At 46.3% G+C, this 54,517-nt stretch overlaps 1 protein-coding gene across 1 annotated transcript; it reads left to right on the top strand.

The window, feature by feature from the left end:
* Window positions 1-10,782: 10,782 nt before the first annotated feature.
* On the top strand, window positions 10,783-52,230 carry LOC104252629 (alpha-2-macroglobulin). The gene is made up of 36 exons (XM_059816279.1): window positions 10,783-10,886; window positions 16,726-16,909; window positions 17,769-17,925; window positions 18,486-18,538; window positions 19,231-19,251; window positions 22,164-22,332; window positions 24,280-24,364; window positions 25,086-25,209; window positions 25,932-26,046; window positions 26,171-26,280; window positions 27,162-27,323; window positions 27,601-27,828; window positions 29,514-29,577; window positions 30,798-30,940; window positions 31,304-31,453; window positions 31,676-31,846; window positions 32,419-32,518; window positions 34,038-34,164; window positions 34,451-34,679; window positions 35,797-35,923; window positions 36,516-36,637; window positions 39,213-39,264; window positions 39,903-39,986; window positions 40,115-40,291; window positions 41,187-41,271; window positions 41,820-41,976; window positions 42,265-42,339; window positions 44,580-44,745; window positions 45,712-45,935; window positions 46,525-46,743; window positions 47,051-47,178; window positions 47,527-47,617; window positions 48,199-48,273; window positions 48,679-48,781; window positions 49,487-49,528; window positions 51,792-52,230. The coding sequence occupies exons 1-36, from the start codon at window positions 10,798-10,800 to the stop codon at window positions 51,815-51,817; spliced, it is 4,434 nt and encodes a 1,477-aa protein (XP_059672262.1). The 5' UTR covers window positions 10,783-10,797; the 3' UTR covers window positions 51,818-52,230.
* Window positions 52,231-54,517: the final 2,287 nt, after the last annotated feature.

A 54,517-nucleotide genomic window follows, 5' to 3' on the forward strand; every position in this document is an offset into this window, starting at 1 on the left:
AGAGTGGTGAAGCATTGGAAGAGGCTGCCCAGGGAGGTGGTGGAGTCACCATCCCTGGAGGTGTTCAAGGAACGTGTGGACATGGCACTGCGGGACATGGTTTAGTGGGCATGGTGGGGTTGGGTTGGTGGTTGGACCTGATGATCTTACAGGTTCTTTCCAACCTTAGTGATTCTGTGATTCTGTGGCTTCTGCAAACACGAACACTCTTGGGCTGCAGTGTGCTGGAGTCGGTGGCTGGGTGGGAAAAGCGTGATCCAGGCACTACCAGAGCCAGGGCAGAGGGGACAAAGGGACAGGGAGGCACAGCTGGGGACGAGGGAGAGGAGCAGCAGCGGGCGGGCTCGGGGAGGAAGTGTGGCTGCGGGTCCTCTTACCCAGGAACAGCAACAGCCCCGGCAGCCCTCGCCCGCCCCTGCCAGGCTCCCATGGCCGCGGCCGGGCGGGGTGGCGGTGGCGGTGGCGGTGGCGGTGGCAGTGGCGGGGCCGGGGCTGGTTGGCTCCGCCCTCGCCCGCCGGGCGGCGCCCCTGCTCCGCGCGGGGCTCGCCCGGCCTCGGGGCCCGCTGCGGGCCGGGGCCGTCGCAGTTCGCAGCCGGTGGGCTTCAGCCCCATACCGGCTTCTTTCCAGCGTGTCTCGGGGCAGGGGGCGGTGGGCTGTGCCGGGGGCTGACCATCCGCCACGCGGGAGCGGGAAGAGAAGGATGGATCCGTCGCGTAGGGCCAAGGGGAGGGAAAAAAGGACCTGCCGTGCGAGGGTGGGAACGAGAATGTAAGGGAAGATGCGAACCGTTCAAGTGCTGAGGACTCATACGTGCTTTGAAAGGACCCATTTCACCAGGGAATTTGCTAAAGTTGTGTGTGGACTCGCCATTTTTTTTCAGTGAAAGGTAATCACAGAATCACAGAATCACTGAGGTTGGAAAAGACCTGTAAGATCATCAAGTCCAACCACCAACCCAACACCACCATGCCCATTAAACCATGTCCCACAGTGCCATGTCTACACGTTCCTTGAACACCTCCAGTGATGGTGACTCCACCACCTCCCCTGGCGCAACTTGAGGCCGTTTCCTCTTGTCCTGATCATCACGTCAACACAGAACATCCCTCTTCCCAAATAAATTTTTTTTTTTTTTTTTTTGCAAACGGTGCTAAATAATTTGAGTCATTGGGATTTGTGCTTCTGACATACTCAGGGCTGGATCCTCAACAAACCAGATGTCTGGGTCTCCGCAGGCAGCAGGGTACGCAAATACTCACAGGATCCGTCAGCCTTGTGTGAGTTTTAGACTTGCAGAGAGCTGGCCATCCAGGGTATGCATGATATTGATGTTATAAAAAGCCATCTCATTAAGTTTCACAGATGAGGAATTTGTGGGGCATGAAATTGCTTTGGGTAGAGCGCAGATTTCCATGCCAAGTTCCAAAATTAAAATTTCACTGGCAATAGGAGAGAAGCAAGAAAGGCTGTGAATTTTGCTTTCCTGACACACCCCGAACTGTAGCAACTGACTGGATTCACATGAGCATCAGACTGGACTAAAGCAAGAGAAATCAATAGTTACAGCAACAAGGCTGAAAAGGAGAGCAGGCTGAGTGGATGTGGATACAGGATGTGCATCTTTCTGGGGGATTTGAGGCCAATTAAGCCAAGGTTTCAGCATCCCACATGGAACACATAAAAATCCCCCTCAGGTCTGGCCAAATGTTATTCTGTTCAGCCAAACATCATTTTCTGGGAAGAAACAAGGTCCTGTAAAAAACAAACCCCTGCATTTTTATCATTCTTTTGGAGCCTTCTTTTTCTCTTAGGCCAAACCTGAACTATTAAAACATCAAAGGCATATTTCCCACTGCAGACTCTTCCTCTGCATGCTGAAAATGTAATGTTTATTACCTGATTTTATCCTGTGACTCAAAGAGCTAATTGCCGGTTGCAGTCAGATCTAAGAAATATCCCATGCTTATATTCTTCCTCCAGATTTTTACACATAGACCGTGTTCCTCCTGGCTCCCGCTGCCACAGGGGACAGCAATATTCCTTAAAACGCATTCCAACACTTCCCAGATTTCTGGAACCTGAGTGTCTTGTTTCAGCTGTATGTTTCGTGGCACATGCCTGAAACTGAAGCAAGTTTATTAATTGTTGACTAAGCAAGACAGGGACACCCACTAGACTGAATGTCATTTCTTCCTCTGTAATCCAATAATCCTGAGACATCATATCATTCAATCCCAGAGACTCAGGGACTGTTCTAGGTCTCAGAAGGTCAGAACTACCTTAATTTTGGCAAGACGTACAGGCTAAGCAAACTCTGTTTCCCCCAGTGTGAGAAAATCAGGCTCACAGGCCCAAGAGGTGATCTGAGCTACCATACTGCTGCCTCCTTGAAGGCACAGACGCTGGTTTACGGTGCTCGGTATTCCACATCTCAGTTTAAAAAAGCTACCAGAGAACGGAGACATACACAAGTACACACTGAAACTGTTGTGCGGGTCCTTGGGCTGAGTCAGCAACGCTATGAGAAATGGGAAATTCAGAACTTCACTGTGGTGGTCTGCCAGTGCCCTCATGCCTGCTCTGCAGCTTCTGGATCTCCTGTGGTTCTGTGCGTGGCTCTGTTAGAAGTATGTCAAAAGCTATTCTGAAATGCAGGTTCTTATTGAGTAAAAAAGGGATAATAATGAGTATAATCACATCAGAACGTCTTTGACTAAAATTCTCTGCCAAGCTTACTTCTCTTTGTGTTAAAGCCTTCTTTGCAGAGTTTATTTGTGTCATGGGAATTGCTTTGCTGCTCATGTGGAGTTCACACTGAAGGATATGCTAAAGGCTGATGTCATGACCTAGTTAAGAAGAACAGGACTTACAACGACCGCACTTACTCTGGAAACTGAACATAAGCTTTTTTACCGTAGATGATGAGTTTCACCCAACATGTGGGCATCAGGTTGCAAAATCTAGAGAAAAAACAAATGGATCTCCCTGGAAAGATGAGCTCCAGTGTAGCAGCATTCTCCTGTTTAGGCCCCTCAGTTGCTTACCCAGCACTCTCGTTAGACAGAATCCCTCATCCAGGGAATTTGATTGCTCCATCTTTTGGCTCAAATCCTCTGTGATCCCTGCAGTGTCACAGGTAATAGTGCCAAGCTGTTCAACAGTGGCACAGCAAGACCTCAGCTGTATGACTTCTTTTAATTTCCAGATCTTGTTGCCTACTTGTTGATGTTCAGGTCTTCTCCTCACCACCCTCCCTCTGTCAAATACGAAGTGTGAGTGATGACCAACCAATTCACTGGTAAGAGAAGACCAGAAATGTGCTAGAGGAACCTTCAATCAAGAAATAATCATGTGTCAAAATGCTCTGAGGAAACAACTCAGCCTTGCTCTCTGAACATTTCTTTGTTGAGTACATTTGCCACTTACCTGGTGGGCAATTAGGGAGGTAGGGCCATGTCTACAGTCAAATGACCCTCATCACCTGATTCATCAGATAGGTGACATAGAAACATGGTCACATCTCGGGCACCACTGGCTGTGAAATACGTAGTACCATGGAAGGGCTTTCTGAGGAACATCAGTCATTTACATTTTAATTTTTTATTCAGAGTTACAATGAAAAGTTTTCTAAAAATTTTTTCAAATGGAGAAGAAACATTATGCCAGCTGGTCCTGCAGCTCAACAGCAAGAGACAGCTTCTTTCTGCTCGACCTCCTAAAGGGTCACCTTTTGAGGGTCAAGAAAATCCCAAAAGCAAGGCATTACATTGAATACAGGACCTACAAGCCTCCTTCAAGGAAACTTCTCACTCTTCCCCTTTCTGATCCTCTTGCAAGCTCGACACACTGATCTCCAGATGCTTTTTGATCCTGCCCTGGAGTCCTCCGCTCCCCCTTCCTGCCACAGCAGTCTTCCTGCTGGGCAAACCAGGACCTCCCTTAAGAACATGATTTCAGCAGGGCTCCTGGACCCCATGTTGTCACACTGTGTATATAACCTGGCAGCTGGGAGATTCAAAAAATCTTATTTGAAAACGAAGGAAGGGTAAACATGAAGGAGGCAGGCAGAGGTGGAGGGGAAAAAAATCACCATACTGTGTACGGACAGGGCTCCACGTGCCTGCTACAAAAGTGCTAACCTTGCACATTTTTTTTAGCCTCCCACTCTTTGGCTCAGTACCCACGCGGAGGTGAAGGCTGGGTTATTACTGGAGGCAATTGCATAACCATGCCACATGTTTTCTACTTCATTTTACTGGAAGTGACTAGCTCTAGGTCCCACTGGTTTCCCTCGTGTCCCTCCTGTCAAGGCAAGGTGTGTCCACACTCGCTCAATAACCCGTCGTCTGTGCCGTGGTAAAGCTCACCTGGGAAGTCCTGTGCGCTGAGCGTGGGATGCGCAGCTGGCTCTCTCCTCACAGCCCTCGGCTGCTTAGGAGAGGTCTGGTCCTGTTCTTTTCCAACCACTTGTGTCCAGTGCAGGGTATCCCAAAACAGGATGGAAGTGCAGTGGTGCCATGCAGCCAGGGCAGGCTCTGTAGCGGGACACTGTGTTCAAAAGGGTCCTGATAAATGGCGTGTTCTCCAGCTGCGTTACAGCATGACAGCTCATACCGCTTTCCCTGACCTGCAGGGCCAAACGTGACCAGCTCTGCCCTACCTAACAAGGTGCAACAGAACAAAGCAGAGGTGCAGGGGAAAGGGTTAAACATGAGAATATCTGATTTCATTCCCTCGTACTCCATCAGGCCTTCTTGTCTTGCTTTCCTGGAGCATCCTCCACCTCAAAAATCTGGACAAACACTTATCAGCTGAATCCCAGCTCCTCTCTGCACTGGGGAAAGACCTGTGTCTTGAGCACCAAGTGACATCTGGCTTAGCTACAGCACGGAGAGGGGCCTGGACTTGCACGGTTACCCAGCAAGTCAGTGACTCAGCTAAGCATAAAGCCCTTCCCTCCTACTTCAGCTCAGACAGCAGGATCTGGGCCCGAGGCCCCCACGCTGCAAGGCCAGCTGCCCCCCAGCACAGCTGGAGGGGCAATCCCCTTGCACAGCCACCGCGGCAAGCGGGTGTTGCACCGGGCAAGTACAGCATGGTCCATCCGGCAAAGGGCATTGGCACAGCCCTCTGCTGCTTTCTTCTAGCAAAGCCATTCTGAGAAGAGCAGTGATTTGGGGTTTCACTTTTTTGTAGCTAAATGAACATCAAATCTAAATGGGAAAAATCTTCGAAATGCCTGTGCCATTAAGTGCGGTCTTTTTCTCTACTGGCGCTCTTGCTCATGGCCTTGTGCCATGAAGTTTGGATGGTCTCTGGGGTTGGCTATCCCATGGCATCTCCAGGGACCTGTTCTGTTGTTGCATCATCCTCAGGGGAAGCATTTTTTCCTTCCGTCTGCTCAGCATTTCTCTGTACGCAGGTTGGCCCATTGCCTCTGCTCCTGCCACTGTGCACCTCTGAGAAGAGCCTGGCTCCAACTTCATTCCACCTGCCTTGAACATCAACCTTGGGGCCAGCAGAAGGACCTTCATGAGATGCCTGTGCCTCATTTGAGGAGGGAGGGAGCCCAGGCAATAACTTCACAGCTAAAGCTAAAGCTAAACACAAAGTCTATATGGATTTTTTATCTGTCTTTTTATATGGTAAAGTTTTTTCTGAAAAGAGGTGTCATATGACTCAAAAAGAGTATAGTTAATCATCCCAAGTGCTGGTTTCAGGCATATTTGTAAATGCTTTGGCTTTTTCTCTCCCCTTCCTTGGCAATAGTCTGAGTAATACAAGTGTATAAATGAAAAGAGCTTTTCATTCTTTACTACATCAGGGATTATCTTCATTTCTCTGTAATATCCCAAAAAAATCTGTGAACATGCAAACAGCTAGTTTCTTGTTTACATATTTTAAAATTATTAGATACCATGCACTAATTACCTTTAATAGATTAAAGAGTGGGATTTCAACAACTGATCCTACTCTGTGTGTAGGACTACTATACTACTATAAGTATCAGATAGACACACTGCAGATTTCTCATGCCGGAGGGTTAACAACCTTGGCTGCAGCCCTTTTTGCAACACACAGTAGAGGTTTCTTTTAAGGCAGGACAAAGTTTATACATAGAGGTGATGTTTGTTATAATACAGCTGAGAAGGGTGGATAAACCATACTTTGTGTAGGGCTCATCCATGGGCTAGCCTTACATCACACACAAGATAGTCGCAGGACTATTTATAAAACCCAGCTGCCGATTTGGTTTGCAATTTAATCTACAAAGTGCATTAAAATGAAAGTAATTCATCGATTCCTTTGCCATGCCTGAATTTATTCATTTGTTCATACGACAGCATGGAAATATGAGTTATATTTGGCATCCCAGCTGTCCACGCCTGCGAAAGGCAGTTAATCTGCCACCAAGCCCTTCTCCCAGCTTAAGGCATTCAGGAAGCCACTAAAGTGGATAATCTTTATTTGCTCAGGTATTTTCAGTTTAATTTGAAGTTTAGCTGATGAAGCCTTTTATGGTGTTTCATGTCATTGCATATCTTCCTTTATCTGCGTGTTGCAACTTGTCTCATATTGTCTGAGGGTTTCTGATAGAGGACCTTCTCTTCACTATGGCCTGTGAAATATTTTGTCTCCCACGCAATAATAAACCCATTTTTTATGTCTCTGGGTATTGCTGTTACTGCTATTAATTTATACAAGTACTTTTTCTTGTAGTGCTTGTCGTTTGAAATAAATTGCTTTGGGTTTCTTTGCTTTAGATACATAGCCCAGGGAAACTACTATCATGTGGATTTCATGTAAAATAAAAATACTGAATTATTTTTTCGTTTTTTCTCCTTAAGGATTTTTTTTTTTTCAGCCTTTAGCTGAACAGCTGGCACAATTTTGTTAACCGGAGCTGTTAAGTCTCAGGTTTTACCGTGACTGTTTTCTCACCTGTTCCCATGCAAAGCTGATGTAGATCCTGAAGAGAGCCATTCCTTTCCTGGAGCTGCTGGTTTCCACCTGGGGTTCTTATGTGAAAGTGCATGGACCACCTTAGGCACAATACCAGTGTTACCAAGAACTGTTTCCTCAGCTTTTTCTTTTAAAGCATGCCTCTTCTTGAAAGCAAAAGGTTGAAGTTCAGTTTATGGCTTTGGTTTGGCTTTGAGGTCTGCGCATCGTGCTACAGTCCTTCAGGAGGCAGAATAGGAACATAGTAAAGAAGCAGGTGTCTGTCTTGGGATTATTGACCTTTGGTGACAGTGGTGCCAAAATTGCTTAAGACTGCTGGGGCAGACAAGGATTCCTGCACATAATAGTGTTGTGGTAGTACTGAGGGTATTTACACCCACCCACAGACACTTTTTGTCCCCGCAATTGCAGTGACTGGTGAGCCACTCTGTTATTGGGCCATCGGTAGTCATCTACAAAGCTGAACAAGAGAAACTGAAAAGAAGTCAGAGGAAAATATACCAGAATTGGGTTAAGGTGATTAAAATCGCACAGCTCAATGTCTTACTTTATTTTCATGGGGAAATATGTTTTCTGTAGCTGTCATAAACTTGGAGGTGTAGGATGCTTCACATTTTTCTGACATCTTTGCTAGGCAATGCAGTGAACACTGTATGTTGTATAGGAAACTTTGCAGAATAAGGTTTGCTGTACTGGAATTTATCGGTATTTATGATGGCCTTTATTAACTTATTAATTGCATCTTACGTGTCAGTCAGTCCAACTCAAAATAATATATTTTAAAGTGCTGGTAGAAAGGAACCTGCAAAGAAAATATTGTGGAGAATGAAATGCTCCAGAAAATAAAAAAATAGTCATAATGATACATTCAGGCAAAGTAGAAGTGCTCCTGTGGCATCTGTTTCTTACTGACCTGGTGTCTTGCTCCATTTCAATACGATAATACCTGGAAAAGAAATCCAATGCATCAGCACGTGTAACTTACCAGCATATCACTGTAACCTTTCTGAGAATTATCTGGAATTAAACTAATTTTCCCAAGTGTTCTTTGGAACAAAATAAAATTTCAGGATAATGTTATAGTTTTAATTTAGCATTGGAAATAAATAAATTTCAAAAACCTTCTATGGAACAGCCAAAAGATGTGCTACCTTTAAATGGGAGAGTAAGCATATGGAATCATTCATTTTCAAGCAGGATGAACCAAAATTAATTGCTATAATTTAGTACAGAAATCCACTCTGCTTGGAGGATTATAAGAAATTAGATTTAGGCATTTTGGCTATATCAACCATTTACTGTGATGTGGCCTAATTTAAATTCTTCGTGATCAACTGTTAGGTACAACGATTCATTAGGTTTTGTACCAGCTTAATATGGGGACTAGTCACTGAAGATCTTCGATACGTACGGATTGTCTCTTGATCTGCCAGGTGCACAGTGACCTCAGACGCATATGAAGTATTACCATCAGAGGAAACACCTTTCCTGTGGTTAAAATCATGACTGCCAGTTCACTGAAGCCATCACCATGGCTGTGGCAAAGATGTTGCATGCCTTTTTCAGCAGTGATATCTTTTATTAGACCAGTTAGCCTTGTTGGAAGAAGTAGCCAGTCTTACAGACACGCAACCTCTCCTTCGGTCTGAAAAAGCACCCAAAAGCTTTCAAGCTAAGCACAAGCTCAGACCACTTGTTCTGAGCTTTGTGAGAGAGGACCCAGCTGAAGCACCAACTGCCTGAGCTCAAGGGTGGTTAGTGCCCACGGAGCAAAGCAGGCATTAGGGTGTCAGAGAGCTGGTAAGTGGTTCCTGGGGGACCAAGAACCATGTATTTTATACCTTGTTGATGGTACATTGGTTAGTAGAAGGAAGAAGACGATAATGAATAGGATCTGCATTGAATCGCTGGTTCTGATGGCCCTGTAGATCTATGAGTTTTAGTTTTACATGCTCATCCTTAAAGAGTTCTTTGCATGTGTCCGTTCAGACTTCTTTTTGGTTTCAGTTTACAGCAGCCTGAATGACAACAGGCAACTTGGGATAAGTCATGTTTTCCAGCAAATGCCCAGGACACTATTGCTTTGAAAACTGCTATTTTGCACGAGTTATTTACTGGAGAAGTCAAAGATGGGAGGGAGAGGACAGACGACAGGGGCATCTCTGGAGAAAGACCTGTATGGTTTTCATTACTTGGGAGTTACACAACCACTTTTTTATCAGTATTTCCATCTCTAACTGATAATCCGCTAAATCTTTTGGTTTGTGTAAGTATGTGTTCATTCCTTCTCTATATGACATTTATATAACACTTGCCCCCAGCAGACACTGGCTGCCTCCCAACTGTTTTCCTAACTTTTGTCGTTTATAAAAGGTGTTAAATTTTATTCCACAAGAGACTGCGCCTGATTTTTGAACATCATTCTTAAACTCCCTTTCATCCCCAGACATTTCTCCTGGTCCTTTGCACTGCTCTTCCCTGCAGTTTTCTAGCTACTACATCAGAGTCAAGACACACTGTATAGCTAACATTCAGTCTTAACATTCACTCTTTTTCAAAGCTTAATCTTCAGGCAAAGAGCAAATAGGGCTGCCTGTGCTGTTGTGATCTAATAAACTCCCTTGCACAGAGCAGAGAACCTCTGCCATTAATGTGGCTTCACATAAACACATTCAAGGTGGCTTGTGCTGAAGCATTTTCTCTGCTGGGTTATTCATACACAACAGAAATCTTGACAGGGATCACAAATCTCTATAGTGTTACCGAATCCTTTCACTGGGCAGGCACTGGAAGGCATGCTGACAGCCCTATAGCTGCAATTTTGCAGTTTTCCATGGACTGGTGCGAACACCCCACCTAGTCAAGGCTTCTCAGGGAATGTTCATAATTTGGACTGAATATTTCTGTTCAATGACCTGCTGTAATTTAGCAAACTTTTTTTCTTACTAGATTCAACTTCTGGATAAGCTGCTACAACCAGAGGTTTGCAGAAGACCGAGTCAAGTGAGCAGCACTATTTCTGAGTGACTTTTGTTCCAAACGTGACTCACAGCAGCACAGATCTGAATCTGACCAAGGGAAGGAGGAGCCACCTGGAACATCTGGAACATCTGTGCTCCAGGTGACACTGAATGACAGAGGATGATCACCATGCTGGGGAGGAAGGGGATGTCTCCCAATGGCATTGTGTAATATTTGTGCATATTCACAGTGGAAACAGAACTTGTTTCCATATCTAGACCAGTACTCCACCTCATTTTGGGTTATATTCCTGACAGATTAATTGTCTAACCCATAGTAGCTCTGTTAGCAAACTACTGCAGTATTCTGTTAACATGATACGGGCAGTGTTTCTGTCTGTGGGTTTCCTTTTGTTCTTAAAATACCTATAAACATGGCTTTTGGCTTCGGAATATTACAGTACCCCACATCAGAGTGCTGGGATTGGATGCTGCCCACAGGGAATATTACCCTGTGTTGAACACAGTTCGTTTCCCCAACACTGTGGATTTCTGATGGGTTAAAGAAAGCAGGGTATGAATCATTTAGAGATTTCTAATATAAGCACTATCCAATAAATACGCTTCCCGACTTGGAAAGTCTCTGGCCAAATACTGTCCCTCTGTTCCAGCTCCTCCTTACCGCCTCTCCCCGTTTCCGGATGGGTCCTGGCCCCCAGCCCTTATCTCCTCCAGCCCCTGGGCTGTTTACAGAGAGCAGTTATAAAGAGGCTGACCCAGCAGAGAGTGGAGGGGAATTACAAGGTGCAGGAAAACAGCAGCACCGGAGCAGGCTGGGTGTCTGCTTGACTCACCACTACCTGCTCTGCACCATGGGGAAGGACAGGCTGCCCAGCAAACCAAACATCTTCCTCCTTCTCCTCTTCTTCCTTCCTGGAAATACCTCTCCCACCACAGAACCGTAAGCTACACACGTAGAGGGGGGAGGGAGGACTTCGTGCTCCTTTTTTCCTTCAGTTTGCTTCCTTTCTGCCAGTTTCTTCTGCTCCTGCCCTGAGCTTCCAGCACAGCTCTGCAAGTGCTCCCCACTCCCACCCTGCAACCCCCTGGCTGTCCAGCCCTGGGACCCCCCCCAGCTCTGCCAGTGCCCACACTCCTGCCCTGCATCTGCCTGCTAGTCCAGCCCTGGATCCTCACAACATCTTTGCCTAAGTATATTCCTGCCTAGAAGCCTTCAGGTGCCTGGGGTTTTGTGGGCGTGATGCCAGAATCCATGCACTTACCTTTCCTGTAGTATCCTTGTTTCAGTCAGTGTTATTTCTCCCCATTCTCCTGTTGCTTTCAAGCTGATTTGCTCCCCTTTCTCCTGTTTCTTTCAAGCCAGTTTGTTTCCCTTGGCAGCATCAGATGTACTTGTTCCCAAAGAGGATCTGTGACCTAGATTCTCTTCCTCCAGCGTGGAGCCTGGTGCTGGCACCCTCCCCTGGGGCATCCACCCCAGGGCTCTGCAGACCAGCAGCATGGCTGCAGCATCCACTCTGCTGAGGGCCCCGAGGAGAGGGGCAACCCAGGATGGCACGGGCAGACTGGAGGCTGGCATCCCCACCCCAGCCTCGCCTACCGGAGAGGATTGCTCCGGAGCCTCTAGTCCAGACAGGAGCAGCCTCCCTCTTCAGACCCTGGCTGCTGTCACACGCTGTGCCTCTTGCTGTGCCAGCAGACACGCAGTTCTCACCACCGCGGGTCTCGTAATGCTTGCTACAGAGCTTTCGTGCCCGCAAGCACCGCAGTAGTGCTAGCAGCTGTAGCAGAAGGTGCAGTGCTGCTGCCGCCACTTACTGTGCGGTCAGAGGTGAACTGGCGACTGGCTCAGACTGAAGGACCTTTGACTTTACCTGCCAGAGCAACGTGCCACCACAGCCCACATGTGAAGCGAGAGGTTTGATGTCCTAATACTTACGGTGTGCAAACCAACATATTTTCCCCTATATTCATTCTCAGAAATAGACGAGCAATTTTTTTTGCTTGGAAATTTTTCCACAATACTAAATGTGAAGCAGATACCCAGCATGGATGATTTCAACCTCCTGGATAAAACTGGTAAAGTGTAAGTAACTGAAAAATGGTCTGAAAAGGTGCCAAGGATGACTAATTACAGGTATTTTTACGAATCTCAACTAAAATATATAATGTACAAAAAGGTGTTGTGAAATACTATTGTTTTGGAAACCTCCCTAGTTATTCCATATGATATAATGAGACAGATAGATAGGTAGATAGACAGATATCAATATGAACGAGAGGAACGAGAGGAACAAGAGGAAATGGCCTCAAGTTGCGCCAGGGTAGGTTTAGACTGGATATTAGGAAAAATTTCTTGCCTGAGAGAGTGGTGAAGCGTTGGAACAGGCTGCCCAGGGAGGTGGTGGAGTCACCATCCCTGGAGGTGTTCAAGGAACGTGTGGACGTGGCACCGCGAGACATGGTTTAGTGGGCATGGTGTTGGGGTATTGGGGTGATGGTTGGACTTGATGATCTTACAGGTCTTTTCCAACCTTAATGATTCTGTGATTCTGTGTGACTCTGTTACCATCAACCTCCCATTCATCTGGCCTGTTTGGGTGCTTCTGGGGCAGATCAGCCAATCAAGGCTGCTTTGGGGTCAGGCTGAGCTCTCTGGTCTCCCTACGGTAATCTGATGTAATTAAGTACTTAAGGTTAAGTAATCTTAATTCATCCCTGCCCAAGATCAGGGGAAAGGGAATGAGTTTGTACTGCTCAGTCCTCTCCTCCTGTGAGTAACATGCTGCTCTATCCCTGACCTGAGCACCATTTTCGGAGGAGAGAAGGAGGAAGGGCTGAGAGAGGTGACGGGGAGAGGGGTGTACTTGGGATCCACAGAATAAAGATGGGAGCCCAGTAAACAGCTGGCGAACAGGGAGGCAGTGGAGTCTGAGCAGTGAATTGCTAGGTAGGTGTGAGGGTAGTGGTTCTTGTTTTAAGTGCTGCAGGGTAGATCAGATGCTGCGTATAACACAGAAGGGAAGCCGCCCTTGAACTGAAGACAAAATGAAGCTTCCGACCAAGACTTGCTTCCTGTGCCTGGCACAAGTAGGGAGATCACTTCTTTGAGCAGCAGCAGCAGTTGCTGCTATTTCTGTTTCAGTTGTAGCCGGCTGCATGGGAGACACAATTAAGGTTCAGACTATATATTAGAAAAAAGCTCATTCACCGAGTTAGTGCAGCACTGAAACAGGTGACCCAGAGAGATGGTGGCAACTCCATCTGTGGAGTCCTTTGCAACAGTCCTGTTCCAGGAGAGAAGCTGGGCTTGAGACATCCAGAGATCTCTTGCAACCAAAAATTTTATGATTCTGTAAGATACCGACAGCAAGATTTTGGTTTTTCTTCCTCTGGATCTGTTCTGGAATAATTCAATAGGAGGTATCGTTCTCCTATTCTGATATGTGGTTGTGCATGCCAGCTACTTTACAACGCAGTGCACATGCTTGGGAATATACTGCATGTAGTCAGAAATGCAAGGTCGTGATGGCACATGAATTGGCAGGTGTGGATTTGGACCGACGGAGATGATGAAATTCACTGGCTTCCTTGTTTGGGTGGTTGTTCCAGGAAGTAGCTAGGAGTCAATACACAGACGTTAGTCCATCTTTAGCTAGAGTATTACCTTCTATATAGAGACAAACTCATCTTTTTTGCCTCAGCCACTTTCTCTAGGGTCTCCTACCCTTCCTTGTTGCCTGCTTCTGCCGGAGTCACTGCCTCTGTTTTCAGAATAGTTCATTGCATGCTGGGAGGCTGCTGAGGTCTCTTTTGGCAGCCCACTGCTTGTTGTACTGGAATGTCTATACATGGACTTTGTGACCCAAGTTATTTAAAGCCTTCATAGTACTTTAATTCATCTAGCTCTTTTCACCAACACACCCCAAAACAGCTAACGGGAGGTCTATAAACGGTGTAGTTCATATCCTTGTTTCAAAGGCAGGGAAGCCGGCGTAGGGTGAAGTTCTGCGCGTTGGCCAACATTTCAGCAGAACAGTGAACAGGAAGAGGAATGAGGCCAAATTCCCCACGAACTAGGTCACGCTGTCCCTTCGGTAGACTGGACGTTACAGCCAGATTGTCAGTGCCACTGACGGGGGGCAGGGGAAGTGAGATTAGGGGAAGCAGGCACGGGGTGAAGCTGTGGTGAGAAGGCTGTGGAGGAAGGGGAGCGCTGGAGCAAGCAGATAGTCACAAGCTGTAAGTCACTCCCTGGGTGGCTGGAGCTCCCTCCTTTCACTGCTTCTGCAGCAGCACGCACTGCCCAGAGTTGCCAGCTGGCTCCTCGCCACACTTTATCCCATTGCCTGGCGGTGAGGGAAATGGAGGTACTGCCTGGGTCCCGCTGCCTCCACAGTAGCTTTAGGTCTTCACAAAAGCTCAGAGCCCAGGCAATAATATAGCTCTGGACAGGACCAGCTATCTCTCTCTCCAGGGCTGGCACCGTCTGGCAAGGTGCACATGAGCCTTCCCCAGTGGAGAGCCCATGGAAAAGTGGCATGAGCAGTCCTGACCACAGGTTTCCTCCTATGGATACAGTGGTTAATATACCCTGAAGGCTGAATTGCCACCAGGATCTCCTACTGCTGCATCTGGATAGCTTGAATGTGCACAGGGGAAAAGGAATACCAGGTCCATAAAAATGGTCCAGCATCAGACCAAGGGACTACACTAGCTCTGTATTCTGTCTGTGTTGGCGGCCAGTCGTAGGTGCTGAGGGACAGAGTAGAGGAGCAAGGCAAATACTGTGGACATGAGTTTCCCATCTACTATAGCCTTATGGAGCTTCTATCAGAGGTTCAAGGTGTTATTGTGCCAGGGGTTACACCTGTGCTGCTATGTTTTCTAGCCATTTCTGGGCAACTAATCTACCTAGGACATTTTTTATAACCTTCATATCAGGAGTAGCTGATCTTCTTGCCCTTATAAGCCTCATACTAAATTTTATGTAGCTGGTGCCATAGGGCAGATACCGTATGCCCTGGAGAGTTACTGGCAGGTGGGGAGTGACAGCTTCTCTTAAGGGCCTGCACTTGTCTGGACACAGAGGTAAGGCCCTAATTACCCAACTCCGTGGCAGCTGCTGGCTCCTTTTGCTCCTCATCCGGGGAAGGACAGTCAGCTGCTGTCTTATCTGATGCAGCCTGCATGTATGTGCCCTTCTTGGACTGCCTGAGAGCACCAGAAGGCTCAAGAGCCACAGGCTGCCCATACCGGAATTGAACATTCGGACTTTCCAGCATCTGGTAGCATTAAGTTCCTCAGTTTAATTTGGTACATTAGTGACAAAGTTTCTGCTTCCTTCTATTTTTTCTAAGCCAGCTGCTTCATATTTTCACCCGGTGTTGTTTAGTACATGCGTCGTCACAGGTGATGAACAAACTATACTTTATTTCATTCACATCATGACTTTATAGCTTCCTGTCATGCCTTTTTCCAGGCTGAAGACTCCTAATCTATGTAGTGTCTCCTCCTATGGAAATCATTCCAGATTTCAGATCATCTCTGCCATCTCTCACCTAATCTTTTCTGCTAAATCCATTTTTTAAACGGGAGCAAACCAGCACGCCATGTGTGAGACGTGGAAGTACCTTGCAATTATACAATGGCAAAACGATGTGTTCTGATTTGTCCTCTGTTCCTTTCTGAACACTTCCCCATGGTCCATTTGTTACTTATCACTGAATGAGAATTTTCCAAGAGTGATGGACAGCGCTCATGTCTGAGTGGTAATAACCCATTTAGTGATACAGCATATACACGATAGCATGTATACTGTTGGGGTAATTTTTTCTTCCTCTATTATTTTCCCTTTATGAACAGATCATTGGCCATTTTTGCTACACAGTCCCACCACATGACAAAAGTTTTCCACAGCTACGTAGGTCAGCTTTAGGTATTTTCTTACCCTGGACAATTATCAGAAAATTGTACTTCCCAGATCATTTGGAAGTATACTGAACAACAGGGGTCCCAACACAGACTCCGGAGATTTTCACTGGTTCCTACTCTTTGTGTCCTATCTTTTAACCAATTAATCCAGGTCAGAATTAATAATTTTATTTATTAGTAAAAAATTAGTAAAATGATCCCTTTTATTGGATGGCAGCTTAGTTTAAGGGTCTTTTGTGAGGGACCTTTGTCAAAAGCTCTTTGAAGATGCAAGTACACTTGTGTTGCAATAAACCACTACTCTCTGAAATCCTTTGTGTGCTTGTCCTAATAAGGTCCCAAACTGCAAGCACTCACATTTTTGCGCAGCATGAGAAGGATTTGGAAACCTGGATAGGCAAAGACAGGAGCAGCCAGAGAAGTGGGTGGTTTTTTCAACCCTAAAACTGCTGAATTTTCAACCTTTTTTAGCTAATGCCTTTGAGTCTCAATAGGAGATTGTGGGATATACAAAAATCAATTAACAGCCTGGAACCTTTCACACCATCCTTGCTTCCTGCTGTGAAGCTGAACAAAACATCCTTTGTAAAGGACTCTCTATTAGCATAGAAATTGTTCCTTCCACTGCAAGCATTCTCCTGCTTTTAGGCTAATTAGTTAGGCAGTTTAATATGTATAAACCCAAAATAAAATGAACGCTCATGTGTATATGTATATGTGCTGCAATTCACAGGGGCAGTAATGGATTAGGCATGCTGATTTGTTAATTTCCTTTCACTTAATACTGTTTCCTTAAAACTTTCACGTTTCTGATCCTTCTGATTCTCGCTTCCCTCGCTTCCTAGGCAGTATATGGTGCTACTGCCCTTTCTGATACACACTGATTCTCCTGAGAAAGTCTGTGTTCAGCTGACGCACCTGAATGAGTCTGTGACACTGAGTGCCACACTCGAGCATCAAGGGGAAAACAGGAGCTTGATTGATGACGTGGTGTCGGAGAAGGACGTGTTCACCTGCATCCCTTTCTCTGTGAGTATCTCGTCCTTGTGGGATGATCCCATGTATTTATTGATGTGGCGTAGTATATCTAAACAGTCCAGGAATGAGAAATAAGACACATTGCAATCAGAGACTTCTAAGCTAAGCCAAACAAAAAATTAGTTTGACGTGGAAAATTGACTGTGGTAGCCTTATGAGGAATAATTTTCCACCATTATCAAATTCTGTGTCCCACATCATATTTCCATGCATGAAGAGCCTCTAGAACTCTTGTGGGATCCTTCATCCTGGAACTTTGACTGAGAAAACATACCCCAGTTTGTTTGATCTGTGTAAGCCTCAGAGGAAAAATAGCAAAGTGGAGTGAGAACTGTAGAAGCTGGGGAATGGTTACAGACAGTGAGGTCCATGAGGTCATTTGTCTCCTTCTGGAGCTTATTCATGATTGTTTCCTGCAGAAGGCTGGTTGGTGAGTAATGTAAGCAATGTCCCACCCCCTAAATAATGAATCTGGCTTGATTTCCATTTTGATAAATCATAGGATGGAAGAAGATCAGGTTCAATATTTCTCTAAGGAAAATGTATAAATGAAGGAAGGGAAAAGGCTTCCAGTATTGGAAGGAGAGGAAGAAGCAGCATGGAGAAAACTCAAGGAACTGGAGAAGTTCTATCATTGCCACAGTTCCTGAAGGAAAAAGAAGATTTTCTTGAGACAGAGGACACAAGCCCTCCAAGTTCATATCAGAAAACCATGTTTTTCTCTTGCTTCCAGCACTGAGTCTTTGGTGTCCCTTTAGGGGACTTTCGGACCTAGCTAATACTCCGTCCTTCAAAGGCTTAGTGCAATGCAGTGAATCAGTAAAGCACTTATCATCTTCATTTTCCTTAGCTTCCAAAATCCAATAGCACATCAGTGGCATTCCTCACTGTGATGGTGAAGGGGGCAACACTGGAGTTCAGGAGCCGCAAGTCGGTGCTGGTCCAGAATTCTGAGAGCTTGGTCTTCGTCCAGACAGACAAACCCATCTACAAGCCCGGACAGACAGGTATGGGAAATCGGGTTGGTGTTGACTCTGACAGCAGAAAATCTTAATGGGCTTCATTCCCCAGAGGCCCCATACTTTTATTGAAGTTTTCAGACTTCTTCATGGGGGGAGTTAAAGCGCTCAGTAAATCTTATTTCTGTCAGCTGAGATCTAGGGCATGTGGTACCTTCATCATTCCTGTTCTCCATCCTCCAGGTACAACATCTCAGCCAGGTGTAGGCACAGGCTCAGATTCATTCCACTCAACTAGAGGCACGAATCTGGGATGACTTCAAAGCATAGTCTCCCTTGGCCGCACCTGAATCACAAAGCAGGACAGGCACTCCCAAGGGACAATTCAGTTCAGCCAAGGCCTGATCATCCTTCTAAATTTATCTGTCCCTCACCATCTGCAAGAGAAAGAGCCTGAAGTAATTGCTTCCATAACTTACAGATCTCAGTTCAGAGCCTGTTGATCCGTGGAATGAATCTGAGTTATAAATTATTGAAACACTGACATTTCCTGGTAATGGCTACAAATTTAACAGTGGAATTTCCTTCTTTTCCGTTACACCCTTCAGTTCTGTTTCGGATCGTCTCTCTGGACAAAGACTTCTACCCGCTGAATGAGAAGGTAGAGCCATAATTCTTTGTTGTTAACCAGGAGGCTTAATTCCCAATTAACACCATTACTGACATCATCCAGAACCACTGAAGGCGGCCTTTAAAGCATATGATCCTTTCTTACTCACACCATCCTTGACCCATTCCATACCCTGTCCTGGGATGCACTCCACTTGCCTCTATTGACTGAGAAACATAGCCCCTTTTTCAAAGGCACATAGGTGTTTAAAAGCAGATTTGTAAAGGAATGTATGTGGCTAAGCATGTAGGCAGGGATCTCATTACTGAAAACATGGGTGGGACAAGCTTCCATTGAAAGTGACAGATCTGCAGATGTTTCTGGCAGTGGGTGCAACCACATGCTTAGAGGCAGAGAGAGCAGAATGACAAGGAACTGATTTTGAGGAACTGGTCAGGGGTGTAAGTCCACCTTTTAGCTTATTTGGCAATCAGTTACTTTGAAAATTCTTACTTCATCACATCTTCATATTGTGGAAAGACAAAAAGTTGGGGCTGTAAAATATTACAGAAGAGGTTCCCTTAACCATCAAGAACTAATGAAATAGAGCAAGTACAGAAAAGGAAGACCCAAAGGACTTCTAAGAAGGTTGTTCTTCTGCCCTTCAGTCCAAATCTGGAAATTACTGCCATCCATATGGGACTAATTTCTAACACTGATTTTCCTCTGTTCTTTCCCCACAGTTTCCATTTGTCTATGTTCAGGTGAGTGGATAACTACATGTCTATTATTTCAGCAGAATGTGCAGGCACAGAGGTAATAGTCCCAGCAGTGGTGTTTTCAAGCTGAGGTGCAAGGGAAAAAAAAAATCTGCCCATGACCTTTTTCCTTTGTGTAAAAGAAGGCTGAGTAGTTTGGCATCAAAATAAGTTCCGACAACAGTTCTTTGATTGGGGAATGCGCTGTAGGAACAAAACAATTAATCAGTGCAAGCCATGCTGTGAACAGAATTACACTTGCCTAGAGGTCATATCAGAATGGCTTATTCCTCTTCCTGAGCAGAACTAAGGTTTTCTGTCTGCCAAGTGTGGTTGAAAACACAGAACTGTGTTAAACAAACTTGCAAAACTAAAGAAACACAATTATGTAAGTAGACATCCCCTGTCTTCCCAAGCACACCCTTTTTGTCTTTTTTTTTTTAAACAGTTGAACTTCAGTGACAGACAAAAGATAACATCATTTCTGTCAATGATTCCAGTACTCACTTTTTCAGCTGAGAAACCACAATTTACAATTATTATCTGGAACATCTTCTAGTGGAAAACTGATGGGAAGGGCCCAGTGATGGACCCTGAAGCCACGACAGCAGCACAAACAGTGCTGCAATTAGTCTGCACAAATCTTAGGTTGGGTTGCGTGATTATGGGTCCCATGTAGTCAGTCCTGCCTTTGCTCCTCGCTGCTTGGGGTTGCTGTCTCCGTTCTGCACTGTTTCTCTCTAGAACTGGGGGTGTTGTCACAACAGGGGAGGCAGAAGGTGGGCCAGAAACAGGCTATGCTCCTCTTTTCTACCCTCCTATCAGAGTGCTGTCACGCTCTCTTCCCCTCAGCAAACTTCCAGAACAGAGCTGCAGAGCTGGTGGGCCACTGATGGTCTGTGAACATCTGGAGAAAGAAGAGTAAAAGAGTGTGTGGTGTGGGATTAGCAGGTGGGGGAGAGCATCTCAGAACTACCTTCTGCTAAGGCTCTCCCATGGGGTTGTAGAACAGGTCCCTTCCCTTTCAATGAGATGATACTTGACTGAGTACGGGAAGTTCATGAAAGGAGCAAGAAGAAATAAATCCTATCCACTGCCTCCAGAAATACGCCTTTGCCTAACAAGCTGAATAATTTCATAACCTTTTTTTGTGTCACTACCATGAAAGGCTTCAATTTTAAATCACTAGGATGGCCATCCTGTGTTTTCAGCTCTAGCCTGTGAGGCATGGTGTTTGTCCGTGCTGTTTAAGCCAGCTTACGTAGACCTTGTCCTCCATCCTCACCATCATCTCTCCCTTCCTCAATGCTCCTTCTCAGTCCAGCACTGCCCTTTGTTTGGCTTTCACAGATGTCTACAAGGTTGTCTTGTAGAGTGGGAAACTCACCTGGCAGCAAATTCACCATTTTTCTCTAGGGTATTTTTTTCAGTCAGATCAGATCTGCCAGTGCAGTTTACCACATGCTTGCACAAAATTTGGACTGGCCCAAAGGAAACGGTGGCAGGAGTGAAGAAAAGTGACAGCTTAAAGTTAACAGTGTTAAGGAAATAAATCTTCATCAGTCCATACCCTTAATGTCACTAATTGATCGTAGTCATCCGCAAAGGCAGAAGTTAGTATAAGCCTATTATTCCTGAACTATTATCCTGACCTATTGCTTCTGTCATGTAAAAAAACCCCTTTCTGAGGAAAGTAAAACAAACTGACTTTCAGGCCTTCCCTATGAATACATCACAGAAATGGCAACAAGTTCACAAGCCCAGCCATAAACGTTTTCTTGAATTCCTCTTCCACGGAAGCATGATGGTGTCCCTCACAATAAGTGGTGAGCTTTTCAGCAGGGTTGAAACGTGACGATGAAGAGGATTTGGTCAGAGCCGTGGGATGCGGTTTACTGACTGTGCCTTCCTCCTGGGGTGATTCTTGGGAAGAAGGCCCCCTTTTCTGCCCCATGACCAGTGACCTCCAACTGGGGGATGTCATTCACATCCCCTTTCCCCTAAGCCCTGAGATAAAATCTCAGTGAAGTAAATGCACACAGTCACATACCTTGAGTCACATACCTATCTAGAGTAAATAGACTTTTGGTGACAGCCAAGGTACAATGCAAAGAGCAGGCAGAAAACGAAAGACTATAAACATTAACCATCCTGCTGAGGAGCCTGGAAAGGGTGCCTCAATCTATGCAGCACCACTGCATTGGTTCAGTGACTTCTACAAGAAATTTGGGGCTGAGCTGATGAATTTGGAGCACAGCCTACTGACAGACAGTTCGTAATGAGCAATACTCAGCTGTAGTGGTGATGAGATTTCAGCTCCAGCATTAGGAGCGGGGAGAGACAAGAAGGGAGAGCTCTCAACTGGATGCACTTATGTGGGATATACTTTCCTCTGTTCCTGTCCCCACTCCCCCACCCCACCACAAGCTTTGGAGTCTTACACATGGACGTTTCTCAGTCCCACAGATGGATCAGGGGTCTCATTCCTCAGCAGATTATGCACTGGTACTCAGACAGTCTCTATTTCAGTCATGGAAAAAACACTTTTAGCAGGCTGTATAGCAAGTGAAGGAGACTGAAATTTCCCTCCTTTCTCTCTGTGCTCCGCTTACTCCTGCTATCCATCTCTTTGTCTTGCTACCTTGCCAGCCTGTCTTTCCCAGCTTCCTGGCCCCATCCTTCGTAAGCATGCGGGTAGAGCTGAGGGGGAGACAACACAGGACCTCCAGGGTTCAAAAGCTTTCTTGTATGCTAGTTATGCAGAATTGACACCTAAGTGCTCACAGATCCTCACAGATTATTGAATAATGACAGCTAGGCATTTCCCAGTGGGGATGTGTAGGTACTGGGCAATCCATTGCTCCATCCCTGGGAGCCTCCTGTGCTCTCTCGTGACCTTGAGTTATCCTCACATGCAGGATCCCCAGAGGAACCGTGTGTACCAATGGCAAGGGGTGGAACTAGAGACTGGCCTTACGCAGCTCTCCTTCCCCCTCACCTCGGACCCCATCCAAGGCTCCTACAAAATAGTCGTGCAGAAGAGCTTCTCGTCCCATGTGGAGCACTCCTTCAGCGTGGAGGAATACGGTAAGGAGAGGAGGTGTGGGCTGCAAGCGGGGCTGACAGCAATGCCTTTTACGGTGACCTCTTGATTTGGGTTTTCCTGGGAATGGCATGGAGAAGGGAGGGACTGAATACATAGGCAACGGGGTTCAGAGGGGCTGACCCAGAAGGTGCTGAGTGTCAGAGGTGGTTGCTCACTTTATGGCATCCCTGCAACCTGCCTGAGCTTGTATTTGCTTCCAGTGCTCTTGGGAGTACAGGGTCTGACAAGCTTCCTGCACGTGGCTTGCGGCACCAATTTCAGCTGACTTTGTTTTAGTTGCTTTTCAGTCCAGCAGCTTGTTGCAAGTAGCACTAGACAGAGAGTAAGAGATGACAGTATTTTGGTGACCCTATTTTGCCTCTCTCATCATCTGTATCAGTTCCATTTCTCCACTTGTAGTCCTCTCTCTTTTTCCTCTTCTTCCTTGTTTCTGCAAAAGCTTAGAAAATACATTTGGTAGGAAACTTCAGTTTGAAGAAGAACACTCCACAAATGTTACAAGCAGATGCAAACAGTCTGGTAGTAGAGACTGAGTAAGGAGAAATGTGCTGCCCCAGGGAGCACTCTAACCTCCAGTTCTGTAATAAAACTCCTCAGATCTTTGTAGATGTGTACTCTGGCTAGGCTGTGTGCATCTGAGGAGGCTGCTTGGCCTCTGCTCTGCACTCCCAGGCTCCCGCCGGCTGTACATGGAGCCCAAATGACCCAGTGCATTGCTCAGAACCTACTGTTTCTGGAATACCCAGGGTGCAGACCAAAAGAAGACTGTCACTGGAGTCTGTGGGAGCTGGCTTATTTGGTTCAGTCAGACACGGTGGCTGGTATGGACATGGTGAATAATTTGAACAGAAATCAGGTTATAGGCTTCAGCCTGCCATGGGGACAGACGGACTGTGCCTCCTCCCACAAAGATCATTCTGAATGCCCCTCAAAATCACAGATGTATGTCCCTTTCTTAACCTCACACTAAACTCATTTTTCTTTTATTTGTTCTTTAGTCTTATTCCCATGAATCTCCCCTGTTGCTAATTCCCTTATGGCCTTTTGAGGAAACGTGCCCTGGGCTTGAAACACTGAGCTTTGCCTCCCATCCTAGAGGCAAATTTATGTCTAAACTGTATAACCCAGGGTTGCTTTCCAGTTTCTGGGTCTGGGTGTGCACCCTCCCAGCTCTTATTTCCTTGCACCGTGAAAAAACCCTCAGGTGCACTGCCTGGAAGCAGGCCACTGCATGCTTCAGTCCAGTCCTGGGCTTGAATAGTTGGGGGCTTAGGGTTGCAGGATGCAATATGGGAAGAAGGATGTAACTTAATAGTCAGGAGCAAAATATGCCTTTTACTTACCATCCTTTGTATCAGGCCTTGTTGCTGCCTCTTCCACTTGAAAATATAGACCTAAAAGTCTGTGCCTAGATTCCCTAGAACTATCTGGACATGCAGGACAGTTTCATATGCTACATATCAGTGAGCCTAACAGCAGCTTGGGATCTCCAGAACAGTAAGAAAAGGACAGAGAGAATCAATGATTTGAGCTGTTTCAATGTGGTAAATGGCACAGGTGGTGAATGTGCTACTCCAAGTCTTAGTTGCAAATTATGTGCTGTGAAACATGGAACACAGCACACAGGGCCAGTGTGTCCTTCTGAATGGGCATATGTAAGGGATCTGCACAGCTCTCTGGTGCCAATGGGATCACATGAGCATGTGCTGCAAATGAGGGAAGGTAAGGGCTACAACCCTCCTTAAATTCCGTTTAAACCCAAAACAGTGGTGAAGGCTGAGAAAACCTAGGGAAGGTGTAGCAGAGCTGTACTGCAGACCACAGAGAGGTGATGGTTTGTATTAAGATGATCCTGGCTCTGTGGGTTGCTGTGTAGTACACAGCTCTCCTTCACTGTTCTCATATCAGACTTTCTCTCTCCCATCTAGTGCTGCCCAAGTACGAGGTCCTGGTGAAGCTGCCCAAGATGATCACTATTAAGGACATGGAGCTTCCAGTGTCCGTCTGCGGTCTGTGAGTCACAGAGCTGGAATAAATCTCTCTCACTCATCCTTCACTCCTCCTTTCTGCTGAGGACCAAAAGAAGAGCTGGGGAGGGCTTTTTGTACTTTTCCCAGATATCTAGTGCAGGCTTGTTCCACCCTATCAAACCTGAGCCTACTACTTGGCCTGAACAGTCAAAGTGAAGGGTCTTCTCTATGTTCCTTAAAAGATAATGCCAAACCAATCTGCAGCTCTCTCCTCCCAGTTTACTGTACATTTTCTCTTTCTGTCTTTACATTTCTTCAGTTAGAGCTTCTCTGCCAATCCTGAACCCTCAAATACTCAGAGATGTCAGATCAGACAGCACTTAAACAAGTGCTGCAAACCAAGTGTTCTCACTTTTAACTTATAAATTGCTCCTCCTGAGCCCCTGGTTGGCTTTCTACTTCTTCATTGAACGCTCAGGAGTTTGTGATACAAGGATACGCCGGGCTCAAATAATTTTCTACAGACAATCTTTTACTGCAGAGACGTCCCACCTTGAACAGATTCTAATGGATGATGGAAGAATCTCACCATGGAAATGATGGAAACGTAACCACTAAAATGATTAAAATATCAGATTAGTCAGGCTTTAAGAAGAAATATTAGGAAGTCATCCACAGAGGTCTTTAAGGACATGTGTCGGAGTGTGACCCTCTGACTGATTGTCTCATCATCTAATATATTGTTTAACCCTTTGTGATTATAGATACACCTATGGGAAACCTGTTCCTGGTTTGGTGAATGTCCAAGTGTGCCGGAAATTTTCCCATTCTGCTTCAAATTGTTATGGAAAAGAAGCAGAGGCTGTGTGTGAAGAATTCACTAGGCAGGTGAGTCCCAAGATTAAAATGCAGAGGTCTTTCTTATGGGTAATGGGCAATGTTGTCTAAAGGAGGCCAAATCTGTGACTATTGGATGATAGTAGGACATCAGAGATAGCACTCTTTCCAGGGAAAAGCAGATGTTCTCTGAGGAAGGCACTCTTAAGAGGTGGCTCATTAAACTTGAAACAGAATGATGAAGAAAACACCATAGTTGAAATCCTGACCGCATTGAAACTAGTGACGAATCTCCAGTGAGCAGCTGTGAGGTCCCTGTTATTGATCCCCAAACCGAGAAAAGGATCTGTGAAAGAATTTTGTAACTGTGGGAGGGACTGGCAGGGAGCAAAGAGCAAAGAAGATGAGGAGAAAACAAGAAGGTGGTATCGTATATGGGTCAAACACAGGAGAAAGGGCAACAAGGAAAAGAGTGAAGGCAGCAGAAGAAACAGGAAGAAAAAGAGAACTAAGGTAGGAGGGAGTTAACAAGGAAACCAGTGCATGCCTTGGAGAACTGAGTGTCAAGTACCTCACAGCACACAGAAAATGTGTGGATGAAACACTAGGAAACAGGCTGCAAACAAGTTCTGGTCTTGGAGACAGCCCTGGAACATAAGGCTGGGATTTCACGACAGAAGTTACGCATTTTGGGTTTGGGGTATCTATTCCTGTCCCACAAGGCAGCAAATTTGTTCACAGAATTCCAATCTTCTCTCCAATTCCCTGCTTAGGCAGATGCTCGTGGGTGTGTTTCTGAGGTAGTAAGGACAAAGATATTTCAGCTCCAGCGCCGGGGATATGAGATGAGCATTGAGGTACAAGGCAAGATCACAGAAGATGGCACAGGTATGTATGGCAAAGTGATGGCAGGCCATAACAGGAGGGCCTGGCAAAGATGAGGGAAGTGGAATGACATGTCCAGAAATGCTGCCATTCATTAATAATCCCTCTTTACTCTGCTCTCTCTCAGGAATAGAGATGACTGGAACAGGCTCCTGTGGAATCACATCCATCATGAGCAAAATCAGCTTTGACCTGCTGGATTCTCAGTACAGACCAGGGATCCCACTCTTTGGGAGGGTAGGGAACTTCTGAGACCCTAGACAATGAATGGAACAGCAAACTCACAAGTGCACAATCCCATCAGATGGAATAGCAGTGTGCAGATGGAATGGTCCACCTTCCTCTGCCTTTGCATAGACAGATGAGTTACTGTCAGTTGGGGCACTCTAACAGACACGTGGCCCTGAACCTCCTGGCAGTCAGCCCGGTACGGAATAGAAGGCCCGTTGCTCTGACACATGAGAAAAACATCAGGGAGCAGCAAGTGTGGGCTATTCCACAAGGGAACGTTATCCAGGTGCAAAGGGTGAGCACAACACAGGTAGGCGTAGTGACTTCATCAACAAGGGCACAGTCCCACACTACCCAACCAGACTGAGCAGAGCAGGGGTGGTGACAGTAACAGGTTCCACCAACAGTCCAGCAATCACCAGACAATGTGAGGTGACGGAGTCATGGCTGATTCAGTGAAGGAAGTCCAGTTAACTGGATGGGAACAGCAGGAGAAAGAGTTGGGTGTAGGTCTACCTCCAAGGTAGCTTTAGTCAAGGACTGGGGCAAGGCACAAGCCTGAACTTAGAGTTCCTCAACCAAGAGGCAGATGATAAGTGGTGGAGGTCCCAGGTGAGGCCGGCCAGCGGAATTAAAACCTACTGAGGAACTTAGGGCTCTGACAGATAATTTCCCTGGGCCGATCAGATTGTTTAGCTGAGAATTTTCTCAGTTGCTGCCTCAGACAACTCAGGACTCACCCCGTGTATTTCCACATTCACGTCTTTTGTTCTTCTCTGTAAGAAACATCCTGCCTGGCAAGGAGAAAAAGGGAGAAGAGGCTTTAAGATTTGAGAATTGTTTTCTGTTTCTAGTCTAAAACCTGAAGTTTGTTTTTTCTCTGATAGGTGAAGCTGGTAGACGGCACTGATGCTCCAATTGCCAATGAAACCGTCATGATTTCTGTGGATGGAGACAGATACAAAGGGAATTACACTACAGACGAGCAGGGACAATCCTGGTTTTCCATAGACACTACCACCTTCACACAAGCCTCCCTGGAAATCCAAGTGAGTGGCAGAGGCAGGGCAGAGGGCCTGGGGTAAGCCTCTGTCTTTCTGATCAGCAGGGGAAATATCTATCTGTGGGTTATCAGTCTTTCTGCCAATCAGAAGATAAAGCAAGTTTCTTGGCAGGTCACCGCTCTTCTCTGTGTCTCTTGTGCATGTTCTCTACCTTCTTCTAAGAGTGGGAAATATAGACGATACCCAAAGTTTTTCTGTGGACTTTCATGTGACTTGTTACCTGGTTTTGGTCAGCTGTGAACTTTTTATTCTTCTTTATCAGGCTGATCATAAACCTGAACTGAACTGTTATGACAGCGACTGGATCACACCTTCATATGAGCATGCCATGCGTAGAATAAGTCGGTTTTACTCCCCCAGTAAGAGTTTCCTCAAAATTGAGCCAAAGCCTGAGACATTAAGTTGTGGCTCCCCCACGGAGATCCAGGTGCACTATATCTTCACACCAGAGGCCATAGGAGAGCAGAAGAAAATTGTCATTTACTATTTGGTAAGAATTATTTGTGGTTACTTTGATCTATGGCCACACAGAGCACTGTGGCACATATAGCTACCTTCCATGACGAGCAACCACAGCACTGCTATATGGTCAGTCCTTAGCCAGTAATGATAGAGAGAGTTTGAAACTGAAAGTGTGGCCTTGTGGCAGTGGGATTTAAACACACTTCTGTAACATTTCTCATGCTGTCTTATGTCTGCAGACATGGATAGGGTGTACATGTTTTATTAAGAATAGAAGAGAGACGAAATGTTGATGAAAAGAGCATTGTCTTGGGTGCAGCCATCCAAGACTTTCATTTCATAACAGTCCATTCCCATTTTCCCCCATTCCAAATTCTGGTTCCTATATGGTCAGAGCTTGGAAACCAGCATCCTACAACAAGAAGATGAAAGATGAGGAGAAAAGCGGTCTCCTACTCAGTTTTGTCCTTTGGTAGTCATCTGACCACTGAAACTAAAGCAACACCTCTAATTCAGCACCAGAAAAGCCCAATAAGCTTAGCGCGTAGGTCGTATATCAGGCAATGATGGAAAGTTTGGGATACCACAGTAACTGGAACAGACTATAACATGCTGGTATTGAGAACCATGAATTGATTCATTTGGAGGGGCAGAGAAGAGAGACTAATTCAACTGTGAGTGAACAATGATCTACCAGTTTCGCTTGGGAGAACAGGAAGAATCAAATGAATCTTCAAATAGAACTTCTTTTCCCCTAAATTTGTTTTTCTGGTTTTCCCATTTAGTCACACTAGCAGAAGAGATGAGAGTAGCCTTGGAGAGCTAGAATAAATCAGTGGAATAGACACTCCTGTTCTCATGGATTGTACAGAACATTGGGAAGACTTAGACTGAGATTACAAAAAAGAGAATAGAAACCTGTGGTAGAGATGTCCATGTGCTTATTTTCAAGACTGCTAACAATAAATTGAAGCACAAGATTCCTGTTTATCCCAGTAGACTGGGAAAGCTGGTCTTAATTATATACATACAGCAGGTAACCAAACAGTGAGGGAACTTACATTTCTGTAGGTGTGGATCCCACATCTTGAAATTGAAATATGGTGCTCTGGAATATATCTCCTACATGGAAAGTAATTGTTTAAAAGGCGTTTTTGGTTGTGAAAAAGGAAACTACTTCTAGAAATGAGGAAATTACAGCTAGCATTCAGGCTGTTGCTTACTGCCTGACTTCAGGTACCTTATTCAAGCTCTTCTTATTTACAGCCTGTGCTCTTCTATTCCAACTCTGTGTGAGTTATAAAGATAAACTAATTAAAATTTTCTCCAGACTGTTTAACAATGCAACTGAGAGTGGAGTGAGGAGAACTTTGATCATCAGTCTGTTCCAAATTGTTAGAAATGTGCATGTGACCCCCAAACTTATGTGTGCTCAGAGGCAAAGTGCATTTGAGCCTGATCTATATATACAATATGTACAAAAGGAAAGCCAGGTCTGACCAATGAGGAAACATTGGTCCTCCTAGGATTGAATATTTCTGTCTCCAAAGACACAGTAAATTCCAGTCTGGCACTTGCTTAGTATCTGCTTGGTTTTGCTCACAGTTGGCAGTGCTGTTCATACTCACACTCTGCAGTTAACCCAGTGAACATTCATTCTCCTTCCCTTCAACACTGGATCAACAATTACAGGAAGGCTTCTCTGTCACACAGGTGATGGCCAAGGGAGGTATTATATTAGCAGACACCCATGATCTGACTGTGAATCCTGGAGATGGTGAGCAGAACTATGCATTTTTAGCATTTCTGATGATAATTTGGGAGCACGGGGGATGTAGAGAAATTATTTCAATTTGAACATTTAATGTTTGACTTGAAATGCCTTTTCAAAATTAAATCTTCTTAAATGAAGTGGCTTGGGTTAGTTTTGTTTTCTCTGAGTTCTGTCAGGTGCTATTTTTTTGACCAGAAAATTTTAGAAAACTCAACAAAGAATTTGCATAATGTTTTGGTCATTTTTTCCTCAAACCAACACTTTCTGCTGACCACTCTACCCTATTCAGATTGTGGATGCTTACTAGTGTTGTAAGACTCACACGTACAGTGAGCAGGAAGAAGAACATATCTCCTTTCTCTCTCACTTTCCTTCATTTTTGGTGTTGTTTCTCCCTTATAAGCATGCAAACACACACATACCTATATTCTAACCCATACATTTAATTTTATTCATATAAATGTCCAAGGATTACACATTTCAGTAACTGAGGCTGCTATGATGCATCTTTAAAAGTCTTTCAACAATGAGACCAGGGAGACATTTTAGAAGTCTATGAGGAGTTGCACTGCAGTGGATATAAAGACTATATGGAAGCAAAAGATCTTGCATGCTACATATTCATAGAAAGTTCTACATCCTCACTAGTAGTAGTGACTAAACTAACACCCTGGCTCATAACAAGAGATGTTCCATCACCTTTGTCCAGATTGTGACATGAAGCTCAGGCCCAGCTAGGAAGAGTCTTTCAACATAGAGGGGCATTTTCCACTGTGGTTGGAGGGACAGCTTGGTGTTCCAGCTAAATGCTTGCTTAGCAATAACTTGGCAAAGTTATTCTTTCAACCACTCTGCAACCTTGACTGCTGCCACCCATTACAAGAGTCCCTTATTTCTATGTTTTTTCCCTCATCTATTTTTTGTAGACTGCAGAAGACCTTGGAATTTGAGGATGAAAGGGGTTGGGAACATCAGGAAATTATGCCAGATGTTAACTGGGGAGAATATAGAAGGCATGTTGACGCCCACCATCTTATTTAGCTGTTACATGATCACTGTTTGAATGCAGGTGCCTTCAGCAACAGCCATAGGCTTCAGTCATGTATTCCTGCCCCTGTTTACAAAAAATGTTCAGCATGAATGAACTTGACTTTTTTATCTGGGGAAGGCAAATGCATGTACTGGAACTTCTTGTATGTTGCTTAGCCTTTTTTCTCTGTTAGCTCATGGGACATTTCAGTTGACCTTCCCTGTTGAAGCAGCAATTGCTCCCCTGGCACGGATGCTTGTGTATACCACTTCACCCAGTGGGGAAGTCATCGCCAGTTCAGCAGATTTCCAGGTTGAAAGTTGCCTCCCCAACAAAGTGAGTATAAGTCAGGATTTATGCAACCCACGTTTGTGTCCTGGCCAGTAGCTCAGTTATCGGTTCCAGAATGGAGGCAGAATTCACAATGTGTTCATGAAATGGTCTGACCAGATGTTGACTGAGGATTAGTGACTGAAACTCCAGAATAAATTACAAAGTCATAACTATAAGAAGTAGAGCAAGACAGAATAAGACAGAGAATCACTGGCTATTATTAATTACATTGGTCAAAGCTGAATATATATTAGAAGAACTGCAAGGCACTAGCAGAGCTCAGTTCACAGAGCTAGATGCTTCAATATAATAGCATGTAACAGCGCCTGGAAAAGTGGCTGCTTTAACTTCCTTTTGGGGTTGCAGGTCAGACTGAGTTTTGTACCCAAGGAAGGTCTTCCTGCCTCCAACACACGCCTGCAACTCCATAGCTCACCAAGGTCCCTGTGTGCCCTCCGTGCTGTGGACAAGAGCGTTCTCCTCATGAAGCCTGAAGATGAGCTCTCTCCCAGCTCTGTAAGTCTTGGTTATTTCTGGTAATGAGCAAGTACAAGAATGAACCAGTTCTTCAACTGCAATTAACTCCACTAGGGACATGGGGCCACGTATTTTTATAGCTGCATTCACTACACTTGTTTTTTTAGAAGCTGGCTTTTATCAAAGGAGTGTTAAGTAGTGTCTGTGTCCCTGTAAGTGCTGACCTGCCACACTTTTCCCTGGTTGTTTGCATTTCCCCAGGTGTATGATCTTCTCCCACTGAAGGAAATCCGGGGTTACAGCTTCAAGGACTACTACTTGGAAGAAGACAACGTAAACCCTTGTGTGTCACTTGACAACATGTTATTAAATGGATTTGTCTACATACCCATTTCTCCTGACGGCGAAGGTGATGCCTATGACATTCTCAAAGTAAGTTCCAGCCTTTTGTTTTCATTTGTTATTTCTTTTTGAAATACAGTCTCCTCTCCTCCCCTGTCCTGAAGGGCTTTTTGGTGAACTGTGCTTTGAGCTTGCTGACTTTAGTATGCAAGACAATAACCAGGCCCAGGCCCTGCATCTGTGTAGCCCATCATTGGTACCTGCATGCTTCTCTGAACCATTAGAACTTTGAAGGTCTCCTCATTGCTGGGATAACCCACAAACACACTTATACCCATCTAGAGAGTCCGGCACAACACTTTTTGGGTAGCCTCAAACTAATGCTTTTCACACATGTCATTTTCACCCAGGTGGATGTCCCCAAGGTAGACCTGTGGCCTTAGCTTTCCATCTGATCACGCCAAGATTTAGCCTTAGGATGAGTGTAATGTCATAAAGCCTTAACGTCTGGGTTGAGCCAGTCTATCTGGCACTTATACACAAGCCTTTGTTATTCTGTTTGATACCAGACATAAGTACATCTATTCTTGACATACTAAAAATAGTTTATTTTCAAAACTGTGTTTGCATCTTTTTTGCCCTTCTTTCTCTTTGTTCAATAGGAATTAGGCTTAAAAGTCTTCACTAGCAGCAAGATCCATAAGCCTGAAATCTGCCAGCATTACCCAGGACACATGATGGAAAGGAGTTACAGTAGTTCTAGTAAGAATACGTGCTTCATTTTACCTCCCATACAACTACCTAAAATTTACCACCCTGCTTCTTTCCTTCCCTCTACTTCTTTGAATATTAATTACACCAGGCAGACCAGATTCTCTTGTCAGATAATACTGACCTAATTCAGGATCTTCTGGCCTCCGTCCTGAAATATGAAACTGATACCCCTCTGCCTGCTTATCCAGAGCTAGACAGATGTGCCTGGCTAGAACTGTGTGTGCTCGGTGACTCCCATGCCAGCCCCTATAGCAGGGATCCTGTAGGCACTAAGACAGTCTGCCTACATTGGACAGACTGTGCCAGCACAACGTAGTGGCTTTTTTCCATCAGATCTGAGTCCATCTATGGAAATCTAAAAAAGGAGTCTTTACTTCTAGGTAGTCACATTCTAGCAATAACTAGAGGAACAATTAGGCCAAAAGTGGGCCAAGATAAATGAGAAGGGGTACAACTCCCTGGGTAGATACTTGATCACTGGGGGCTGAGAAATTTAGTTCTGTTCCCAGCTCTCCCCCTCATGTGACTATAAGAGGCTGGGTAGGTCATGTCACTTCTCTGCAGCTTCAGTGACTGTGAAGATAGAACAATGATATTACTTTTTTTTTTCTGAATAGTTCTGAGATTAGAAAGGCTATATAAAACACTCTCACTTCCAGTTGCTGGCTTTTCTGATGCAGTATCCCAGCTCCTATTAAAAAATAATAGCTTTTGGTCAGGTGATAACTTCTAGCCTTCTATTCAGAACAGATCAGATCTTTGGTTGTGAAATGTAGGATTTCAAAACCTGGTCTAGTGGAAGGCATCCCTGCCCATGGCAGGGGGTGTGGAACTAGATGATCTTTAAGATTCCTTCCAACTCAAACCATTCTATGATTCATCTTCAGAGCATGGCCTGAGACAGCTGGCTGCTTTGAGAAGATGTAAAGTCTTCTAAGGCTGATGGAAAGCCTTTTATAAGGCACAACACTATGAGAAAGCGTCTCCCTGTTCCGGAACCATTTATTTGCTAACGGCCAGAGATATAAAGACCCATATTCATCTCAAAAGTTTCTTAGATGCAGGAGAGGAGGGCTAAGTGTGGCTTCTGTTTCTGGTCATGTATAAACACAATGAAATCTTCAACTAAATTTAATAAACTATGTGCAACTGTAATATCTGGAGGCAGTAATTTCCACATTTGACTCTGTATTGCAATAGAAATGTACCCTCAATAAAATCATTATCCATTGCTCTTTTGGCACTGCTGGGTTTGCTGGCAGTGGGGGAAGAATGCTCAACCCCATCCAATCTCTGTAAGAATAGCAGCAACATTAGGAAAAATGAAATATTGAAATGACAGCAGAGAAATATATTTGTTTCCAGTGGCCAAGGTTTCAAAGTTGTTCTTTCAATTTTAAAATTTTAGCTAAGGATAACCGCTACCTGGAAGGAAAGTATCCTCCTGATTTAGAAGGGAGTTTGACATGCCTTTTCCTTTCTTCCTGTCCTTGTACAAATTTCCTAGTCACTGCAATGAATCTGCTTGAAGATTTGGACTATGAAATGACAGAACATATGGTTGCTGGCAATCCTGCAGAGACCGTCCGGAAGTACTTCCCTGAGACATGGATCTGGGACATAGTTTCAGTGAAGTAGGTGTTTATGGGAATGTAGAGTGTGGTCACTGGGGCAAAACCTCGGAAGATATTTAAACCTCAATGGAAGTATCAGTATTTCAGTGAGAGGGGTATTTTTAGTAGACAGGGGGGTTTGTTCAAGGTCAGTAAGTATAGGATGCTTTGGGAGGACATGCAAAAGCCAGTGCCCATACCGCAACTGGTCAAGAGTTTGCTGTCAGCAGGTGTTGTTCAGTAGGCTGAGAAAAACATAGATGATCACCAGAATATAACTGAAATCTTGTTCTTTGTCCCTCACCAGCTCTGAGGGAAATGCTGATCTAGATGTGACCATCCCTGACACCATCACCGAGTGGAAAGCCAATGCGTTCTGCACTTCGGTAGACTCGGGCTTTGGCCTGTCCCCGACAGTGTCCCTCAGGGCCTTCCAGCCCTTCTTCGTAGAGCTCACCATGCCCTACTCTGTGGTGCGTGGTGAGTCCTTCACGCTGAAAGCCACCGTTTTCAACTACCTGTCCGCCTGCATCAGGGTAAGAGACATTCACAATGTTGCTCAGTCTGACAGCTTAGGGAAGGCTACAATGGGCCACTTAAGACATGATTTCACAAGCCAGATGACTGATCTCTGACTGTAATTTCATTTAGGTGCACGTATGTAGGAATTCTTGGTGTATTTAATGAAGGGGGAATATGTTTTTTCCGATAAAGTTCCGAAAGCTGCATTTGATTCAGAACCTAAAGTTCTGCTGCTGAGGCCCCCGGCCTTGTCATCACAGATTTATGTCATTGTCCTATAGAAATATGAAACTTGGGTTATCCACAGACTACAACGTCATTACATACTCACGTGGAAACTCCAGGTTCACCAGGGTGGATACCTGTGTTCAGCCTTTAGTCTCATCTCATACAGACATCTCGCAAAGTATCACGCCAGATTTGCTGGAATATGCAGACTTCCTGTGATTTATTGCATCTGCCCCTGAGACACTGAGCAGAGCTATATAGTTTCACTACTCTTACCTACATTCTTTCACCAACAAAAAAGACAAGAGAGAATTTGCAAGGTGATTCGAACAAAATCTCAATCACCTTTGCTCAGTTTTTTATAAATACAGATTTTTATTCTAAAAGGAATGAAGCTGAAACAAGGAGGGGCACTGATCCAGCTGTTCCAATGCTCTCGCATTTATTTCCCTGTCTTCCCTGTTTTGTTTGCTGTTTTCAGGTTCCTTATTCCACTCTCCCTTGTTCCCTTACTAGCTTTCCCACTGCTAGTGTTTTACCTCTCCACCTGACTAATCATGAGGGGTGTCTTTAATTCTACATTTGTAGTCATTGCTTTGCCTTTACTCACGCAACCGGTCCATGCTCTCCTTTATCCCAGAATCAATTTCTTTTCCAGAATGGATTTCCTTTCCAAAGATACACATCCTGTTCTCTACACTTACCTCCCCAATCTCTTGCAATTGTACACATCTCAGTCTTTTCCCACTTTATCCCCCAGTTCTCGCTCTGCAATATCCCTAAGATTGTCAGTCCCACAGTATAACCAGCTCCACTACCCATTCCCATGTACTCCACTGTCTCCAGTAACCCCAGCTTCTCTGTAATTCCAACCTTCATGAGGCCACTCTGTACAACCGGCAGGTCAGCGTGTCTCTGGCTGAATCTACTCATTTCCTGGCTACACCAGTAGAGAAGCAGGAAGAATCCTACTGCATCTGCATGAATGAAAGGAAAACTGTTGCTTGGGCAGTAACACCAAGATCTCTAGGTAAGAGGCCAGACAACAAGAAAATACTGGGATCGGATATCTGTGGATGACATCAGATCTTTGGTGAGAGGAGCTAGGTGACTGCAAACCTGTCTGGAAGGATCTTGTCTACGCCAGAAGTGAAAAGTCCAACCCTGAGGTTGAGACACTATGCTGGGATGCAGTTTCCAGGTCCTAAACAAACTATTTAAGTGTTGTGGGCCATTGTTTTCTTAACATTTGAGTGGAAATAACAAATTCCCTTAATGCATGCAAAGTGCTCAGACATTCCTGTTGTGGAGTTGAGAATGTCTTAGCTTAATGTGGCTGACTCTGAAATATTTTAATCAAAGCTTGCTTTCTCTGAAGCCTCCCAGAACAAGACTGTTTGATTTACAAGACCTGCCCCTCCACTACTCTTCTTGCTCAGGTGGCCATCACGAAGGAGGTGGCCTGGAAGGCTGCAGCTGGATCAAGATCAAACACTGTCTTGAGTTTAGTTCTCCTCTTGGAAAAGCTTCTCTGTAACACACCAGAGAGTGCCCAGCACAAACAGAGACCCCCATTTCCCTGGCTCTGCTCGGCAGGGCTGGCTGACCCCTGTTTCCTCCAGGGCAGGTGGAGTTCTCGGTGAGCACTGAAGCCCTGCAGAACCAGCAGCCCTGTGGGAACGCCATCGTGGAGACCCCTGAGAAAGGGCGGAAGGACACGGTCATCAGACAGCTGCTGGTGGAGGTATGTGGGCTGCTGAGTTTGGTGGCACAGAAAAGTAATAAGAATTTCGTGCTCCACAGCAACAGTTGCTGTACGATAAAGGTTTTCTGTTTTAGCCATCATAGCAGCAATAATGGCCTGTGTGACTCTTATTCTGCATGCTTTTATAAAAGAAGCATTGATAAATCTCACACAGGCCAACAGAGCTCATAACTCACAATGTTGCCATCTTATAGTAAAAGCAGGGTATTACATTACGTAGTGGGACAGAAATAATAAAGCAGGCAATAATGGCAGGTTTGTCCTACACACATCATCTGGGAGATAAATGAGAACTCTTTGGTTTTACCTGTAATAAATCACAGGGATAGGTTGTAAATGGAGGGCTTGGCAGAAACCTCATGCATCTCCTCCAGCACGCGGCCAGTACTCTGGAATATGGAACAGTCACCACAATCTACAAATATTTCCAAAGAAAACTACCATCATTGTTTTGAAATGTTTTTATTACACTTTTAAGAATGTTCAAAACAGTATGAACTAACTTTTTTTTTGCATTCTTTTGTACATTGCTTTCTTAAGCAGTGTTTTGCAATGATAAAACCACAGCTTTTCCCATGATAAATAGCAAGTCATAAAATTAATCCACAGTATAAGACTCCCTGTGATATTAATAGCAAACAAAGAGTACTAGCCTGTTGTATAGGGAAATCTATCTAATATGACATGTCATAATATTGTCAATCCTATGCATGACAGGAGAAATAATTGTATTTAACAAAATTAAGTCAGGAGTAATATGTAATATTGCAACTCCTCCTTACATTGCAGACATTCCAATTTTCAGTAAGGCAGAGCTAGGATTCATGTAATATGTAACTTCAGAAAATGTCTTGCTAGCCTGAATGTAACGATGCAACAACAATCCTACCTGTTAAGCTTCTTTTTTTTTTTTTTTTTAATTTCACTTATTTACAAATGAATTTCATTGCACAATGCATTTCGTGTATCAGGGCACAAGTAACTGTTTAACATTTCAGGAAAACTTCCTAATTTCATATATGCCTTCAGGAAAAAGAGTATTTATTTTGTTCTTTGAAGATACTGGAAGATCAGAACTGTAGTGTCTTTTGTCCCAGATGGCGGGGGAGTGAAAATAACTGAATGAGCATTAAAATTACTTCTGTCGGGGTGTCTGAGAGATTGCTGGTCTTATCCTGTTATTGTAATGAGGTAATTAATCTACAACAAGCCCTGACTGGATAGAATCAGAGATTAGCATCCAAGGCTGAACAATTAATTAGCAGGGGTGGATACAGTGTAACTTGCTTGGGGTGGAGCTGCGTTGTCCCAAGCACATGGATGTCGATATTCCCTGTCCTGGGGAGAGAGAAGGGGTAGTGCCAGAGCCCCTGGGGCGGCCTCTTGCCCCTTGGGAAACCAAGCCTTGCCAAGAGCTAGTTGGGAAACAGAATGTTTTCTCACTCAGGAATTTCTCAACTGGAAAGGAAAATCTTTCAAATGGTTACAGTTTGTATGTTTTAATTTCCTGTTGAAATGTTCAAAATCGAACAAAACAATGGATGTCTCATTTAGTTGCATTTCAGAATGACATACTGAAACAAACAAGAAGGTGCCTTTTCAAGCAGAAGCATTCAGCTCTCTCATAGTTTATCCTAAAAGCTTTTTTTTTTCCCCCCTACTCTTTTAATCTTTCTGTCTTTTCATACTGAAGAATGAGAGACAATGTATTTTAACTGTGTGAGAAAGTGAAGGTAATACCATTGTTTACATGCTGGATAAAATTTTCAGCTGGCAAAAGTTGGGAACCAGTAATGAAGCAATGGGAACTCTCCTGTTTGGAGGTTAAAAAAAATCGATGCAAAGATCTCACTGAAATAAACTCTGACAAAATATGTTTTCTAATAAATATTTGATTCCTGAGTTTTACACAGAACGTTTTCTACCAGCTCAACAGAAAACAGGGCTTCTTTGCTGACTTCAAAAATTAGGCTAGAAGGTTTTGAAACAGAGGGATACAATCACCAGTTGACTGTGGCATGTATTTAAATTTTGCGTGTTGTAACATGTCACTTGTGGGTGCATTGGAGTGCTCTGGTTGCCACTCACCAAAGCTCTTGCATACGTATCCTACCAGTGTCCCAGGCACTCAGCCATCATCGCAGTCTGAAGACTTCTGCGAGACTGGGACAAGGTGGGTAGCACCCTGGAAGACAGAGCCCTGTGGCTCTGTTAGCACTGTCGGTAACATCATCCTGCATGTTGTCTGCATCCTCACCTGTGAAGCTGCAGGACCTCTCTCGGTAATAAGAAGGAAAGAGCATGTATCAAATTTCATGTTTGTAATTAGCCACTATGTTGTAGTCCTCAATTATCCTCAGTTCAGTACACGGAGGAAAAAACTTTGTAAACAATTCCTAAAGACTTTTCAGTATAATGAATTTACTACCACAGGAGAATTTATAAGCATTTAATTTTCTTAGAATCCCTTTTAGTTTCCCTCTTGAGATTTCTTGCTTTTCTTTTTTGTTGTTGTTTCTCATTTTTTGCCTTTTTTCTTGCTTTTTTCCCCAAGCCGGAAGGGACTGAGGTGGAAACTACCTACAACTCTGTGCTCTGTGCATCTGGTAAGAGTCTTTTGCTTTCAAAGACTTTCTTTGCCAAGGTAGAGACTAAAGACAAAGGGAGAAGACAAGGTTTGTGATTGCTCCGCTCTGAGAAGAAAGGTGTAGGGATCTGATAAAATTGAACAAACTAGATGTATGTCCAACTGGTTGTGAAACTAATTCTTCCTAAAGGAGAAGAGCTGAGGCTGTAATAGTCCCTGCAATTACAGAGGCAGAAGCATATCTCTTAGGAGCTGAGGCTGGCCAGGTCCCTGTAGGGAGAGAATATCTGGGATTTAATAGGGTTATCTCTAACTTCTTTCATGCAATGGGTGTAAAATCACAAACCGGACTCTGCAGTAAGCCAGATCTGCCCACCAAAGCACAAGAGACCAGAAAAATAGGTTAGAAAGCATATTTGTCAGTCGAGGCCAGCTGACAGTGCCATGTAGAAGTCTGTGACAGGCTGTGTGTGAGGGTATTGCAGGCCCAACACAAAATTTGCAGGATGGGAAGCTTCCACAACAAAATTACAGATGAATGGATTTGTTGAAGGCAGGAAACTCCTGTGCAGGGCATGGTGTCTCACCCTCTTAGCTGCTACCCATGCATGTAGATATATCCAGAGTTTAACCAAATTGATCTGTTTTTTATCCCAGAAAAGTCCATGTCAGAGCCAGTCTCCCTGGTTCTCCCAGAGACTGTGGTGGATGGCTCAGCCAGAGCATATTTCTCAGTGCTAGGTAAGTGAAGCATTCTTAAAGTGTCACATGCTATTTTGAAACACTGCCATGTTTCTTCAGGCTGTGCTCAGTCTACTGGCAAGCCCTGAACTGTGCTAATTTACACTGGAAGTTGTCCCATTCCCCAGGTGACATCATGGGCACTGCCATGCAGAACCTGCACCAGCTCCTCCAGATGCCGTTTGGCTGTGGGGAGCAGAACATGGTCCTGTTTGCACCCAACATCTACGTCCTGGACTATCTGAACAAGACAGGGCAGCTGAGTGAGGAGGTCAAATCCAAGGCCATCGGATACTTAGTGAGCGGTGAGCTGGGACACGGCTTTTGCTTCTCTGTTCATTCCTTCCCCTGGCAACTGGATAAGGACACTATTGGCCACTGGCATGTATGATCTGGAGGAGGTTGTCCTGGTGCATTAAGGGAACATGTGGTAGGTCAGGTGTATATAATACAATATCTGTAAGAGAGAGAATCCTGCACTCAGGTGGATGTTCAGGGTGAGAAGTGACAGCATCCAAACAGGAGCATAGGAAAAGTCCAGGACTGGCAATAACTCAGACTTCTCTCCACAAGAAAAGGGATATATGAAATACATAAATCAGGCTGCAACCATTAATCACGGCAGCTGCTTATGTAGACCTCGGACCCTCCTTAGGATTAAGATTTAGAAAGCCTCACTCACCTTCGACCAGGCCAGAATTTTAACACACTAGCTAACACTTGTTGGTGGACATAACACCAGTACATATGGACACGGTGGGTATCTGCCGACTAACAAGGGACTGGTTTTACTCAGTTATTTTGCAGAAAAATTGCACTTCCTCCAATGAAAATGATGCTGTTTTCTGCATCCCTATCCTGTGTGGGGCTCACCTTTGTATTCAGTTCTCCTCTGGCAACCATTTTCCCATTTCTCTCAAGTCTGGGATACATTTACCTTTCCTCATCAAGTCTAAGGCAGAGAGCAGCAATGGCCACAGATATCCTGTTTTCAGGTGTTTTAGGAGAGAGGAAGAGCACAAGGATGGAGGTGCTTGGAGCTGTGGGTTTGCCTGAACTTCCATTGTAACACTGAGCAGCGTAACTCACACTTGTGCCATAAGAAGGGTGACACTGTGTCCCATGTCTGCTACATTTCTTTTGCATGGCTCCTTGAAAAGTACTGTGACAACTAAAATATTCTTCCACTCTCTATTTCAGGGTATCAAAGGCAATTGAACTACAAACACTGGGATGGTTCTTATAGCACCTTTGGACCCCGTTATGGGCAAGTTGGGAATACCTGGTAAGACTTCACTACCACTGGCTTTTCATTTCTGCATTTCATGCCCTCCATTTCCTCAGTGAGTGTCGTGTTCTCAGTGGTCATTGCGGAGGTTGAAATGGAGGTGGAGATGAAATGATAATCGTGGCATCATAGAATAATCACGTGGAATAATGGAGCGGGGAAGGATGCTAAGGGAGGTGCCTTTTAGGTTTGCAGTGCTGCACTGATAGCTACTTACCTCCCCGGACATCCTTCTTGAGCTCAAGTGAGGGTGACCTGCAGGATGCCCTAGCTAGTTCTTGTTAGCAGAAGATGCTGATGAATCCCCAGAGTGCCATTGCCCACCTACCCGCAGCTCTCAGGGCTACGAATGGCAGGCTCCACTTACCATTGGTCCCCATCTCACTGAATCACTAAGCTAGCTCAGTTTCCAGACAGCCCTCTGTGGTCAAGTCCCGTAGCCTCTGCTGCTTTCCTCCAGAGCAGTGATGCCAACATGGGCCCTATGACCTATGATGGATACAGGGTCCTGCTCAGGATGTCTCAGTTGCCTCTGTCATTTTCAGGCTCACAGCCTTTGTCCTCAAGTCCTTTGCCCAGGCCCGGCCTCACATCTTCATAGATGAGAAACACATCCAGGATGCTTTGGTCTGGCTCACTCAAAAGCAGAAGGAGAACGGCTGTTTCCGCAGTTCTGGGACACTCCTGAACAATGCCATGAAGGTAATGTGTCTGCCTGGTTGGCTCCACACGGGCTTTGTCAGGCTGGAACTTGACCATAAGTCACTCCAGGACCAACAGAGCTATTACAGCCCTTGAGGGCTGGGGAGGAGGGGGAGTTAAAAATGTGAGCTATCACAGAAGCAGGAAGAAGCCAACAGCAGCTTCTGAAGGACCTACCATGAGAAGGAGGCTAGAAAGAATTTGTCCCTACAGGATGTAAATATGTAGCACAGAGAGAAGCCAGTGGTGCTCTGTGGGATCAGCATCTACTTTTGTGGTTCCCTGCAGGGTGGAGTGAACGACGAGATCACACTGACGGCCTACATCATTATTGCGTTGCTGGAGATTCCTCTGCCTGTAACCGTATGTGTCTGCACCCCAACCCGAGCCACAGATGATACTAACCTGCCCTATTAGTAGCCCCCCCAGATTATCAGGTCCCTTTACCTTTTGAAAGAAGAAATCCTGTCTGAATATTCTTTCTGTTCAAGCCTAGACTGGAATAACATTTTTCCTCCATTTTCCTCCCCTGTTCAATCCTGTCTCCCATATACACATTTTACTTAATCTTTTTCTGAGTTCTTTTGTGGACAATCAAGCTTTTGCTCCTTTAAAAGAGTTCAGCCTGGATTAACAGTGACTTAAATGTTTCAGACTCTGAAATGAGCCAAATAGGTTTTCTACACCCACAAAAATCTCCTTTTTTTTGTTGGAATAGTACATTCCTGTTGAACCACTTGTATGGGCCTACCGTGTTGACACAACAGCACGGGTCTGTAAAAAAAGGTGGCACACTCAGGGATTCATTCTCATTTTCTCTGCCTCTTCTAGATTGCTTTATGGGAAATCTGCATCCTTAATGCTTGGGGAATAAGGTATACCTATAGGTAATAGGGTATACCTATAGGGAATACCATAAACAGTAATCTGTGAAAAGCCTGAAGCCTGTTTAAAAGCAATGTGGGTTTGGTCATTCTGATCCCTGAGTCTGTGGTCCCCTCACTGTGAGACAAGCCTCTGGTGCAGGTGAAATTGGGGTGTGAATTGCAGCAGCAGGACTGCTGAGCCAGGATGGTTGCCAGGCTGCTGTAATCCCTCTGCTCCAAATGTAGTAGAAGCTGTTTTGTGTTGAAAGTTTTTTTCCTGTATAGTGAGAACCAGCAGAAGGAATTATTTTGTCAATAGGGTGACATGGATCACATTAGCTTCACCAGAAGAGTATTCTTTCTTTGGTATGTGGTACGTTTAGAAGGCAAGTTCTCAGGCAGAACTGTATTGGATGACAAGGTTGTTTTTCGTCTCCCTGTCTGAGCCTTAAGGTGCCACTGAATGTGAAGGGGTTTGTCGGAATCAGATTGGGATATGGGTCCATTTCAAGTTAAGCTGCATGAATTCCTAAGCACAGCACAGCCCTTAAGTATTTAATGCTATTGGCAAGCATACAGAGTATTTCTGTAGGTAAAATAAGCCACATTAGACCCCTCATAAAAAACTTATTAGTACTGTCCTCAGCATGTGTATCTCCTGCCATGTTCTGTCATTAGACTGAAATCTTCCCCAACCTTACAAACAGTAATAAGCATAGGAAACCTTAGGTGATGCATAGACCCAACCAATTTTATTTTTATTCTTTGCTTTCTCAAAAGCAGCTGAATTGCTTCTCCAAAAGTGACTACAAAAGATTTCATCTTCCAGCACACACCCAGTGAAGGCAAAGTACAAAGCCACTGAAAAATAAGTCTTTTCCTTCTAGACCACCGATTAAGCTGTAAATGTGCTGTTAGGCTTCAGATCATGGCATGCCCCCCTGCAGTGCTATACCTTCAATTTTATACCACTTTTTCATCACAAACGAGCAAGAGTCGTGTGTCTTGCTGAAAGGTCATGGGGTCACTGTGTATGTTACTTAACACTATGTAAAGTAGTTAGAGTTTGCCTTTCTGTAGCAATTGTGCTCTTAAACCATATTTGAGATTCTGGCTTCAAAAAGACATGCATTGGTGATGTTAGCATGTCACAGAAAATATTCCAGAAAATAGAAAAAAATATATTCTTTCTGGTTCAGAGATAGAATTTACCACCAAACTAGAAGCTCCGTTATCAACTTGCAGCAAAATGAATTTTTTTCAGAAGGCCCTAGAAAAGGGGAACTAAACGATAAAAAGGAAAGGACAGAGCAGTGGGTGAAAGCACAGAACAGTCTCAGGGTGATCGCTAGAGAAGAAAAGCAAGTATGCAGTAGATCTACAGAGAGGTAGTATATCAGAGAACTCCCCTTGCCCTGAGACACAGTCAGGCCAGTAACTCTTCTCAAAGCAGAAGGGTTGGAGCCCTGCTTCACAGTCTTTAAATCAAGCTGGGAAAAACATTATATCAAGATGTATTAAAGGAAAGCAGACACGAGAGAACAAACAGCCTTTGCCTGCCCATTCATTCCAAGGTGTCTTGGACCTGGAGGGGAAGGGATACGCAATGCTACAATCTTTGTCAGACAGGGGAGTGAGGATGTCAAGGGTCCATAGGTAGCATATGATTCCTGCTGTTCTAAGATGGACCTGAGTGTGAGCTCTGGCTCCTCCAGCTCAGTCTCTCTCTCCTCCCAGCACTCAGTGGTGCGTAACGCTCTGTTCTGCCTGGAAACAGCAACAGATGAGAAAGAAAACCACGTGTACACCAAGGCATTGATGGCGTATGCCTTCGCCCTGGCAGGGAAGGAGGAGAAGAGGAAGGCATTGCTTGGCTCACTTGAAAAGGAAGCCGTGAAAAAGGGTGAGTGCTCCTGGTGAGACACATCTCTTCCAACCCACTGGCCTTACATCTTCCCTTGAAAAAATGGCTTTTATTGGTGGGGCAATGGCTTCTGTGGGTGCGGAAAGGTGGAGGGACAGGAAAACACTTGTGCAAAGGGGTTGCGTTTTTGAGAACTCCCTCTAAGTGCCCAGGGAGTTCATCAGGAAGCATCAGGCACCATCTGCATCAGTGCTGAACTAAAGGGTAGCTCTGCAAGCGTCTCTCCTCAGTCCGCTCCTCTTGCCACACCAGCCACTGCTTAGCAAAGACTTAGTGATGTTTACGGCCACTCCTTCCTTCCAGTGCACATGCTCAACATAGAACAAAGCTGACCTTGCACAGCACAAGGGACGATAAATCCGAGAAGAGCTGCACGTGCTGAGAGAGAAAACAAACACACAGGTCGTTTTGGAGGCCATAGCATAAGCTCTGAGTCTTCCAGGAAATCATGGAATGCCTCAGAAGCATTCTGGTAAGGTCAGGCCGGACAGTGGGTTTGCCCAAGCGTTGGGTAGCAGGGTCGTGAAGGAAACAGCCCCAGCACCTTTTGCCTTTCCCACCTGCAGGCGACTATCAAGCCCTGCTCACAGTCCTTGGGTCGTTTTGCCTCACAGAGCTTGTCACTGCCCAAGCCCGGCACCTCTACTCAACAAGGGAAGTAGCGCCAGCCTGGTGCTCTGCTGCTGCTCAAGCCCATAAACGCCTCCATGAATCTGGAGTCTAGGACAAAGCGGTATCCAGGCCTGAGGACTGAGCCTCAGCAGTCTCAGACTAGTTGCAGCAAGTGAGGAGTTGTCTAACCCTTCCCATTTCATCCTACAGGACAGACGCATCCTGGAGGCTCTTGCCCTCCCAGCTGGATCAGCAGCAGGTCGAGCACTCCCTTTCCGTAACTACTAATAATTGCTTGTTGTCTTGTCTCCACGCTCCCTGCCTCCTGTGAAGACGGGTCTGTTCATTGGCAGCGGCCTGGGAAAGAGCCAGAGGTTAATCTCCCGTACTATCGCTACCGCGCTCCCTCTGCTGAAGTGGAGATGACGGCCTACGTGCTCCTTGCTCACCTCACCACGCAGCCGGCACCTTCCCAGGAGGAGCTGTCATTTGCATCTCTTATTGCAAAGTGGATCAGCGGTCAGCAGAATCCCAATGGAGGCTTCTCCTCCACCCAGGTGAGCTGCTTCCCTCCTGCGACCGCACACATCAACGTCAGAAGATGGGAAGTGACAGAGACCCAGGTGGGAGCACAGTAGGGTTCACCAGGGCAGGGACTGGGCCCTGCAGTATATCCCTGCAGTATCTGCCATAGCTGCCAAGTTCCCAAGAGGCCAGAGGCTAACATGTCAGGGAGTGCCTCTGGGAAGAATGACTGATAGTTTGGTTAATGACCTGGTTTACTCAACACAGTGGGGCAGGACGGTAGGGATGCAAGGGACGTGTGTCTGTGCCATTGGAGAGGGCTTCCACTGCAATTTGTTTGTGCGTCTGAAGTTGCTGCTTCATTCCGTGGCGAGCGAGGGAAGGCTGCGCAGAGCTCCATGCCAGGGAGCTTGGGGGATATGCAACTGCTGTGCAGAGGACACAGGAAGGGAACGGAAACATGCAGAAGCTGCTCTTTCCCTCTCTCCTTTGTACTTCAAACTGGAGAAAGTGGGGAACGGAGGGGAGGATGCCTGCCGACAGCAAAGGGCAGGCTGTGGGAGGACAGGCTGTGGAAAGGCTGACTGTATTCCCCTGGGTGCCGGCACCCATCGCTTTCAGGACACAGTGGTGGCTCTCCAAGCGCTGTCCCTGTACGGAGCTGTGACCTATGCCAAGAGCGGAGCAGCTTCCAAAGTGACCCTGCGATCTGGAGAGGACTTCCAGCAAGACTTCCAAGTGGATTCCACAAACCGGCTGCTGCTCCAGCGCGTGCCCCTGCCCCAGGTGCCAGGGGAGTACAGTACGGAGGTGTCTGGTGAAGGATGCGTCTACGTGCAGGTGAGGGTGACGGAGGCAGGTGGCATCCCGGGAGGAGAGCCCCTTGGCAGGCAGGAGCCAGGGAGAGGGCAGAAGGGACAGGGGAGAGGGGAGGAGTGGGAGGGAAGGCTCTGGGAGAGGGAAGAGGAGAGGAAGAGTAGAGGGGTGTGGAGGAGAATGAGCGCGAGAGAAGCAGGGAAGGATCCGCAGTGTGGAGGAGCTGAGAGAATGGCAGAAGTGGGGAGGCAGGACGGGGAGAGGATGGGCTCTCTCACGCGCTCAGCATGCACACACACAGGCTCACACAGAGCCGCTGGCTCTCCCCTAGACGAGCCTGAGGTACAACGTGCAGCCCACGCAGGAGGACGCACCCTTCACGCTCCACGTGTACACCATCCCAGAGACGTGTGAGGACTCCAAGGCTCACAAGGTCTTTGACATAGGCGTAAATGTCAGGTGAGTCTGCGTTTGGGTCTGAGCCTTCCTGAGAAGCCACGAGAGCTGGACGACGTCTGCTGGTTCAGGGTGAGCCAGTCTGGAAGCCCTGGAGGGGCAGTGTATCCCTGGAAAAGTGGGCAGGAAGCAGCTGTGGACAAAGGACATGTCCTGCAGTGGTGGAGCTGTGCGGGCAGCCCAGGGCTGGGCTAGTGTGAGGCTGCATAGGTGACGAGGAGACCCTGGCGTAGCTGGAGAAGGTGGTGCTGGACTGCCAGGACGTGGTGGGGTGCAAGTGCTATGGAAAAGGTGGAAGTGCCCCCAGCTTCGACTTGAGGTACACTGAATTGCTGTTGCTTGGTTCCTTAGTTACACTGGGGAGCGCAATGGCTCCAACATGGTGATTGTTGATGTGAAGATGCTGTCAGGATTCATCCCCGTGAAGTCCTCCGTGAAGAAGGTAAGATGCTGTGTGAAGCATATCTGTCCTTAAACTGGGGCATCAATTTCCTTATTTAAAGGAGCATCTAATTATTCTCCTGGTATCTTCTCTGCTATTAGACCTGTCCCTCTTTTCCTCTAGTTCTTCCACCCCTCAGCTGTGGAGGAGGGGTGTATGAGGGATGCCAGACGCAGCACTCCCTTCCCACCCCTCAAGCACTTATGGTAGCTTGCAGTTGCTCAAATATATGCGCAGTTTGGCCCTGAGACCAAAAGCCGGGAAAAGACCATCAGGTCTAACTTCAGGGACTCAGGAGCCTTGGGAGATGTATGACAGCTGTGACTATAACAGTCCCTCATTCTATTTTTGTGTCAAGGAGGTGAAAGAGCATGAAATGGTGGGAACTGGGGGAAGACTTACTGTGTGGGGTTTCACACAAGAGTGTTTGCTGAGTCCCCTGGGAAGTAGTCTCCCTGTGCGTTACTTCTCAGCATACACTTGCTGAGGTTCTAGGGGCAGGAGGAAGCTTAGATGAGTCAAAGGAGGGTTGACCAACTACCCTTCAGATCAGCAATCTCTTCCATGTCTCCTCTTTCCAGCTCTCAAACATCTGGTTTCACCAGATCCAAAGGACAGAAGTGAACACAAACCACGTTCTGCTGTACATAGAGCAGGTGAGGACTAACCCAAGGCTGCCGTGGGGCACACAGTGGGGCCACACTGGCAATAGCATGCACAGAGATGGAGAGCAATGCTAAGCATCTCCAGGCTTGTAAACACAGAACATAAACCTGTCTGCCACTGACCACCTCTCTCTCTCAGAGGGCACATCTCCGTCCCAGCCCTCAGCACCCTTCCCCTCCGCCCCGCGCACCGATCAGGCCCCCACCTCCCCACCAGCCACGGGCTCCCCCAGCGTGGGGAAAGGCCCCAGGGTGTCCCCTTGCCCTCAGCCAGGCCTGCAGCCCGCGCACCCCCCGGGCCCGCGCCCGGGTCGCAGGGGAGAGCGAGGGCGCAGCGCGGGGCAGCCCCCGGCAGCGCGGAGCCGCCCCCGAGCCTCCACCGCTTCCCTCCCGCAGCTGAGCAGCGAGACCCTCAGCTTCTCCTTCGCGGTGGAGCGGGACGTCCCCGTGCAGGGCCTGAGGCCAGCCCAGGTGAAGGTCTATGACTACTACGAGACAGGTGAGCGCGGGGCCGGGGCGCCCGCGGCGCCGAGGGCGGGCAGCGGGACGCGCGGAGCGGCGCGGGGGCCGCGGGGACCCGCAGCTGCCCCGGGCCCGGGCCCTTCCCGCCCCCGCGCTGCCCGCGCTCTCCCAGGGCGGAGGGGCCCGGAGCGCCGGCGGCCGCCACCCCGCCCTCCTCCCGCCTGCTCCGGCCCGGGCGGGCCCCGGAGGACGGCGCGGGGCAGGCCCGGGCGGCGGGGACGCTGCGGGCGTCGCTGCGGGGCCGCCCCTCACGCCGCCGGCTGCTGCGCAGCCGCCCTCCCCTGAGGGAGCGGGCGGAGGGGGCCTTCCCCCGCCCTCCCACCGGCGGCCCGCAAGGCCGGTCCTGCCTCCCCGCGGAGAGGAGCCGGCCCGCGGGGCAGCGCCAGGGGCATCCCCCCGCCCCAGCGCGCTGGCGGAAGGGGCCTGCGCGGCCCCCGGGCGCAGCGCGGGGGAGACGGGCTGGGGCTGCCCGGGCGGGGCGGCTCCGCCGTGCCGCTGCGGCCGCTGCTCGGGGCCGGGACCGGGGCTCCCTGCCAGCGGCCGGGCTCTCTGGCGGGAAGTCGGGATGGGGGCAGTGGCCGGCTGTGGGGCCTGGCAGGAGCGTCTCTCTGGCCCCCGTCCCTCTGCCGGGAGTGTGAGGGGCGCTGACAGCCCCCTCTCCCCCTTCCCTTCTGTCTTCCAGATGAGTTTGCCACGCAGGAGTACAGCGCTCCCTGCACCACAGGTAAGGTACCGACAGCCCTTCCCTTCTTCGCAGTTCTCTACATCTTCATTGCATTTTTGTTCTTCCAGCCAGCGCTTGTCTCTTTCTGCTCGATGGGTAATTTGGATGAGATTGGCCCTACTCACAGGCACAAATTTTGTACGCAAAACTGAGAGCACAGGAGGCACACTGTTGTTGACTCATTCAAAATCCACCATCCCTGAATTCTCAGAGTGGTTTCCATAGTCAGGTTCTCCTGGCTTGAATGAGGGTTGTGTCCCTATTGTTCTGGTACTGCCCCTCGGACTTTTTCTTAGAGTTCAAGTTTGTTCTATCATTCTTGTCTCAGATTTGAGGTATGTTCTGGTCCTTCCTGAGAGCTCCAGTTAGTGTAGCCGTGGGATCATGCTGAGGGGACTTGGCTCTTTCAAACCACATGGCACACTCCTCCCCAAAAGCACTCTGTCTAGAGCAATAGAGCAAATCACAGCCACCAGAAGATACCCCATAAAGCAGCATGTCATGCTCTGACCTACTACGATTTCATGACGTGCTCCAGAATCTCCTGCCCAAGCCTGGCATACCTCTTCACTAAAGCTGTAATGCAGTGCTGCTCTTAGACCCTCGCTTCCTACTCTGAGCATGGAGCCACATATGCGGTAGGAAGTCCTCATTACAGAGGAATCTGTCCCAACCCTTGCTATTGAGGAGGCAAGTCTTTGCCTCTTACAGGAACTTGGGCTTGCCTCTCTTGTATGGTGACAGAAAACTGCCGTGGTGGTAGACCCCACCTGTACACACAGCCACATCACTCGTCTGTGGGGGGCTCATAGTTCTCCAATATGGCACCCTAAGCCTACTTAGCAACTGTATGTGGCAAAGCCCACCGTGGTGCTGGCACGTTGCAGCATGCTTTCAAGTGATGCCGTTCTCGTTGGATCCCAAGTGATAGCAAGTTTGCCTTTAGTAGCTACTCTCTGGAGCAACAGCTGCTTCCTGCTCAGCTACCCTGCTGCCCAAGCAGGAGGGGGGTCTCTCAGGAGGCAGGTATTCCTCAAGACCCCAGGCAGCCAGCCCTCAGTCTTGGTTTGGAGTCTGTGCTAGCAGGACAGGGAGGCTATGATCTTCGGGGGGTTCTCTGCAGCGCAAGGCCGCATGTGTTTGGCTTTGGATCACAGGTAATGTGGAAATTCTGTGGAAGGTCCTGACCAGCAATACTTCTCCTGCCCTATATGGAGTCTTCCAATATGAAGACTGACAGGTCTGGCTTCCTATCAGTTGCCCAGTTTCAGGTGTTTGGAATATGGAGGCTTCTGGAAAGCACTGAGACCCTGGGATGTGGTTTTTCACAGGGCCTGACTGTGGCATCTGAGAGCAGAGAAAAAGTGATTTGGACTTGGGAAGATGTAAGCTTTGTCTCTTGATGGTGGTAAATGGTGAAATTTATCTCCTTTTGTGTTCTTATCTGATGGCTTGGAAAAGAGCCCGAGCTCCCACGCTTTTACTCCATCCTGCTTGCTAACCTGGACTGTGTCTGTAGGGACAGCTGTGTTCTGCTGATTCTGGACCTACAGACTCCCTTCATGGAAAAAAAGGTGCATAAGTCCTAAGATAGACACTGAGTGGACAGTAAAACATTTCCAAAGGTTATGTTGGTGTGGTCTGGTTGTCCAGTCTGAGACTAGGGGGGAGGCTTTAGATTTTAGGCTACTTTTCCCCATGTGTGCTAAAAGACAGACATTTTATTCTCCTTGGAAGAGATAATGGGAAATTGCTAGTTAAGAGGTCCATCCACTGGTCTAGGTGTCCAAGGGTGCTCTGCACTGACTAAAAAGCAGATCTCAGCTGCAAAGCAGAAAGCCGCCTTCCCTGCCCTGAACAGTGCTGTCCACTGGTGCAGCGCACTCCTTCCACTCTCTGCAGAGAAATAAATACACTTTATGAGCATGTCTCATTGCTGCAGTGAACATCCTTGCTGCCTGTTTGCACTGTGCTCCTGTGTTCATCCCGGTTGTGACAAATACCATTCTGCTTCTCTCTCCCAGTGGGTCAGAAAGAGTCCCAGCCTTCTCTACCTCATATGGCTTTGAAGGTGACATGAGTGTTGAGTGCCATGGATGACCCTCAACCCCAGTCAAACAGCAACTCACTCTCCTGTACTGTGCTTCACACACAACCTGGCTTCCCAAACCCTTAACTTGCTCTCTCTGTCCCTTGGCCTGAGAGAGGGAACTGGCCTATCTCTCTAACTCCTGTACCCTCCCATCTTCTTTCATCCTTGCAGAGGAAGTAGACCAGGGCAATGCATGAAAAATACTCCCAGTTGCTGGAACTCGCCTGCCTCACTACCACCACCACCACCACCTCTGGAGAGGATGGAGTGACAGATGAATACTGCCTGCAAGGAACGGGAAATGAACTTTACAAATAAATTAACTGTACTCACCAATGATTTTTGAACAGTTTATTCCCAATTCTGTTTCTTCTTGCTCAGCCTCCAGTCACAGCTTTAATCTCCCTGGCTTCTTAGGTTGAAGAGCATCCCATCCAGCCACAACTGTGTGCAGGGCAATAAGGCTGACAAGTAAGGGAAAAAAACAAAAGAGGATGGAATGATTTAAGTTGGAGTCAGCCTTTCTAATGTAGCCCTCTCAGTGATACATACTCTGAACTTGTCATCTGAGATGCTGTCTAATCAACAGACAAGGACAGGTACCTCTTGAGAACAACTTCTTTCCCCTGGCTTAGAAACTATAACCTTGATTGAACTGGTCTCTGCAGGTGCCTATCCGTGTCTCCCACTGGTAGGCAGCCTGAGTGATCAGCTAACGTTACATGAAATTCAACTTCTGTGATGTGCCCCCTAGACACCCCTTCCAGGATTGTTTCTGGTTTGAAGAAAAGTGGGAGGAGATAGACAGTCTGCCCTCTTGTAAGGTTAGAGTGCGCATGGGGGGGCAGGAGGGATGTGTGCATGCATTATGCCTTCAGCTGCTAACTTATAATGGCCTGTTCTCCAGCTGAAGCTTGGGTCTTCTCGTGGGAACTTCCATATCTTGTGCCTGCTGCTTCTGGGAGATTCCCAAGGAGAAACTAATGGCATTTGCCAGTAACCTACCTACCTAAGTCTACTTCAAATGTCACCTTTATTTAAATCGTAGAGTTGCTTTGGTGAAACTGTCCATAGTTCTCTTAGGTATCTCAAGGAATGCTGCCCTTTTCTTGGTTTTGTCCCATTCATTTCTGGGTTTAACTTGTGAATGGCAGAAAGATCTTATGTGACTGTTTGTTCTCATGAAATGCTTATTGTTAGGTATCATGGCTTATTGTGTATCCAAAGTACGCACAACTAGTTGTTCCATCCAATAATTTTTAGTGCGCCTATCCAAACAGTGTTACTGAGAACAAATAAAGTTCTTCATCTGTTTTGCTAGATATTAATATTATGTCACTTTGTCTCCTGTGGTGTTTGGCGTTTACTCACTCAAGACCTTTTTGGCACCTCATATTCAGACAAGTCTATGGAATGAACTGGCTTCAGTGAAAGCTGAGCGAAATCTCTAATCAAGCATGAATACTAATTGGATTTTGTTTTGATTTAGAAATAGTAAAAACATCTAATTTCCTACTATGAGGCAATTACTTTTCCGAAGCAACATAGTTTTTGCTGAATGAAACTGTTTTTATCTTAGACCATTGTGATTTGCCTTTGAAGCATGCGATCCTTGCTCCATGGGGATAGAAATTCAATGTTCAGACATTCCTGTACTTCCCTAAGGTAGCCTTGCTCAAGTTTCCTATGTGGTATGCCATGGAGGACCTGCAAGTATGTGACTTTGAGGAGTTAAGGAGAGAGATGTTAAACTGCTTTACAGATAGGGGTTAGCCAAATGACAACTGGTGTGGCTGCCCATGGGCAACAGTTAGGTGTTGTCTATTTTAAAACCGTGTGGCAGCAAAACATAGTGTTAACCCTTTCCCTGATAGAAAGCCGTTATCCAAATTTTGTGAATGGAACATACTTCAGTGATTTTACGGACCTTCAAATTAAATTATCATGATGATTACTTTGTTTCATTTGAGGCAGACAAGATTCAATACCGTAACCATGGTAGAGTACTCACCGAAGAGTAAATGAAGATGAAGGAGCTGTTGCCATCCATCTACAGCCGGCTGTAAAGGAGGGTCTGTATGCGCAGACCTGTGTCTGTCTGCACAAGTTTGCAGACCTGGCACTTTTGAACCTGCTTGCCCTTAACCAACGGTCTCAGCTGGGACTGCGTCTCTCCAGTACAGTCAGTCTCTCATGACCCCATAGCCAAGGGGACAGCTATAAAAGGGGCCAGAGCAAACTGCTTTCCTCACACAGTGAGGAATTGTAGCTCATGAAGGGGAAAGAGGGTCTTGAGACACCCACATGGACGATGACAATGCAAAGAGCTTCAGCATCACTGAAACAAGTACGAGTTCTTTGTTGCGTCGGTGAGTTACATTTTTGACAACCTGGGTCTGTGTACATGAAAGAAGCTGCGTGAGGGACTCCTATAGGTGTGTTTGCTTAAATTTACGTTGGCAGGGTCAAAGGCACCTGTGCACACATGTAAATAAAATACACAGAGTGCCATATGACGTATAGAACTAAGGCTGATTGCCTCTGCATCCCTGGGAGAGATCTAGACTAGAGAGAATGTGATCATTCGGAAAATCGATATGCAAAAAGTTTAACCCAACCTATGAGATGGGAATCCAGGGCCTCCCCTGAGTTCTGCTGAAGCACTGTAAGCCTAGTTGTGAGGGAGAAAAAAACCTGTATTAAAATTACTCAAAAAACCCAAAAAAGTTCTACAGGCCTCCACTGAAGGGAAGAGGATAAAGTTCTCATGAAAAACGCAAGGGGTTTGGCTCATAAGGTGGTTCTTGGTTTAAATTCTGACTAACAACACTGTTAAGCTCCTAGTGCCTCTCTGATTTCACTTCAGCTGTTTAAAAACAAGCAGACAATGTCTTCAC

Source organism: Gavia stellata, chromosome 4 (genome assembly GCF_030936135.1).
Source record: "Gavia stellata isolate bGavSte3 chromosome 4, bGavSte3.hap2, whole genome shotgun sequence".
In the NCBI taxonomy this organism is placed as follows: domain Eukaryota; kingdom Metazoa; phylum Chordata; class Aves; order Gaviiformes; family Gaviidae; genus Gavia; species Gavia stellata.

Excerpts from the sequence above, each read along its gene's own strand:
- LOC104252629 (XM_059816279.1), top strand. The coding sequence starts at position 10,798 with ATGGGGAAGGACAGGCTGCCCAGCAAACCAAACATCTTCCTCCTTCTC. Across the intron at positions 30,941-31,303 it reads AAAGTTGCCTCCCCAACAAA|GTCAGACTGAGTTTTGTACC; the intron begins GTGAGTATAAGT and ends TTGGGGTTGCAG. Across the intron at positions 39,265-39,902 it reads CTCTGTGCTCTGTGCATCTG|AAAAGTCCATGTCAGAGCCA; the intron begins GTAAGAGTCTTT and ends TTTTTATCCCAG.